Below are 69,768 nucleotides of genomic sequence, written 5' to 3' on the forward strand. Positions count from 1 at the left end.
ATAAATATTGCTCCCATTCAAGAATTACATCAAGAGATCCTGAAAAACTCCCATCGTCTCCTAATTGGAAAGCCATTAGCTTGGGTTTCCCTATCTTCCAAAATGGGATTTCGTGGGGGATTGGGAATGGATCCGGGGTAAAGGTGTGGATGGATAATTGGGTTAATGGTGATTCTCTTAGGGGTATGATTGAAGGGCCTCTTAGGCAAGGAGAACAAAACTTGACAGTTGCGGATTTGTATTGTGGTCAAAATTGGAAATGGGAGCTAATTTCTTTTGATCTCCCTCAGCCCATTAAAGAAAAACTTAAGGCAGTCCTAATTCAATTACATGGAAATGGGAGGGAAACAGTGTTGTGGAAATTATCAAAGAATGGAGAATTCACTGTTGGTTCAGTTTACTGATTGGCTAATCATGGTGAGGAACTTGTCATGCTATTCCATGGACAATGGATCTGGAAACTAGATATTTTGCCGAGAATTACATGTTTCCTTTGGCTATGTTTGCATGGTAGTGTTCCAGTAAAGGAAGTTCTTGCGGGAAGAGGCATAAATTGTGACAAGGTATGTCCTTTGTGTAGAGATAAGGATGAAACTATAGTCCATGTCCTCCGTGAGTGTGTATTTGCTCGTAATTTTTGGAGGAATTTAGAGGTCCCTCCATCTCTTATTAATTCCTTTACTGATAATGTTGAAGGTTGGCTGAAACATAATTGTTTGAGCGAAGTAAGGCATAAAGGGTCTATTCCTTGGCGCTTTCTTTTTCTTTTTGTTGTTTGAAATTTGTGGAAAAACAAGAATAAAGTTGTGTTTGAAAACTCTATTCCAAACACCATGCTTGATAAGGTGTGTCTCGGCCAAGCTAGGGAGTATTTTTACTGTGTAAGTAAAGCCAAGCAAGTTACATCAAAGGCTGTTATTCCTATTAAATGGTACCAGCCTAATCAGGGTTGGTATAAGCTTAACACGGATGGAGCTTCACTTGGGAATCCAGGTAGAGTTGGTGGTGGAGGATTAATAAGGAATAGTGATGGGGTGTGGATTACGGGATACTCGAGGTCTATTGGGTACACCACAAGTATTATGGTTGAACTGTAGGCTTTGAGGGATGGGTTGTCTCTTGCCATTCAGTTGGGAATTAGTAATTTGGAAGTGGAACTTGATGCCAAGGTAATTGTGGAGATGATAAATAATGCTAATAGCTCTAACAAAAAACTTTCTCCATTGCTTCTTGACTGCAGATCACTTATGGCAAGTCTCTCACAGGTCCGGGTAGCTCATGTGTTTAGAGAGGCGAATAGGTGTGCTGACTATTTAGCCAAGAATGGATGTTATATGAGGGAGGATTTGGTTATTTTTGATGTTTCCCCTTCTAATGAATTAGATAACTTACTTGTATTTGATAGTAATGGTTTGTACTGCTATAGGCGGGTAGCCTCTACTTTGGCCTCTGTGGACAATTTGTAGCTGCAACTGTAGCTTCTTTTGTTGTTTAATGTAAAGCCTTTTAACCAAAAAAAAAAAAACCTTAAACAGTCAAAATGTTTAATTTAAATCTCAAAATCTGAAATACTTTTTATTTAAAAACACTTTCATTTAAACATTTTGTTACAAATTCTGATTACCCCTATTTTTTTTTTAAAGGAAATCTGTTAACCCCTGTTAAGGTTAAATAAAATATGACCAACTGATTTAAATAAATTGTATTTCAGATTTTGAGATTTAAATGAAACATTTTGACAGTTTAAGGTTAAAATGAAATCTACCAAAAACCCTAAAGTTTAAACTATGAAATTAAAATAAATATTACCTAAAACTTACCTAAGAAAAAATGTTTGTATGTGAAAATTTTTTCTTTCTTGTCAACAATTTTTCTTTTACATCATTAGGGCAAAAATTAAGATAAAAAGGAATTAGGGAAGAAAAATTAAAATTATATTTTATCCTAATATAAATAAAAAGGCTGTAAAATAGAATATTTTATTCTGCATGTGACAAATCATAAAATACCTCTCTCTTTTTTTTCTTTTTTTTGGCTGAGAAAATATAAAATACCTCTCTGTAACATATTGGTCACATCTTTCAATAATATTAACTTACTGTAACGAATAATAATCAAATGTTCTATGGTTCTATAGGTGATTGCATCATCAAAGCGAAGTCATTTCGTGAACACTATCATCAAATTGTTCTATGGCTTAAATAATCATCAAAATATTCTATGGCTTAAACAATCATCAAAACTAGAGCTATATAAATAATTAATCAAAATGTTATATAGCTAAATACATCATCAAATGAGTGCTTTGCCTCCTTTATGTGATAGGAAATCAACTACTTTTTGTTATCTCCTTGCATTATTTTTTGCAACAAGGAGTGCCAAAATCTTGACCCCTCGTGAAAGGCATTAGTGATTTGGTTAGTAGGGAGGTCATTTGTTTAAAGGTGTGCTAAATATGTCATATGGATATGTTTTGTAATTTATTACAAGAACAATACTTATTTATTATATATTATTGTCTCGTTATTAAATTAAGATCATAATTTTAAAAACTGGATCAATAAAAAACCGAAAAAGCACTCAATTATTGGTTTTTACTAGTTCTTGACCGGTTTTTATCGCACCGAATTGGTGCCTGATTCCTAGTTGAACCAACCTCTCTAGTCCATTTTTAAAACTATGATTAGGACAAATGACATCTGCCTCTCATTTTTCTTTCCTAATTCTTTTTTGAGTTTGAGGTAAAATTTTGACGTGAAAGAAAAAAAGTTCGCAGTGATATAAGGTTATAATATCACATTAGAATCCAATTTTTTTGAAAAGCAAGTTTCAAGTATTTATCATTTAAAAATTATGGTACCATATAATTTTAGATAGTTTTATATTAGCTTTTACTATTTATATATATATATATATATATATATGTTTTAAACTTTACGCTTTTAAAATATTTTATTTAAATCTCAAGGTATGAAATAAAATTCATTCAAATTAGTTGGTTACTTGATATTTATCTGGGATTAAAAAAGTTTTTGACAGAAGGTTTTGAAGCATTTTTAAAAAACTTTGATATTTAAATCAATCATTTTAAAATTTTAAGATTATTTAAATGAAATATACCTAAAACTTAAAATTGTTTAAAAGGTAATTAAGGGCTTATGGGTGTAATAGTCTCCCAATACACTCAATTAGAAATTAAAAAAAAAAATACTAAATCTACTATAAATTTTAGACAAAAACCTTACAAATTGATTAATTAGTAATAAATGTTATTATTTATTAGTAATACATTAAATTTATAAAGATAAATAGTAAATTTCATGGTATTTTTAGCATTATTCTTGATGATAAGTGTAAAAACACAATACTTTTTTTTCATTATTATTGATACTATATGTTAGGACATATGTAATTCACTTGTTAGGAACATATGTCACTATTTTATGTAATTGACTAATCTTTTGACAAAACGCACTTTACTTGTAATTTGGTAGATCTAGGATGTATTTAATATTTCAAGAAACCTTGTTTCAAATTTAAGTGTTAAAGTCATGCAAGTCTGTCTAAGATTCAAGTGTAGAAAATTATATTCATTAAATCTCGACAGCTAGCCTTCTATTGAGCCTTGAAGAGCTGTTGAAGCCCGTGGCTCGACAGCAGCTCGACAAATAGGGTATCTGTCAAGATTTATAAAATTCAGTTTTTCATGACTGTTTTCATTCAATCCGTGATTGTATGTTTGGCCTTTCTTTAGTCACAACCTTAGACATATAAAATGATTATTTTAAGAGCCGTCAAAGGTGACACAAGTTGCATAAGTGTTAAGCAAATTTTGTTCAAGCAAATTGTGACCGGAGACAGAATTTGCCCTAGTTCATCTTTTTTGTGAAGAAGCTGCTGTGTTTGTATACCGTATGGTTTTGTGACTAAGCCTCTTATCAATCTTTATTGTGTGATTAACTGATGAATTTTGCAACCAACAACCTTCTCTAGTTGGTGATTGAAGTCGCGTACTTAAATCCGCGCAATTGATTAGTCACGTACTGAGAGCCGTGCATTGAAAAGGAGAGATTGTCACTACATAACAAGTCCAATTGGGTATTGGGGTAAGGGTTCAACTGTAGGTTAGTATAACGCACTGGAATTTCTTTACTTATAATCGCTTGTTGTGATAATAGTGGATTCTCGAGAGTATTGACCTTAAATTCACCCGGTGGGGTTTTGCCTCGGTGGTTTTCCTCATTCGTAAACAAATCATCTGTGTCAAATTTATTATTCACTGCACTTTAACTTAGTTGATAATTTGTCTGTGCTACCATGCTCATTGCATATAATTAAATCTAATTAATTGGTTAATTCATCACAAGGGGTCAATACGTTTTTTTGGCCTATCACTATATTTTTTTTTTTTAGAGAGAGAATTTCAACCTATAGTGTCTGCTTTTGATGATAATTCTTTAACATTATATCAAGACACCAATCAGTTTTTGGTGTAGGCGGGGATTTAACCCCAAATCTCTTATACAACCATTAGAGACTTTACCAATTGAGCTAACTAGAACTCACTAGATACTATATATTATGATTGATGTATGTATAATAATTTTTTTTTTTATCAGGAGAATTAGCTAAAAATTATGTTAATCCAATCAGAAATATTATGTACTTCTTTGCTGGGTGTATAAAGAAAATAAAGAAAGTTAGGGGAGAAAAAAAGTAATCAATTAAGGAGCAAAATACAAAAAATTGTACTTATTTGCTTCATATATTAATATTTTCCCTTCCATCATTTTTTTATGCATGGATTGAGGTTCAAATTTACCAAATAGCACAATTTTAGTAATATTTTAGAAAAAAAGTATATTAATAAAGTTATTTAACTATGTACTACATTTTTAGAGCAACCACATCAGCTCGTTTAAATTTTCTGTCTATTTTACATGAAAAAACTTACCTTTTTTATTTTACACGTCCACTTTTACAAAACACTTACATCAGTTTATCTATTCTACACATTTATTCAATAAAATATTCATTTTTTTTACATTTTTTTATTATTTTCTCACTCATGGCCTCTTTCTCTCACTGCCCCCTTCTCTCTCTCTCTCTCTCTCTCTCTCTCTCTCTCTCTCAGACCCAACCATCGTTATCATCACCCAACCGCCATCAAGCCGAAACCTAGATCTCTCAAACCCAAGCTTTGTGATTTTTTTGTTTCTCATTCTCATAGTTGATTGGAGCCAAAACCCAAATCAAGCTGAAACCCAGACCCATTCAAGCAGAAACCCAAGGTTGATCGAAGCGAAGGTTGATCAGACCCATTCAAGCCGAAGTCGACGCCGACAAAAAGGACCAACAGAGAGTGAAACCCAGATCAAGCTGAAACCCAAACCCATTCAAGCAGAAACCTAAGGTTGATCGGTGTGAAAGTTGATCAGACCCATTCAAGTCAAAGTCGACGCCGACGAAGAGGACCAACTGAGAGTGAATGAGAAAAGAAGAGGTTGATCAGACCCATTGAAGCAGAGAGTGAATGAGAAGTGAGAGAGAAGGAAAAAAGAAACAGAGACAAGAGAAGGAAAAAAGGAACAGAGACAAAAGAAAGAAAAAATGAGAAAAACAGAGACCAACATAGACAAAAGAGAGAAAAAATTAATAAAATAATTATAAACGATCTACAGTAACCATGTAAATATACATAGTTACTGTAGCTTGTGGAAATATTTACACAATTTTACATATTTTTACCCTCTTTAATGTAAGTATTTTTTTTACTTAAAATATATAAAATTTGAACTTCTTTTTAAATTAGACTATACTCTATACATAGACTGATGAGCTCTCTTAGAACTCGAATTACAAACTTGCGGGGCACGCTAAATAGTGAAGCCGGTACTCGCTTAAAACTCGTTTTCGTGAGGGTCTTTTTTTTTTTTTTTGTTTCCTTAAAATATTGCTAAAATTGGTGCTATTTGGCCAATTTGGCCCTCAATTGATTGAGTTCAGCATCTGTGACTGTACATACATGCCTCTAGGATCACTTTTTAAGACCACCATGCGTAGTGCCCATCTCACGCCTCTCTACCTCAACCTGTCTTCCCCTAAATATATGTAGTTATGTACATAACTACATAATATAAATAAGGTCGATTCTTCCTTCTTGCTGCCTAGAATGCTTGAAGGTTCTAGAGTTTGTGGCTTCAAAGGAAGTAACTAGTAACCAAGCTCCTTCCTTCCTTCTCGCATATTGCAAGCATTTCTCCACAGCTCTCATGGCTAGTTGGATTTCTCCTTTGAACCCAAACGCACCAGAATTCTTCCCTCTACAGAATCCCCAGCTTCTTATCCCTTGTCCCTCTCTAAGCACTCCTCATTATTACTATCTCTCATCTCCAAACACAAACTTTTACTACTGCACTCCTTATGTTCAAAGCTTCTCAAAATCAGAAACCTTCTATACTAACTTTTACCTGCAAAGTACCCAACCCTCTCTCTTGCTTCCTCCATCACAACACAAGAACCTATTGACTGTTACTGAACCAACAAACTCTTTTGTAGCAGAGCCTTTAGAGCAAACCCATGTGGTGCACCATGAGACCAAGGTGGAGCAAAAAGTGGTGACTCAAAAAGTTCATCACAAGAGATACAGAAATCGTTGCTATGGGGGGCAAGGTGGTGGTAGGGTTAGGCGGCCATGGTGGCCAAAGTGTGGTAACAGTACTGAGACTTCTAGTCCTAGTGAGAATGTGAACAATAAGCGTGCTGGAAATGTGGAAACTTTGAACAAGTTTGCTCGAAAAGCGGGTTTTTGTGTTAAGGCTAAGAAGAGAAACTATACTCCTGTGCTTCCTGTGCAATCTGGTGCAGTTGAAACCACTGTTATGATTCGAAACATACCTAACAAATACAAGTATATTTCATTTTCTTCTTTCTCTTTCTCTGTGGGCTTACTTCTATGTGATTTTTGTTAATTCTTGGTTGTTGATTTTTCTGCATGTGGGTGGAATTTGGTTTTCTGAATCATGTATTGCTATTTTTTGGTCCTTTTATCCCTCTTTTCCAATTTGATTTGGATGAACACGCATGGTAGATTTTGTGTGTGATGAGTTAATCCAATAATTCCCAATTATATTCAAGAGGGTTTGTCTATTTTCTTGATTTTCCCTCTGCATTCCATGTTCCTTGTATTTCATAATTAATTAGCTTAGCTATTTCCATTATCTCTCTCAGCCGTGAAATGTTGGTGGAGTTTCTGGACCATCATTGCATGTTGGCGAATCGAGAGAAGATTGATAAGTTTGAAAACCCCATTGTGTCAGAGTATGATTTCCTCTATTTGCCTATAGACTTCAGGTATTTATGAAAGCTACATTTATTCAGCTACCCTTTTAGTCCAATGTCAGACCCTTTCAAGTATTGTAATTAGCTTCCCCACCTTAACTTACAGTTTATTCAAATGCAGTAACTACTCTATGGATTTTGATTTCTTTTTTTGCAGTACAGGGTTTAACAAAGGGTATGCGTTTGTTAACTTCACTAACCCACAAGCAGTGTGGAAGTTTTACATTGCCACTGACGAGCAGAGTTGGGATCATTTTAATTCACACAAGAAGCGTCAGATAGCCCTCGCTAGAATCCAGGTATAGACCTAACTATTTGTGTAAAAACTCAGAAACCTTTTTAGAGTATTCCACGCTACCATCATTATCTTTCTCTGAATGAAATTTGATGGGTTTGATCTGAAAAAATTGTTTACAGGGCAAGGAGGAACTGGTGAGGCACTTTGAGAGTGTGGGGTTTCCGTGTGAATCCGATCAGGTTCTACCTGTATTGTTTGAACCACCTCGGGATGGCTCCAGAAAGTTGGTGAAGCAAACCATAGTGGGAAAATGTACCCGCATGGAGGTGTACTGAGGGGGCACTTGGGACTATCCAAATCTAAGCTCTGTTGGGGTGGCTTTGATTTGACAAAGTTCATTTACGCTTGTCACTTCTCATTATAAATCAGTCAGTCAGCCAGTTTTATTTTTTAAAAGTTGAACTTTTGGTTTGGTTCATTTTTTTCTATTTCAGTCGAGTGCTGTAATTTCTAGTTAATATGGAGCTTAGGTTACTGTGCTATTGTGATGTAAGCAAGAAAAGGAAGGGGGTGGAACTTGGCACCTGCACCTAAAGGACCCTGAAAGGACAGGTGATGGGATCCACCCTCTCCATATGGATGAATGTGATCATTTAGTGAACTGTTTGTATATACTGTATTTGTTTGAAGACCTCGAGAGATGTGGTAGTTCTTCATGAATGCTTTGGAATAGAAGGTTGTTTTTCTTCTTGAATGTTGTGTCGATCACTTTGTTCCTTCTCTCTATTCTGTCTTTTGGTTCTGTGCTCTCACTGTAAAATAAAAAATGTCTGTTTACTACTGTTTATTCCAGTTCTGGCAAACAGTCAGTCTCTAGGTTGATAATCCCACCGTTTGTTGTGATCGTTTTGGCGGATCAGAGATTGGGCCATTGTCTCTCTCTCTCTCTCTCAGACTCTGAGTGGAAGAATGGGATAAATCTTAACCCTTCAAAAAGTTAAGGGCTCTGTGGCTGAAAAAACTTGTCACCAAATTAAGGAGAAAAATATGCATGGGATTGTTGTATTTTTAAATTCTGCAAAAAAAATTGTTTCATTTATAAATTATAAGCGCCTTAAGGCTTAAAGCTACTTGCTCCTCTTTATTTTGATCTTCATTTATTGCTCTCCTCTTTATTTTGTTTTCATTAATGATCTAACTTTTATATTGGAGCGTAGTTGTGCTATAAATTGTAAAGCATATAATGCTCATTGATTAATATTGGTCTCTTGACTCTCTTCTCTCTGATCACTTAAACCTGACTGATCCTACTTACCACATGGCTACTGAAATGGAAAGAGTGGAAGTATATTTTTCGTAAAATCACTGGATCTCTACGTGTTTTGCGTAGGTTATTTTCTCAAATGTAGTCGGTTTTATATTATTACATTTACAGTCAATGAACTTGTACAGATGAGTTAGGGTTGCATGGTTTAGCTAAATTATTGAAAGCTAGCAGGCAGACTTCGCTGAAAATGGGTTATTATTGTCGCCTAAATAGTTTCCCTAGGTGAAGTAGCAATTTAGCTAGGATGACCGACACTAGATAACTCGTTCTCTGAGTGGTGGATAGAATTCATTAGGGTAATTAGCGCAAAACACTGTTAAATTGTTCACCAACATAAGGAGAAAATTAATATATAAACTGACTTATATATATATATATATGTTCTGGATCTGTGTAAGATATTTTCTCCCTCTAAAAAGTTGAGTCTGCTTTTAATTTCTTCATCAATGATCTTGTACTTTAGGCTAAGCAGCACTATGTTTAGGTCCTCTCCCCTTGCTCTCTACTCTGCGAGTATTTTCTTAGACTCGGCTTGGAAGTACTGATTATATAAACAGTATAGAAGGGAAAAAAAAATTAAGTGTGGTTCTTTACTTTAATGAAGCAATGTTATATTTATTTGTTTTTCTTTTTTCTTTGCTAGTTTTTCTTAATCAGCTTGCCATCTTCATATGACTTTAGTTTAGTTGATCAGCTAGCAGCTTTTTCTCTTGCATTATTAGAAACAAACTTATAACCCTATGTATAGAACTGTTTGGGTTAAGTTTTGTGAATTAAGCAGTTTACATTATATGCAGTTTACATCAATGCCTGTAGGCTGAAATATTTGTGGAAACTTGCTAGGGTTACTATTAGGCTTTTGTTCTTTGAGGTGCATTGGATTTTGTTTCATTTCCTATCTTTTCCAGCAAGATCGTGTTAAATTAGTACTTGTTATATAAAGTTCTAAACATTATTGGATGCTTAATTCCATGTGACTGTGAGATAGAGCCATAGAGGTGGTGTTGATGTACATGCATGTTGGAACATATCTAGATTGACCTAAAGATCCTTATTAGTTGATAAAATAAAATATAATTATCCAATCAATATTACAAGACTTCTCACGCATTGTTTCATTTGTTTACAAACTATTGTCACCAAAGCTTAATCAAATAGTTGTTTAAAAAAAGGAAATTAAAAGATTAATCAGAAATCAGAATAGGGGAAAAAATTAACACCCTTTTTTTTTCCTATTTCTGAAACTTTTGGTGGTCATTGGTCACACAATTAAACCTGACTGCAAGGCTAGAGGAAGGGTTTTTGAGTACTGAAAAGTTTTATCATTTGTCATCCCAACCCATATCATTTGTCAGCTCTTTGTCATTTTCAATGATTGAACTTTGCGGGATTGATTTAGTTTTTTATTCAATTACGCATTTTGAGTGATACGCTTACTTATCCACCTCGACGCATGGTTAGTAACGCTACACCATAACATGTAGGCGGCTGACTTGTTATTGATTGCATAGGTGATAGGTTCATCATTTACACTTTTTTCCTAATGAATTTTCCTAACGGATATATTTAGGGACATACTTAGGGTATCAATAATTAATAAACTATTTTAATAAACTTTTATAAGAAAAAAAAAAAAAAGTTAACTTGTGGAGTATAAAAATTTAATAAGGTAATCATGTCACTTGTCTTATTCAAGGCCAAAGAGGCCAATACAGTTTTGAAGAGTTCATACACTCGGATGGTAAGGCCACATCAATGGCACATTACCAGAGGAAGCCATACTATAGAGGAAGAGCTTCAGAGAGGGGATTAGCCCTAATGTGATTGTAGGGATGGTAGCTGTTACCACATTTAATGCACCTCACAAAACACAATGACTGCATTTATGTAGAGAAGACCTCTAAACAGTGTTGTTTTGGTTGCCGCAACTCACAGAAGACTTGGGAGAGCGTCTGATGGGACAAACACTCGAGTAGTGGCCTGCATAATCAACAAATAGAGGGCCAAAATTAGCCAAAAGAGGCTATATAATGTGAGAGATCCTCAAGGGATAGGGGGAGTTCATCGGAGAATTTGAAAACGACTATAACACAAAGAATTGAAATTGTAATCAAGTTTAAGAAGAATATACTCCAGAACTACTCTCCTCGGACTTTGCCGAGGAATGATTTCTTCACATAAAACCTATTTTCCTTTATTTTATTTCAATCTTAAATTCATTATGGGCGTTGTCCAACTCACCGAAACCTAGTTTCAGCCCACTCTCTAAAAATTCATTGTGTTGGACTCTTTGGACTTGAATCCTTTTACCTTTTGGGCTTAGGAATCAAAACCTGCCCTTTCAATTGGCACCGCCTATGGGAATACTTGAGTTTTAGCGAGATCAACGTTTAGCTATGGTGGGTTCAGGTTCGAACCAGGAATCCTAGTGCCAAGATCATTTCCTTAACCTTGAACGCAGGAGAGATCATGAAGTTAGTATACATACTACTCAAACTAGCAGGAGCCAGTCTTGAAGTAGGAGTCACATCTCTCATGAAGAGAATACTAGAAGTATGCAGTTGGAGGTTGACCATCTGCGGAGGAGGTTACGCCATAAGCGACGGAGAAAAACTCCTTCAAGCTTTTACCCTTCTTCTGATGACAATGGGGATGATAGCTATAGGCCTAGGTCAAAGACTCCTCCTAGTGAGTCTTTTTCGTATGATGAGGATCGCTGTCATAAGTGTAGGAATAAGTCCATCTCATAAAGGTTTGGGCAACGTTGCTATGAGCATGGCTCTTCGCCAGATCTCTAAATCTCCTTTCACTCGTAGGATTGAAGGTTTTACTCAGCCAACATTAACTATGTATAATGGCAAAACGGACCCTGTGGAACATGTTAACCACTTCAATCAGAGAATGGCTGTTCACTTAAAGAATGAGACTTTGATGTGCAAGGTGTTCCCATCCAGTTTGAGGCCTATGGCGATGAGATGGTTTGATGGTTTGCAAGAAGGTTCTATTAACTCCTTTAAGGAGCTTACTAGGGCGTTTGGGGCTCGTTTTGTTACTTGCAGCAGAGTTTCTCGGCCTTTAAACTCCCTATTATCTATGACTATGCGAGAAGGGGAAACCTTGAAAACGTATCTTGACAAGTACTGGGAAATGTTTAATAAGATAGATGAGAACTTCGACGATGTGGCTATAAGGACTTTAAAGGTCGGCCTACCTATTGAGTATGATTTGAGAAAATCTTTGACAAGGAAGCCTGTTAGGAATGTACGTTAGCTCATGGACCGCATTGACGAGTATAAACGGGTCGAAGATGACCAACAACAAGGGAAATGGAAAGCTATGGTGGTCCCACAGGATAGAAGGGATGTTAGGTCAGATAGATACAACAACAACTGACATAAGAGAGATTTTATTGGGCAATCTAGACTTATTGCTACTCAAGTGGTTAGCACTGTGTTCTGAGATCTTGTGCATCAAATTTTGGAAAAAGTTAAGAGTGAGCCGTACTTTAAATGGTCAAACAAGATGGGGGGAGACCCCACTAGGCGTAACCAGAGCCTTCACTGCCAATACCACCAAGAGTGGGGGCACACTACAGAGGACTGTAGGACGTTGTGAAGTCATTTGGTACAATTGGTTAAGAGTGGGAAATTGAAGCAATTCCTGTATCAACTCAACGGACAGGGTGGACAGCCAGGGTTGGGAGCTCAGAGAGATGCTTCAACAAAAGGTACAATTAGTGTCATTCTTGCCGCTCTAGGAAGGACTGGCTCTTAGCCATCTAGGGTGATGTCTATAGCTCAGCTGTCTACAGAGGACTCGCCCCTAGATTTGAAGAAAGGTAGAGTGGTGGCCCGACCAGTTTTGAACTTTTCCGAGGATAAAGTTGGAACCTTGTAGCCACATGATGATACCTTGGTAGTTACTCTCAGGATTAGAGGGTATGATGTGAAAAGAGTGTTGATGGATCTGGGTAGCGATGTAGAGATCATGTACACCAACCTATTTAAAGGGCTGAACCTGAGGCCCAAGGACCTGGCCTGCTATGACTCTCCTCTAATAGGGTTTGATGGGAAGACTGTCTTTTCGAAGGGCCAAATCAGACTACTCGTTCAGGTAGGGTTAGAGATCGTGGAAGTGAACTTCATCGGTAGATGCATACTCCCCTTATACTACTATTGTGGCAAAACCTTGGCTTCATGCCATAGGGGCTGTGTCCTCTACCCTACACTTAAAAGTGAAGTATCCATCAGGGGATTAGGTCGAGGAGCTAGTTGGAAGCCAGTCTATGGCCAGGCAGTGCTTGGTAAATGCTATCAGACATCAGACTAGAGGTAAGCCCTCAGCTTCTACTGAGTAGGGTTTATAGCAATCAAGGGTGCCAATGTGGTCTACGGACGTGGTGGTAGAAGAGGCAAGGTGTGAGGAGTTAGAAAAGGTCATTATTGTTGATGATGAAGGAAAGTTCTTCCAGGTTGGAGTTCAGTTGCCTCCTTAGGAGAAGGAAGAGCTAATAGGATTTCTTAAGAGAAATATTGATGTATTTGCTTGGAGTGCTTACAAAACTTCTGGAGTTGACCCAAATTTTATTTGCCATCATCTAAACATCAACCCCTTCGTCATCCTCCCCAAAAATCAACTACCTCGGTGTTCATCTAAGGAACATTCTGATGTTGTCAAGGAGGAGGCGGTTAAGCTCAAACAGGCCGACGCCATAAAGGAAGTTTTTTTACCTTAAATGGTTAGCCAATATAGTGGTAGTGAGGAAGAAAAGTAAGAAGTGGCGAGTATGTGTAGACTTCACAGATTTAAATAAAGCTTGCCCCAAGGATATCATTAAATACCATTGGCTCTGGATGATCAAGAGAAAACAGTTTTAGTTATGCCTACTGGGAATTATCATTACAAAGTGATGCATTTTGAATTGAAGAATGCAGGGTCTACTTATCAGAGGATAATGACCAGGATGTTTGAACCTCAACTGGGCAAAAATATCTAGATCTATATAGATGATATGGTAGTAAAGAGTAAAGTGGAGTCTGAGCACGTAAATGACCTCGGGGATATTTTTGAGATATTAAGGAAACACAAATTGCGCCTTAATGCTTCTAAGTGTTCTTTCGACATTGGCTCTGGCAAGTTTTTGGGTTATATGGTTACTCATTGTAAAATTGAGGTCAACCTTAACCAGATTAGAGCAATTAGCAACCTACAACCTCCTCGAAACTCTAAAAAGGTCCAGAAGTTGACAAGAATAACTGTCGTTTTGAACCAATTCATTTCGCGATCAGTAGACAGGTGCAGGCTCTTCTTCCAGTTATTACATAAGTGGAAGGGGTTTGAGTGAACCGAAGATTATGCCTTAGGCTTCTAGTAGTTAAAAGAATATCTTTCTCGGCCACCCATTATGTCCAAGCTCAAGGTGGAGGAAGTGCTATTTACTTATGTTGCTGTAGCCCCACATGCGGTGAGCTTGGTATTAATATGGGTTAACGATGGTGTGCAGAGACCGGTCTATTATGTGAGCAACTTGTTGCATGAGGCAGAGGTTCGTTATCTACCATTGGAGAAAGCCATTTTGCCAGTGGTGCATGCTACACAAAAGCTCCCTTATTACTTCCAGGCTCACATTGTTGTGGTTCTCACCTAACTTTATCTTCAATCATTTGCTTCAAAGGGCTAACTACACAGGGAGGATTGCAAAATGGGGAACGATCCTGAGAGTTTTTGATATCAAGTATATGCCCCGTACTTCCATTAAGGGCCAACTCCTTACGGATTTGGTGGTCGAGTTTACTGAGTCTCCAATGGGAGAGGACAAGGAAGAGCAATGCATGGATGGAAAATTAGTTGGCGTGGTCTCTATGCAAGGGCCTTCAACCTGGAAGGTGTACGTTGACGGGGCAGCGAATCAAAAGGGATCTGGAGTGGGGCTAGCTGTGGTATCTCTTAAAGGGGTGGTTATTGAGAAATCCTTAAGGTTGGGTTTTTCGGCCACGAACAATGAGGCCAAGTATGAGGCTTTGTTGGCAGGAATGACTATGGTTCAGAAGATGGGAGGAAGAGCAATGGTGTTATTCTCATATTCGAGGTTGGTTGTAGGCTAGGTGACAGGAGAATTGGAGGCTAGAGATTCGAGAATGCAAGAGTATTTAAATCAGGTTCGGCACCTACAATCAGGGTTCGGGCCTTTCACCTTACAAGAAATCCCTAGAAGCAGAAACACGCATGCAGACTCTTTTACCACTCTCGCAACCTCGTCGGCGCAGAACTTACCTCAAGTTATCCTGGTTGAGGATTTGTGTAGGCCCACTGAGATGGAGAGAGAGAGAAGGTCCATATTCATCAATAGGGTGTGACCTAGTTAGATGGATCCTATTGTGTTGTTTCTTAGGGATGACATCTTACCTGAGGAGAAAGGGGAAGCTGATAAAGTGTGGAGAAAAGCTCATCATTTTTGCTTATCTGAGGATTAAAAGTTATACAAGCGCTCTTCTTCTGGGCCCTATATGCTATGCGTCCATCCTGAGACAGTGGAACCATTCTTAAAAGAGTTATACGAAGGGATTGATAGAAGTCATACATGGGGCTAATCACTGTCTCACAGGGCCCTTACTCAATGGTATTGGTGGCCAAATATGCAAAAGGAAGCACAAGAATATGTGAAAAAGTGTGACCAATATCAGAATTTGCTCCAAATATTCATCAACCAGGGGGTGTTCTCAATCCTCTATCTAGCCCTTGGACTTTTGCTCAATGGGGCTAGAATATTGTAAGGCTTTTCCCTAAGGCAGCAGGGAATAGGAGATGGCTATTGGTTAGCACGAATTACTTCACCAAGTGGGTTGAAACTGAGTCACTGGCAAATATCAGGGACGTGGATGCCAGGAGATTTGTGTGGAAAAATATTGTCACTCAGTTTGGGATCCCTCATACCCTCATCTCGGACAATAGTCTTTAGTTTGATAGTAAAACCTTTAGGAGGTATTGTTGTGAATTGGGCATTAAGAATAGGTACTCCACCCCGACTTATCCACAAGGGAATGAACAGGCCAAGACTGTCAATAAGGTCATAGTGAGTGGACTCAAGAAGAGGTTGGATGATGAAAATGGTAAATAGGTGGAAGAGTTGCCACACATTCTTTGGACATATCAGATTACCCCTTATAGGTCAAAAGGGGAGACACATTTTTCAATGACCTATGGAGCCAAGGTTGTGATTTCTTTTGAGACTAGATTCCCAACGCTGAGGACAAGCTTATTCATTCTAGACAGCAACGACAACTTACTAGAAAAGAGTCTGGATTTAATTGAAGAACAGAAAGAAAGTGTCACGGTTCAATTAGCGTATTATTAGTAGAAACTCAAACAGGGGTACGACTCAAGCATGAAGTCAAGACTGTTAGCCCCTGTGGACTTGGTATTAAGAAAGGTTGTAGGTACTGCAAAAAACCCAGTATGGGGAAAGTTAAGGCCCAATTGGGAAGGCTTATACCATATCACCTTAGTAGTTAGTACAGGTGCATACTTCCTAAAAAACTAAGATGAAAATGTTGTATCACGCCCCTAGAATGTAAATAACCTGCGAATGTATTATTATTAATGAAAGGCAAATATGCCATGTTTTTGTTAAAGTTATGTGTAATGTTGGTTACTTGTTTGAATATTAAACAGAACATTAGTCATGTCTAGTTCCTCAGACCACATACCTTGAGTAAATTAATATTTCTGATTACTTGTTTGAATATTAAACAGAACCTTGGTCATGCCTGGTTCCTCGAATCACATACCTTGGGTAAATTAATATTACTTGTTTCAATATTAAACAAAACCTTGGTCATGCCTGGTTCCTTGGACCACGTACCTTAAGTAAATTAATATTTTTAGTTCCTTGTTTGAATATTAAATAAAATCTTGGTCATGCCTGGTTTCTCAGACCACATACCCTGGGTAAATTAATATTCTTAATTGCTTGATTAGGTATTAAACAGAACCATGGCCATGTCTGGCCCCTCAGACCACATGCCTTGAGTAAATTAATATTTCTTAAGAAAATATTAATGTGTTAAATAGAGTCTCGGCCATACTTGGTCCCTCGAACCACATGCCTTGAGTAAAATAACACTTCTCAATTTCACCAAGAATGGGACCTTGGCATATGCATCATCATTAGAAAACGAGGTCTCACTCTGGGTTTTGGTTAAAGGATTTTGAAGGTACATTCATAAGGTACTCTTAAAATGAGAGACCTCAAACACCCCTTTTTTCTACTAAGTATTTTGCTTGTCTCTAAAGACTTAGACATTCCTGTTGATTATACAGTTTTTAGCACCAATAGTTATCTTTCTCACTGTTTACATGGGCTTAATTCATTTGAATTAATAACGAATCATTACTATTAGCTTTTGTTAAAGTATGGGTGTTCACCCTCAGAAGCATCATCAATCTAACCTTTCAGCAAAGGACAAAACAGTAACTACAGCCAATAAGAGGTAAATATTGCAGGAAAAACAAAGGTTCATAAAGCAAAGGTTAATGTCTTTTCATTGAATAAAAGAACGATACATCATAAATAGTGGCAAACTGCCACAACAAAAGAAAAGTACCCAAAAAAAAAAAAAAAAAAAAAAGAAGAAGAAGAAGAAGAAAAAAAAAAAAAAAAAAAAAAAAAAAAAAAAAAAAAGAAGAAGAAGAAGAAAAAAAAAAAAAAAAAAAAAATCCTAAGCTAAGCCTTGGCTAGAGGAAGGTCTTCTTTGCTGGTTGGTTGGGAGACAAGAGGATCTGCAACTTTGCCCAAGCTAGCCTTCTTCTCCTAGGCCATGGCTTGAGGCTTGACCGACTCAAATCCCTTTATCTTGGGAGCAGCTTCCTTACCTCAGTCAGCCTCTGGGCCTTTAGCCTCTGGCAAAACTTTAGCTTCCTTGCCCTTGGCCACTTCCACCCTTTGGCCTTGGTCACCAGCCTTGCCAGGCCCTTTGAAGGTCTCAAGAAAGGGAAGAAGGGCCTGGGTGCTTGGAAGCTGCTCAGGGGTAGTTATTGCAGGGGCCGCATCTGCTCCAGGGCCTAGAAGTGCTGCAGAAGCCTCTTGGAGGTCTGGTGGGTAATAAACGTTTTCAGCCCTCCTTCACTCCGAGGCAGCAGGAACTCTAGCCAGGTTCAGCGCCTCAGTCCACACCTCTTGGCAATAATCCCTACAGACCTCAGCCAACTCCTCAGTCAGGCGAGCCTCGATCACTTGCACCCCGAGATCATAGAACTTTTGCTTCGAAGCATCCGCAGCTGCCTTAGATGCCCGAGCAACCTCCTTGGCCTTCTCTAGCTTCGCCTTCAGATCCATGACTTTTTGTTTGGCTGTGACTAGCTCTATTTCAGCGTAGTGGAGCTTCTTGCGTTGCTTTTGAGCTTGATCCTGAGCATTCTTAAGGCCAAACTCAACGCTCCTCCTCCCCCTCTCTTCAGCAACCAGCTTCGTGCCGAGCTTTTTATTCTTCTACTCGGCGATGCCCAAAACTTTGCTAGTCTCAGCGCATAGATTGTCCACGAGCCTGGCCTCGTTTGGAGCAGCTTTCACCCATTCCTTGGCCATAAAGACCTTCTATATGGCTTACACAAAAAACAACAGAGGAATGCTTTATCAAATAAGGAAAAGATAACCTAGCATGGGGTTATTAAGGAGTGTTAAGAAGCTTACCAAGGCCAAGTCCCTCTTCAGGACAGAAAGAGGTCCTGCTGCCTCACATTCTTCAGAGCAGCCATATCCTTTGGCAACAGGAGGGGCTGCTTTAAAGCGTCGGCAAGGTAGTGGGCATTCCCTCTCTAGAATTCCCTGATGGTGGAGTTCCATGGCATGGTGAAGGAACTTCCTCATTATGAGGGAATAACTCCCCCTTCTCGACCACCTCCTTGTCCTTCTTTCTTTTTTTCAGATTGGCAGGCACGAAGGGTTAACTGAAGGAGGGGGAGGAGGAGGAAGAATAGAAGGGAGATGAGACCCCGAAGTGTCTTTGGGTGCCGACCCCTTAGCCCTACCCATAAGGAGTTCATGGAGACCCTTCTTCCTCTCTAGCGGCATTTCTTCTTCTTCTTTTTCTTCCTCTAAATCGCTGGCTATGCACACAATGACGAGTTCGGAAGTGCGAACGCCTAAAAATCTGTCAAGCTCGTCTTTCGAGTCCGAGACCTGAATCACAGGCTCTTTTTGCTCCTCTTCCTTCCTCGAGCTGAAATTGGTCTATCTTAGCCTCGAGTGATAGGCGCGAGGAAGCTGTCTCTTCTCTAAAAATTGCTTCTTCCCAAGGAAAACAATGGGAGGGCAGCTCGACTTGCACGATGCCTTCTCAAGCTAGGAATCCAGGCATCAAAACGTCAATCTGAGCTAGTCAAGGATCACCTGCTTTGATCGCATTGCCCATGTCTTGAAACTGATCGGATAGGGATTAAAGACGAGGATAAGGTGGACAGCTCTTAGTTGTTTATCCTCGCTTACAAACACCTTGGATCTCAGCACCCTGTTGAGATCTAGAACATTGACAAAGTTGAGATTGGGAGCCATGTATCTTTTATCTGCAGAAAACAGCTGAGAAGCAAAACCATAGTTAGAAAAACGAGTCATTAGTCAGAAGGAAACAAAACAGTAAAGGAATGAGGAAAGAAGCAAACTATAAAACTAATTCCCTTGTTAGAAGACCTAAACCTAGGGTACCCTACCTGGTACTCCCTCCTGGGTTGGGCAGTGAAGACCGTCATGCCATTCACCTGAAACGATTAGAAAGTCATCTTTTATGCCCTTATTGGATTTAGGGAGACACGAGATGAGCCTAACGTCAGAAGTCTTAGACTTAAGATAGTAGCTAGAGTCTGCAAGCAGATGACACTTGTACATCCAGACAACGTCATGCTAGGTGAGGCATAATCCCATTTGCTCGTTAAGAGCGTCTACACTACCTAAGACTCTAAAAAGGTTAGGCACATATTAGTGAGGGTAGATCCTATGGGTGACTAAGTAGTCCTTGGTCACTCTACCCAAGGGCCCCTCATTCCCCCTTCTATGAAGGCAATCATGGGAATAACGACCTCCCCTTCCTTTTTGAGGGCATCCCCCCCACCCAGAGGGCAATACCGCAAGAAGACATCCTAGAGAATGTGATATAAGGCCCTAAACCCCTCCATACCTGTGGGGGTATCTACTAAATGAGCAAACCTACCTATCTAAGCAGATTAAGGAAAAGGGAAAGAATCAGAAAACATAAGGCTGAGGAAACTGGTCGAGGAGAAGAGAAACCTAAGAATAAGGGAACTTATGAAAATAAGGGCAAGGGTCACTTCAGGAGCTTCTTGAAAGTTTGAAGATTTGAAAAGTGGGAGAAATGAATTCCCTAAGTGCCTTATATAGGAGGCGAAGTTGGGTGGGAGTTACCCCACCCCAAATTTCGAGGAAAAATATCAGCCGTAGGATCTTTATCTCATCATAGAACGTGGGAGACAAGATGTCGTATGGAGCATTTAATGAGACGTTATAGACTCCGAAGCATTAGGAATGGTTATAGGGCATGCGTAGTGACGTTCTCGCATGGGAAAAATAAAGGCACGTGTAGAGCCAATCACTTAGGATCAAAACCCCATTTTTCTCCTCAGATAAAAGAGAAAAACCGGAGTTTTGAGGGGCTATTGTGGGGTACAAAAATTTAATAAGGTAATCATGTCACGTGTCATACCTAAGGCCGAGGAGGCCAATACAATTCCGAGGAGTCCATACACTCGGATGGTAAGGCTGGAAAGGCGAGCCATGGCTACGTCAATGACACATTACCAGAGGGGGCCACACTGTTGAGGAAGAGCTTCAGAGAGGGGGTTAGCCCCAACATGATTAGAGGGATGGTAGCTGCCACCACATTTAATGCACCTCACCAATCACCCTAGTCGCATTTATGTGGAGAAGACTCCTGAACAGTGCTGTCTTGGTTACTGCAACTCACAGAAGACTTGGGAAGGCGTTTGATGGGACAAGCACTCAAGTAGTGGCTTGCATAATCAACAAATGGAGAGCCAAGATCAGGCAAAAGAGGCTATATAATGTGAGAGATCCTTCGGGGATAGGGGGAGTTCATCGGAGAATCTGAAAATGACTATAACACAAAGAACTGAAATTGTAGTCAAGTTTAAGAAGAATATACTCCAGAATTACTCTCCTCGGACTTGCCGAGGAAGGATTTCTTCACATAAAACCTATTTTTCTTTGTTTTATTTCAATCTTATATTCATTATGGGTATTGTCCAACTCACCGAAACCTAGTTTTTAGCCCACTCTCTAAAAATTCATTGTGTTGGGCTCTTTGGGCCTAAATCCTTCTACCTTTTGGGCTTAAGAATCAAAACCTACCCTTACATAACTAATTTTTTTTTTTTAATTTCTTGTAAAAAGTTTATTAAAATTGATGATTAATGGATAGTGAAATATTACCATAAAAACTTTACTGTGAAATATTTTCTGATTCTAAAATTACTGTTGTAATTATAAACGTTGGAGAAACTATATGTTAATTTTGTTGAGATTAGGGTTATAAAAAAGTGGAGTACTAAAAGTTCAAAATTGTTCATTTAATAACATAACTATAAATACGAGTAAGGCTTGGGTTTATTGTTACCAATCTATATTATATATTCAAACTTAGTTTATTTTCTTGTCAAGTTTTTTCTAGAACAAGTTGATTGAATTATTATCTTCCCATATTTAGTAAACACCACAACCAAAATCTTTACCTTTTCATAAGTCTAAGTTACTAATTAATAACTAAATTATAGTTGAAACAAAAGCATTTAAATTATTAGATAGAATGATTTTCGTGAACTTATAAAAATTAAATTCAACAAACTTGTATTATTAAAAGTAAAATATAGTTTTTATTACGAAATGGATTATTTATATTATCAACAAATTAAAAATAATAGTTTAATATCTTATGAACTTATAATCAAACTTGCACAATCCAATATCAAATCTTTATAAGTATATTTTTTATAGATGTATAATATAAATATATACAATATTATATACTTAAATTGAGTCTCATACTCTTTATATATACACACACACACACAAAAACAAGCCATTACATTTGAGCTTGACTTGTTTAAAAGTTGAGTAGGCTTGAGCTTGACTCATTTGCTAAATAAATAAATATAAACAAGTTCTTTTTTGAGTCAAGCCCAAGTTGTTCATAAACAACTCAATTTACAAACCTTGTTAGATCTTAACTAATATTCAAAATTCTCAAATTAATAGTTTTTTTTTAGTAGATATTTATATGCATTTTTAGTAATTAATATTTAAACATTTATTTAATTCTGTAATTTAAACATGTTTTTTAAAACCTTTGGAAGGCTTGATCAAACTTAACACATATGGCTCCATGTTTAAAAATCCAGGCCTTGTCAAGGGTGGAGTGCTTCTAGAAACAGTGAATGAAACTGGATAAAAGGGTTTGCTATATCAACTACGTGAACGACAAGTGAGGTTGCTCATAGGTTTTAGAACCAAACCGGATTGGAAGGTCGAATCGTGAAAATCGGAAACCGGGATGAAAACCGGTTTTTTAAGTCTAAAGAATTGTATTTTTAGTTAATTCCGTGAACCCCTAAAACCAGGGTTGGACCACACGAACTGGTGGCAAAAACCGTGCGGTCCAACCTCTTGGCCTTTTTTTTTTTTATTATAAAAACAACTTAACACAATTTTATTCTACTTAATTAAATTATCCATCTCTTACAAGGAATTAAAAAAAAAATTATAATTAAAATCCTTCTAAGATATTCAACTTTACTTCAAAAATTAATCATAAATTTTAATGTTTTCGTGGTTATTATTTTATTTTATTAACTTTATTATTTAATTATTAAATATATGCTTGAAAATCATTAAATTTCCCTCACATATATAGATATATTAGTCAATTTTGCTAGTTTTATAAATTTAATATCTATATTTAGGCTTTAATTCATTATTAAATTAATTATAATGTCATCACAGTTCGACCCCGGTTTGACCTCGGTTCGATCTCAAAAACCTTGAACTTCTCCCTTTTACGGTTCAATGAACGGTCCGGGTCTAAAAATCTTGAGGTTGCTAAGCTTTGGGGGCTTTGGGGGCTCTAAAAGATGGACTTCTTCTACCGGTATAGCTTAGGACAACCTTTATCCATAGTGAACTAGATGCAAATATTGTTGTTCATCTTATGAAGAATAACATTTTCAATAATCAAATTGATAGAGCCCTACTAATTGAAGGAGCTTGTTGACTCTTAAAGACCTTTCCTGACAAAATTAGAGAATATGTTTATCGTGAAACAAACCAACGCATTAATGTCCTAGTTAAAATGAGGACCCAATTAATATCACTTTTTTACACCAATCACAACTTCCTTTTTTTCTTTTTTTCTTTTTTTTTTTTATTTTTTTATTTGTGTGTGGATATGAATGCTGAAATTTTATTAATGATACGAAAAAAATATTGCATCATGGAAAAGAGTTTGCTTAAGGAAGCAAGAGTACTTTTCAATCCATGCAGTGAAATAAACAATGTCTAGAGCATATTTAGCTAGTAAATAGGCTGTTCTATTACCTTGTTTACATACATGAGAGAATTCACCCCGGCAGAAGTCTCTGCAGTGGGTATGACAAAGAGCTTGATGTACAATAATAGAATCACCCTCCAGGATGAAATCTCGAATACCGATGTCCTTGGCAAATAAGACTGGTTTCAAAAGCTTTTGCTTTTGCCTCCACAACACCCAACGGGGCATAGATCTTCTTGCTCAGAGCTGCCTCCACCCTACCTTCATCATCCCGGATAATAGCACCAATGCCCACGGCTCTTGGTGCTGAACACTTCAGAAAAATATTGTGAAACTTATTATATCATCAGACTCATCGAATGAGCCTATCTTCATTCTAGTTAGCCCTGATGCCTAGCAGGAATGGAACTTTGGCCATTTGTTGATTATTTTTCTTGCTTAGGCCGACCATGTTCTGGCTGAATGTATCCACATCTAGTGGATAGCACGTAGCACTTGCAGAAAAACGAATAAAATAACAAGTCGTCTAGTTTTAGCCTATAAAAGTATAGAACGACGATAAAGCCTTCCTGGTTCATGTCGTATAGCAAAGAAGAGGAAGAAAATTAGCAAAAATAGTGCTGTAGTTCAAAATACAAGGGGTGTTGCGAGAATCGAACTCGCGACCTCTCGCACCCGAAGCGAGAATCATACCACTAGACCAAACACCCATCTTTGTTGCTTTGTTTTCAATATCAGGTTAAAACGATAGATTATTCGAAGGTAACAAATAATAATTATCTTAATAGTTTCTTGTAGCAAGCAACCAAAAACTCAAAGAGAGAAAACATGGCAGTGGCATCATCACTCTCATCCCAATGGAAGCTCCTCCGCCCACCTCAACCTCAGCCGCCACTACCACCACCACCACCTTCCTCTTCTTTCTTTTCTTTGTTTCTCAAACCCCTTCTTATCCCAACTACTTCAACAACATTAACAAAAACAAAAACAACAAAAGCAACAACAACTCTATCCAAATTAAGCCCACTTCCTACAACCCACTTCACCAAATCCCTCCCTCCTCTCTTCTGTCACTCTCTCTCCTCTTTCTCTACTCTCTCTCACCCTTCTCCTAAACAACAACAACATGAAGAAGAAGAGGAAGAAGAAGATGATGAAGAAGAAGAAGAAGAAGAAGAATATGATGGTGAAGAAGATGAGAGTGGAATTGAAGATTTGGAAGTGGGAATGACAGAAGGGGAGGATTCTGAAAAGGGTGTGGTGGAAAAAGCTCCTTCCTTGAATGTGAAGACAAATGGGGATTTGGAATTGAAGCTGCTACCGAGTCTGACTGTGAAGGAGAAGAAGGATTTAGCTTCGTACGCGCATAGCTTGGGAAAAAAGCTCAAGTCCCAGTTGGTGGGGAAGTCTGGTGTTACTGCTAATGTTGCTACCTCTTTCATTGAGACCCTTGAGTCTAATGAGCTTCTAAAGGTAGCAATTTCAATGAATTGAACTCTTTTTCTTTTTCTTTTTTTTTTCTTTTTCTTTTTTGCAGTGGATTGGATTGCAGTTTGGTGATTTGGATAAAACATCAGTTGGGGTTTAAGGTTTATTCTTTTTTAACTGTTTTTGTCTCCGTGTTAAGCAGATGTTAATAGCCTTGCAAATTGCAATTGTCAATGTGAGTGTAATTTACTCCTTTTGGTGCTGAAAAACTTTGGTGAAAAACAAGATAGAGTTCTTTTGATTTCATTAAGTGTGTCTCTGTCTGTGCTTAATGTAATATATTTTGTTCACAGCTGGTCACAAAACCGGAAAAAGGAAGGGGTTATGACAGGTTAGGTTGACGGTCTGAGTAAAATTTAGTCACTTTATTATGAATAAATCTACTACCATAAACGTTGGGCCCATATAGGTTGAGTCATCCCTTGATTTCTATTGAGAATCCATATGTGACCCTAGTGTTTTTTGGATTATAAAAGTTTGGTTGTTGTTGTTGCTGTAGTTCTTTTGCTTTAATTTTTTGGATCTTTGTGGAAGAAACTAGGACTTTTCATTGGCAATCAATTGGAGTCATCTTTTCTGTTTGGAATGCTAATTTTTCAATAGAATTTCTTGTTTAGCTTTTAAGCTTAATCTGGAATTAATGTGCTGTTGATTGATGAGAGTCCATGGTTGATTTCTTGTAGCACTTTCTTTGCTTTGACAGCTTAACAACTGTTTCTATTTGAAGAGCATCTATTTCTCATTGTTTCTGTTGAGGGAGAGTTGGATTGATGGGACTTATACCTATCAAAAAAATTGATGAGACTTATAGTTGTAGGATGGGTTTGCTCTCTAAAGGAATCGTGAACATTTGAAATGATAATCATAGGCTGGGCATAAAACTTGAAACTGTACTTATTGAAATTTGGGAATTATAACTTTTGAGTCTCAAATTGCAATCCTTGAAGCCATCACTTTAAAATCGGTCTGTGAATCACTAGCTTTTGTGTCACTATTGGTTCTAAACGGTTGAGCTATGCTTGTTGGTAAAACTAGAGGTATTACTTTAGGATCTTAGTTACTCTGATTTCCAAGATATTTCTGAGTTTGCAAAACTTTAAATGCCTAAAGCATATGCCTTGGTTATTAGCCCTTATTAAGCTGTTGTGATGCTGATTACTGGTCCATTTTCCTTAACCAAATTTAGCATGTGGTGCTGGTTGGAACATCATAAAGTTGAGCCCGGTGTTTTTTAAGTTGGATGGTATGGCATGCTAGCTTATATGAGCAGACTGATATGTGAAACTCCCTAGCAGCCATCTTGTTTAAAAATTTGATGTTGTAGCTTAGTTGTGCTATTTGCTACATATTAAACTATGTTCTGCTTCCTTTTGCATTTTCTTTATAGAATCTTGTAGTGTGGGACTAAGGCTTGGGTGTTGTTGTATTCTTTGGTCTTCTGATGGAAATCTTATTTTCAATTTAAACATTGTAAACAGATTAAAATACACAATACCTGTCCGGGGGAGCTAGATGATGTGGTGAAGCAATTAGAGGAAGCAACTGGCTCAGTGGTTGTTAGTCAAATTGGTAGAACAGTGATTATTTACAGACCTAGCATCACCAAGATGAAGGCAGAGGAGAAAAAGAGGCAGGCTCGGAAAGTTTTTGTGAGAAAAGAATCAAAACCGAAACATACATTGCTGGTAAGCAAAATAGTGTTTTTTTAAATTTATAAATAAATTAAATTAAATTAAAAAAAGTGTATATATATGTATATAATCTTTGTAATCCATAAGGCCACCGTGGCCTGTTTGCTGACCTCTATAGCTCTCTCCCAAAAAATGCAGAACAAAGCACAACAGCGCTTATCTGGGCGTGGTCGTCGGGGGAGCAGTAGGTTTAAGCTCGAAAGTGACATTTGAGGCAATGCATATGTGGATACTTAACGTTGGATTTTGGTGCCAATTTCAACTTCAATTCTAATTAACTGGGAATCCTGTCAACTTTGTAGCTAATAGGAAGGGGCATTCAGTTAGAATGCCAGTCAAACTTTGTAGCCAAAGAGAGATCATTTCTGTGTTTTGTGATACTTAGGATGCCTGTTAAAGAAGAGCGAGTTACCTTTGGGAGTACTTGCACTTCAATGGCACTCCATTGAGTGGTAACTATAGGACTAGAATGGGATTGTTTTGGCAGATCAAGAGTGCACGGTTATTTCTTCTGTCGAAAGACATAAATTTGAGCTGAGGTAAGCAAACATGATTGGGCAAGTTCAAAGATGTATTCCTAGTTGCAATCAGAAGTAACATTTGCATGTTGTGTGATATTTACCATGATAATGCTAACTGGGCAAGAAAATATTTATTGCACAAAATGATGCTAAATAATATTAAGAACGGTGGACATATGTAATGTCATTGGGAATAACTTTTTATTTTAGTATACAGGGATGCAAGCAATCTCAAGCATAAAGGTTTTCTTTTCCAGCCCTTTCCTCTAAAAGCAGTTTCTTTGGTCCTCATCTTGCCTTGCGGCCATTGGAATTCGGAGTTCTTATGGATTTCTTGTATGGATTTCTCGTAATGTGCAAAACTGAATGCTAGGGAGAACAATTTTGGCATGTTTTTCATCATTGGTACTTGATAATTTGGTTGCATTATTATTACTATCACATGAATTCATGAGTAACATCATTTTTATTAACACTAATCAACTTCATCAATTATGAAAAACATTATGAAAATTATTATTCTTGTATTTACTGCATTAGAAGATGTTGGCTGCCTCAATCGCGACCCTGTTAAGGTTAAACTTTGTTGAAAGGACACTTGATTTTTAACCAATTTACTGTTGCAATAGCTGCAACTTTTCAAAGCGAAGCTTCCAGAAAGCAAATTTTGGTACAAAAGTTATAAATATGGATTTTATGCTGAAAGAATAGCTTATGCAGATAACGTAGTGATTCATGAACTTGACTATGAACTTTAAATCAATTCTTTAGTGATATATATATATATATATATAGGTTCAATTTTATCTTGATGTTAGATTTAAGTAGATCCAAAATTATGTGGTCAAATGTCACTCTCCCTTAGGTGACACTAAGGGTTCTCCTTCTCGTGTATCTACGAGGTGACTCCCTCCCTTAGTTTGGCTAAGGGGCTATCTTTTATTGTATTTTTTTTTTGATCACACACCGATGGCAGACGACGTTATCAATAGTTTGGAGAACATGAAACTGACAACAGAAGAAGAGGAAGTTATAGCTATTTCGGACGAAGGTCGGAAGGAGGATATTGAGAGTTGTGATTTGAGCCTTATTGGGAAATTTCTCACGTGTAAGCCATTCAACAAGCGAGCGGCATTGAACATGTTGAGAAAAGCATGGGGACTGGCTGAGGGAGTGGAGATGGTGGAGGTTGGATCAAACTTGTTTCAGTTCAAGTTTAAATTGGAATTTGAGATGGAGAGGATTTTTGAAAGCGGTCCATGGTCATTTGATAATCAGATGCCCATGTTACAGAGGTGGAAACAAGGGATGACGGCGGAGAATGTTAAGTTCGATTCAGTAGCAATATGGATTCAGATTTGGGGGGCTCCGTTTGACATGGTTTCCCCAACAGTGGTAGCAGAGATAGGAAATTGAGTAGTACGGGTGGTAGAGGTTGAGAAACACCAAAGGCAGGATGCTCAGAATCTTTTTATGCGTGTGAAGGTAGCCATTCCATTATCAAAATTGATACGAAGGGGGGGTTTTGTGGCTAGGTCGGATGGGCAGCGCTCCTGGGTGACGTTCAAGTATGAGCGTCTTCCTATGTTCTGCCATTGGTGCGGCCTGCTTGGGCATGATTTGAAGCATTGCGCACAATACTTTGGGTTGACAAAGAACGGAGATAAGGTGATATGCCAATATGGAGAATGGTTGAAGTCCACAGGAAGCCATCCTAGATCACCGTTAAAGAAAGAATCAACACATACAGGTTTGAACCGAGGAGATGATGATGTTGATAGGCGACGACCAAGCTCTAACGAGGGGAGGGCGGCGGCGGAGGATGATGAGAGCTGACCAACAAACCCTAGGTTGAATGACAGTGGTGAAAAAGGAAAGAACGTGGATTTAGGAGTTATTGTGGATTTTGCGGGGAGTAATAATTCAAATGTGGCCGTTACAAATTTGCAAAATTTGAACTCTAACGTCAAACACGTTGGCCATGCAAACATATAGTCAGAGAGTGATGGGCTTGTGGACATCAAAGACATTAATGGGCCTCAACTAGTTAAGCCAAGGCCCACTTGGACTAGAATCACACGAATGGATCATGGGTTGGGAGTTAAGATTAATGAGAAGCCTGTGCGGAGCAAGTCACAGAATGAATTTCTTTGTAATGCAACGGCGGGGGTGGTGGATCACCCTTGCCGAGACCAATGAAAATCTTAAGTTGGAACTGCTAAGGGCTTGGGAACCCTTGGATAGTTCGTAGCCTTCGCAAATTAGTGAAGGACCAAGATCCTAAGGTGTGTTTTTTAATGGAGACTAGGTTGGATAAGGAGGGGTATGACAAGCATTGTAAGGAGGTGCCGTTTCAGAATAAATTGATAGTGAAGAAGCCTAATTCGGGTGGAGGTTTAGCACTAGTTTGGAAAAGAGATGTTAAGCTGGATGTTATAAATTTCACGGAGAATCACATATTGGCAAAGGTGGTGGAAGACGATGGTTATGCTTGGTATTTGACATGCTTTTATGGATGGCCTGATGCTAATCAAAAACCAAATCATGGGTGCTTTTGAATCATCTTTCTTCTTTCGTCCAAGGACCTTGGATGTGCATAGGGGGCTTTAATGCATTCCTACACTCATTTGAAAAACAGAGTAGTCATCCACCTCCATATAAACAAATGGATGAATTTCGAGAAGCTCTGGATTTGTGTGGCTTAATTGATTTGGGGTTCAGAGGGTATCCGTTCACGTGGAATAATAAAAGACCAGGTAGTGCGAATACTAGGGAAAGGTTGGATCGGGCTGTGGCAAATATGGAGTGGAGGGTGAAATTTCCAGCAAGTACCGTGATGCATCTTTTTTCCCATGCTTCTGATCATCGACCATTGCTGTTGCAAACGGATGATGGGGGGTTGCAAAACAAAGGGGTTCCAAGTTTTAAGTTTGAAGAAAAGCGGCTTCTATGGGAGAAGTGTGAAAAGGTTGTCGCTGAAGCTTGGACCAGAGAGTGGAGGGCGCCGAGTTCATTGGCAAGCACAAAAGAAAAAATCCAGTGTTGTGGGGCTGAGTTGCATGCATGGGGTTCTTCTAGGACCCACCCCGATGCCAAGGAAATTAAAAGATTACAGAAATGTGTTGAGGAGTTAAGCGTTGGGGTGACTACGGTGGAAAGTAAGACAGAATTTTTGGCAAAGAGTAAAAAACTTGATGATCTTTTGCTTAAACAGGAAATATACTGGGCATAAAGATCTCGGGTTAATTGGCTGAAATATGGGGACAAAAATACCAAAATTTTCCACTCTAAGGCATCACAAAGGCATCAGAGAAATTTGATCAAGGGAGTGAGAGATCAACAAAACATTTGGGTGGAGGAGATTGAGGATATTACTGGTGTTGTAACTAATTACTTTAAGAATATCTTTGAAGCAGGTGATTGTAGCTGGATGGAAGAATGTCTAAGTGCAGTGCCCCAAAAGGTGACAACTGATATGCAGGAAACTTTGTGTAGAGAATTCAATGCGGAGGAAATCAAAGCAGCGTTGTTCCAAATGGGACCAACCAAGTCTCCTGGACCTAACGGTATGAATGCTCTGTTTTATCAAAAATTTTGGCATATTGTTGGTAATGAAGTGACTGCAGCTGTTCTAGATTTTCTAAATTCTGGAAATATGGTACCTGAAATTAACTATACTCATATTGTTCTCATTCCAAAAGTTAAATCACCGGAAAAAATGTCGGATTACAGGCCTATTAGTCTTTGTAATGTTATTTATAAAATTATTTCAAAAGTACTGGCTAACAGGTTGAAGCTGATTCTCCCCCAAGTGATCTCGTTTTCCCAAAGTGCTTTTGTTCCTGGATGCCTCATTGCAGATAATGTCCTTATGGCCTATGAAACACTTCATGCTATGCATTGCAAAAGAAGTGGGACAAAAGGCTCATTGGCACTTAAATTGGATGTTAGTAAGGCATATGACCGTGTTGAATTGTCTTTTCTTCGAGGCATCATGACCAAGCTGGGTTTTCCAGAAATATGGATTAACTGAGTCATGAGTTGTGTAACTACACCTAGCTTTTCGGTGCACATCAATGGAAAAGCTTATGGAAATATTCTCCCATCTAGAGGGCTCCGACAGGGGGATCCATTATCTCCATACTTATTCCTATTGTGTGCTGAGGGGTTCACATCTTTGCTGGATAAAGCTGAAAGGGAGGGGCACCTCCATGGGGTTTCTATATGTAGAAGGGCTCCTTCCATATCCCACTTGCTATTTGCTGATGACTCGCTTTTGTTTTGCCAAGCAACTCAGGATGAAGTGCAAACTATTTCAGAGGTATTACAATTATTTGCTGCCTCATCTGGACAATGTATTAATTTTGAAAAATCATCTATCTATTTTAGTAGCAATGTGAAGGAAGAGCGAAGACGAAGGATAAAAGATGTTTTGGGGGTAAAGGAGATGGAAAGATTTGAATCCTATTTGGGTTTGTCTACCTTGGTTGGTCGGTCGAAATAACAAACTTTCTCGTTTCTAAAAGATAGAGTGTGGAAAAAAATCCAAGGGTGGAAAGGTCAATTATTATCGAGAGCAGGGAAGGAGATCTTAATCAAAGCAGTGGCTCAATCCATCCCCACTTACACTATAGGGGTTTTTCAGCTACTGATGAAACTTTGTGAAGAACTTAATGCTATGTGTGCTCGGTTTTGGTGGGGGCAGATTGACAATGGAAGGAAGATCCATTGGAAGAAGTGGAGTGTGCTGGCTCAATCAAAAAAGGAGGGTGGAATGGGCTTTAGAGACTTATATAGCTTCAATCTAGCTATGTTGGCCAAGCAAGGGTGGAGATTGCTACAACAACAGGAGTCTTTGGTGTATAATTGCTTTAAGGCGAAATACTTCCTGCGTGGTACATTCCTTGAAGCTACAGATGTCCCAAATAGTTCTTACTTATGGAAGAGCTTACTAGCAGCTCAACCAATCCTAAGGAAAGGTGGTTGTTGGAGGGTGGGCAATGGGTCATCTATTCAAGTAACTATGGATAGCTAGATTCATAACCATCCTACACACAAAGTTCTCCATCCACCACATGTGGAGGAGTGGGAATGGAGAGTGTTCGAGCTCATTGATTGGCAGATAAAAGCTTGGGACCGGGAGCTTATTGTTAATGCATTTCATCGAGAGGATGCAGAAGCAATTCTACGCATTCCATTGAGCCATAGATTGGTTCCAGATACTATGATCTGGCTCCATACTAAAACTGGGGAGTATACGGTGAGATCTTGGTACCACATAGCCCAATTAATTCTAAAGCAGGAAAAGGATTTGGGAGAGAGCTCAAAGGTGGTGGGAGGATCTAATGTATGGGCGAAAGTTTGGAAGATGAAAGTACCAAATAAAATTCGGGTGTTTGCATGGAGAGCTTGCCAAAACATTCTACCTACACGTGAGAATCTATTTCGTAGGAAAGTGGTCTCGGGTGCCTCTTGTGAATGTTGTAACCAGGCACCAGAATCAGTTCTTCATGTGCTATGGGAGTGTGGGGCTGCATAAGACGTGTGGGCAGGTGGTCCACGTAGGTTGCAGAAAGTGGGCACGGAACACAGGGATTTTATGCAGCTGATAGAAGAATTAATCCTAAGACTGTCGAAAGAAGAGCTAGCGCTTTTTTGGGTCCATTATTAGTTAATATGGAACCAAAGAAACACAGTGTGGCGTGGAGGGAAAGCTCAGGATCCTTCAAGATTGAATTCACGGGCTTCAGACTTGCTTGATGAATTTAAAGAATTACGAGTTCAGTTGGCTATCCATATAGCTCGAGAGAATGTGCAGACGTGGTGTCCACCCTCAAGGAATATGTTTAAGCTAAATTTTGATGCGGCAGTTTTTTCAAATTTGGAGGCGTTGGGCTTTGGTGCTGTAATAAGGAACAATTCGAGGGCAATGATGGCAACAGTATGTGCTAAGGGGCCTATGGTTGCCAGTAGCAAAGAAGCAGAGGTTTTGGCATGTCGGAGAGCTTTGGAGTTTGCTGTGGAGACAAGCTTCCAAGAGGTGATTGTTGAGAGAGATAATGCCACTGTGATACGGGGTTTGACAACTGCCAAGCCTGACAAATATACGCTGGGAAATATTTATGAGGATGCTCGCTATCTGGCGTTGAAGTTTCGTAAGCTTTCAGCCAACTATGTTAGACGCAGTGCTAACGGGGTGGCTCATTCTTTGGCCCGGTTTGCTAAGTATGTAAGTGAGGAATATGTTTGGCGGGAGGAACAACCACCCTCAGCCCTTGAGGCTTTGTATTTGGACTCATCTGTTTCTAATTAATTGAATAATATCCAATCCAATTTCCAAAAAAAAAATAGATCCAACAGCAAAAACAAAGACTCTTATTAATGTTAATATTTTAATTAAGATCTCATTAATTATCCCTCATTTATTATATTTTATATCTATCTGTAAACCCAAAAAAAAAAAACTGTTATATTTGACTCTCTCTCTACGTTTCTCTCTCTATCTCTTTCTTCTCCATCGTTGTTCCACCTCCATAAATAGATTGCTAGTAGAAGAAGGAAAAAATATTAGCAATGTAAATATTTTTTCCAATGCAAAGCTCACTAAGTTATTATAGTTTTACCAATGTGAGGTTTTGGGTGCCAACTATTATTTGTTGCTATGCACATATAATGTGTTTTGAAGATTTCGGTGTTTAGGATTGTCAATGTGTTATTCATCTATTTTTGCTTTAAAAATATGTACTTCAAGTTTAAAAAGAAGGGTTTATATGCTGTATAACTCCGGAACTTCCCACTTGTGATTGAAGTGGACTGCATCTAAGCACTTGTAGGTTTGGCATGTTTACGGTATTTTGCAACTGATATCTAATAACTTTGCTTTGGTAAGAGCGATATTTGGTATGTTTATGATATCCGCTCTTAATGATGATTATTTATTATCAGATCAAGATACCAATCAATTTTTGGTGTAGGCGAGAATTGAATCTTAGATCTCTTATACAACTATTAAAAACTTTACCAGTTGAGCTAACTGAATAATACAAAATAATACAACAACTAACAAACAATTAACTATTAGCTTTGGTGAAATACATCATTGCTTGAGGCTGTACAATGCTTTTCCAGTTGACACTAACCTAAATCTTCAGAGTAAAGTATGCCATTGGGAGAAAGAAGGCGCCAAAGACAAAGGAAGAAGCGAACCTGAAGAAGAATAACTTTCTGCAGTCAGTGAAGTTCAAATAGATAGTATGACACATGCAAGTAGTGGTTAATCATACCCACTGAAAGCCTACAGATGCGAACCAGCAGCCTGGCAGACCATATCCTCTACTGGTTACAAGCTGGGAAAAGGAAGATAGGAGGGCCTTGTTAGTGCACAGTAAACAAAGATTATAACACCAGAAGAGCAAGGAATATTTCTGTACCAATAGTAGAAGTGCACCCACAGCAAAGCATCCACTCATTGACAAACTAAGAAATTTAAGATCCCGTCCTGCCTGCAGAAACAGAACAGATTATTTATCTATTTATTTACATTTTGATAAGTAATTTTTGGCTGCAAGGAGAGGGGGAAGGGTAGATATAGACACTTTTTTTTTTGGCTGAACAGAGACACTTCCATGTTAGAACGCAAATTGGGTGCAGCCTCCAGCCCAGCAGAATCCATTTTCATTAGCAGGTCTAGGATCACATTTCAGGACTGGCATCGAGTTGAGCAAATTATACATCATATAGCCACGATAAGGAGAGCTTGAGCTTTCTTGTTATAATCGGGAATTACAGTCAAATCCCCTAAATTCAGCTATATTAAGTAATTCATTTAGCAGGAAATGCAACCAAATTAATGGTGATCAGAAAAATTCCAATGGTACAAATATTCCCAAAAACAGAAGGAGAGCATGAATGCATGATATAAGGGTGACTACATTCATTTTGTATTCTTGTGAAGAACTTATTTATTTGTGATAGAAAGACATTATGAGGACAAAATAGGGGGGAACATAATTGCATTGGCCCACCTTGTCCCACATATGCAACCTTTTGATAGTTACAAAGATTGCAAAGAGGAAGTAAAGTTAAAGTAGCCATCGCTAAACGCCTAGTAGCCAAATCTTGCCAAACCACAAAGAAAATTGTGATTTGTTGAGGTTGGGGGGACTCTTTGATCCTATAGGGCAGGGACTTATTTTATTTTATTTTATTTGGCTTAAAAATAAGTAGGGAGAAGGGGTTTGAACCCAAGTTTTTCTCAATGGGAGAACCAAGCAATGCCGTTGTACCACAAAACTTTTTTTCTTATAGTGCAAGATGTATAAAGATGACATGAATAAACCCTAGGACATAAGTCAGATCTTTTTGTGACCTCATTATTTAGGTGGCTACTGAAATTAAGAGAAAACAGACGGGGAAAAAAATCCAAGTCCATCAAAAGATCCTTCCATACCATCCCCATATTTGAACAAACTCTACAATACTCAGCACGGCACCACTGTAAGATAAAACAGATTGGGTACTTCCACCAGCGCTCTAAATAGACATGACTCCTACATCAAGTTTCAGCAAGCTATGTTCCATGTATATGCATATGACTCGTAGGAAAAGCAGGACAGGTTCACATTAAATTAAAACCAAGCATACCAGCAACGCTCCCTCAAGGCTGTGAGTTTGGGGTGTGACAGCTAATGCCATGAAGTATGGAATCAGAACTTTGTGCATCTGCAAACAAGATAAAATACTAACAAGAATCAGATGAGATATAATTTTCCATCTGCATAAGATTATGAAAGGGTATATATGTTGTCCTGAGAATATCTGCACCTTATATTAATTTCCTCTACCTTTAACTCAGAACTCAAATAGGATTTATAATGTTAGTCAGACTTAAGATAAATGACATGAGAAAGCAAGGAACAACACAGATATGAAAATCTTTTTTTTTTTTTTTTTTGATAAATAACGGAATTGTATTAACCAAAAAGTCCAAGTACACTGGGGGTGTACAAGGAAAACAGTACATCAAACAGAAAAATTACAAAGATCCAGCATTTCTAAAAAATTAGAACAAGAGAAGAGATTAAAGGAAGAACTCCACTCTAGCAAGGTGTGAAGAAGAAGAGATTTAATTTCTGGAATAGACCGTTCCTTTCCTTCGAAGCATCTTGAGTTCCGTTCTCGCCAAATACACCATAGGACACAATGAGAGACAGCCCTCCATAAATCAATGCTCCGACACCCACCAAATGAACCTTGCCAACTCGAAAATAAATCTAAGACACCACGCGGCATAACCCATTGAAGACCAAATAGAGCCCACACCATAGGTACTAATAAAGCAATTGTAATTTTAACTCTCATATATATATATATATATATTTTGATAAGTATAACTCTCATATTTATCAGTTACAAGACTTTTTGAAATGATAAAAAGAATATCCTTAGTTTGCCCCTGAACCTATTCATGGGGGTCATTGGAAGCTAAAGAATGAAAAATCACTAAAAATATGAACATTCAGTATAAAAGCAGTTGTCACAAGACTTGCAACCCAATTAATAAAACATAATTAGGCAGAAGAAAAAAAGTTCCAAAGATTATAAAAGGACGGATAGTACTCATAACAGAACTCAAACAGCAAGAACTAACCTCCTGTATGACATTCTGATCATGTGTAAAGATTTTGGGGAACAACCAAGGAACAGATGTTCCTACAATTCCTAATAACAATCCAAGTACGGCTCCAATGATGACAAGTGATTTTAGCAACATTCGAGCCTGTTTGATTTAAATAACCACTCAGAATACTTTCAACAAGCAAAAATAACTATACTATATTAGAGAGAGAGAGTTGGCATAAATACTATCAAAAGAGAGAGAATCAGGGATGGGGACTTCAAATGGATCATTCATCAACAAGATGTAAGTTAAAACATGATTGTACAGAAACTGATAAAACCAAGTTAGAACTGTAGCATCATTAAAAAAACCATCATTAACCTTTTCCAAGCTTCGTTTGGCTCCATATATTAACTCAGGCATAAATGACTGAGCGGTTTGAGATAAAGGTCCACTCCAAACTGTACACATGACAAATGCTTGAATCATGACCTAAGAGTAAAGAGAAAGTTGTCAATGCTAATGACCATCAGGTTTCTACATAAAGGAAGCCAAAGTAGGGAAGATAGTATACAAGTGTGGGCAAAACTAACCTGATGAGCGGCCATGGTGTATGTGCCCATAGATGTAACAAAATATATAATGAGGGAGTAGAAAGCCACCTAAAAAATCAAGATATCTCAGACACAGAGAGATGATCACATGAGACAAGATCCAGCTACAGAATTGAGTAATACTGTATAATGTAACCTTAGATATCATTGTTATAAACACTGGAGCAGCAAGCCCAAGTACTGTCAGAAGTTCATCAGGTGATGGAACAGAGATGGAATATGCATTGTATCCTTTCTTGTTCAGAGCTTCAATCATCATAAATCCTGCAATAACCTAGAATAAATGCTAGTGAGTAGCAATGGAAAACAAAAGCAAGTGCATATCTTCTTGGCTGCTCTGAGAAGGCATCAATAAGAGCATAAGATGAAGAATATTTAACCCAAACAAAATAATATATAAATTTTCATTCAGCACACCTGGGAAGCCATTGTAGCCCATGCTGCACCAGCAATGCCATAGCCCATGAAACTGCACAGGACAATATCACCAACGCCATTTACAGCACTAGCCACCGCCAAAGCCTTCAAAGGTCCCCAGGAATCTTTCATGCCAAGACTGGAAAACAGAAAGAGAATATCAGACACAAACTTAATGAGGAAACAAACATTCCAATTTCTTTTAACAGGCCAATATTTGATGTAAGATGAGCAAATAAAATTTTGTACCACCACTAAACACTCACTTGCCCGTACAAAAATAAATGAAACATATTCATCAGTCAATAGAATTTGTGGGGAAAGAGGATGCATATAGCACCAAAGAAAGAATTTCAGATCTAATAAAGTTCACCTAGTAATTCTATTATAGTAACAAGTATGTGTATTACCCAGTCAAGAACGAGTATAAAAAACCAGACTAAGGCACTATGTCCTCATTCAGCAGATAATGTATGGGAAGAGATACAGTACATCATCACCTTGCACTCTGAGCAACCCATCCAACAAGAAGTGCAGGCCATGCTAAGCCTTGAATCTACCATCACAAAATATCATATAAACAAAGCAAGTGGAATAGAGCATTAAATTTTGCGGCAATGCAGCCAGAATATTCTCCAACAGATTTGTTACCACAAAAAAAAATATTCAAGTGCTTCAGTAGCAGATAATATGAACTGCCAAAAGCAGTCAGCGAAGACAAAGCATGCCAATCCATAGATGTTGATTCTTTATATTTCCTTCATATAATAAATAAGAATAACAAAAAAAAAAAATTATATTATCTACTTCAGTTAACACCATCTTGACAAGTATACTCGAAGTTTACTCAAGTATATCTGACTTTCAAAGGAGATGGTTTTCAGGAAAACAAGAGGATTTTTTATGTTATATATTTTTAACTTATACAGTTCCTTTCCCTACTATAACTTGGTTTTATGGTTTAGCAGTACCTAAGCAAGAAAAATCACAAAAGGAATAGCTGAAACTTCTGAAATTATTTATAGAACACATGCAGGATTTAAAATGAAATTGAACCTGAACATATATGTTTGCTGCAGATATGAGCTGTGCATTCTTTAGCCCAGTAAAAGCTGAAAAGGCAAAAATAGGCAAATCATCAGTCATTGGATTTTGTCTGCCATTCATTTGTGATAAATTATCATCTGTTCCAAAAGCTTAAGCTAATAGGAGATTGTGAATTTAATAACGTATAGGACCAGACTCCCCCTTAATAAATGGGGCCCAACATGTGGGACAGGTAGAGCAAAGACAGGGGTTTGAAATCAAGACCACCAACTCAGATGCCATAATAAATTTCAGATTGTTTGAAAAGCTTAAGCTAATGGGAAATAGTTAATTTAATCACAAAACCATTATTCTAACATGTATATATATGCTCGCTGTTATCTATTAAGTGGTGAACACTGAACAGTATCAATCAACTGAACACCCAAAGAGGCAAAGACAATGAAGCACTCTACTTATCAATAATAAAATAAGTAAAAACCAAAAGCTGCTCCAAACTTTAAAAATAATTAAAAAAAAAAAAAAAGGGTCAATAAATGCTCCATCTTTGATACCAGTCAATACCCATGAACCAAAGAATTTTGTAAACAAAAGCATCAAGCAGCCACAAGTCAACCCAACAAAGAGCAAGATAGATATGTGATGCTGCACTTCATTTTTATCCTGCACCAATGGCATCTTGTCAAAAAATGCAATGTGGGAAATTGAAAATCAAAGAGAAACTGATTGTTACAAAATATCTAACACCACAAAGTCCATAATTAAAAGTAAAAAAAGCAACACACCTGTGAGTGTTCCTAGTTCTTACCATAAATGCAACAAGGCCCTTCAACTGTTAAAGAAACTAACCTGTTTGGCAAGAGCAGTAGCAACCATATTCGAAGTAGCAATTGAGAGGAACATGAATATATAGCTCATATAATCACATACAACTGTTCCCGGCCCTGCCATTCCAAATTCAAAATTAAATCAAACCAGAAATATCGCCCTTCATAAGACAGGCCCAATAAATGCATGTAATAGGACGCGCACAAATGCACGCACGCACAAAATTTAACCTACTTATCTATATGATGAATTCTTGATCTGAAGTTCCTTTTTTATTTATATCAAGCATCATGACTTTTCTTTTCCAACATTTTCTTATCAACCACAAAGAACTAAAGCTCAATAAATCCCCAATTTCTCAAGTAAAAAATATAATTATTATGTCAAACTGTACTCTTGGTCTCTCAAATTTAAAGCACATTCCAATGTAACCCTAAATTTAAAAAAGCTTCAAATTGTCCATAAATTTTTTACTTTGAACCAATTTATTCCTTTATTTCATCAAATTAGACGGAAGAATACATTGCTCCATATTTTTTAAAAACAAAATTCGAACTTTTTAAAATCATAATCGTCCATTTTTAAACAACCATTTATACTATAATATGTCATTAATATCTTTAATAACAAAAATTAAATTTTAGCTTATTAGCTTACTTTAACCAACTTTTGGCTAAAAGATTTTCATCCAAAGGCACTTTCAAATTTTTTTTTTAAATGTACATGATATAACAAAATCTAAAGCACTCGCTTAAAATCAAAATGGCTATGGATTTGAACTCTAGGGAAGGAATTACATTTGCATTGGGTGCGTTTATATATGCAGTTGGAAAATTGTATTTTGATTTTAAAATGAGCGTTTATAAAAAAAAAATTTAAAAAAAAGTTAGGAATGTTGTGGTTGCAAAACAGAGTTTTGGAGTTTTAGAAACGCTCTTTTTTATCTCCCAAAACCCCTAACCAAATGGACCCAAAATGTCACAATATTTTCACAAGAAGCTCAAATTTTGCCATGCAATTAGACTTTCTGTTTGCCCACTTATTGAACTCTTGTACCAAAAAAAAAAAAAAATTGAAGCAGCTAATTTTAGAAATACTGCATAGTAATTTTTTGGAAGAGAATAATGGAATTGAAATTTACAATACCTAAAGCAGCGAGCTCAATGGAGCTACCCTGACCGATAACCGCGGTGTCAATGAGACTCATCAACGGTCCACAAATCCAAAGCCCAGTGGCGGGCCCAGTAAACATCACAATCTCCTTCATTTGCTTCCATATATTCTCACTTCCCAATTCCGAAACTTTTTCTTCTTCTTCTTCTCCCGAGACCGAAACGATATCAATTTCGGGGCCGATGTCATCATTGCCGATGAGTTCTTTGTTATTGCTGCTAATGCGAGAAGCAGTTACTATCCGATTCCGAAAGCTATTTTTCGGCGTCGAAATGAGTGATAAATTAGAATGGAAAAGAGAGATGGGGAAGCGAGGTGATGGTTGTGGTAGTTTGTTGGAGAAGAAGGTTGGGTTTTGGAAGAGAGGAGTATTGTGAGATGTTAGCGTTTTGAATTGCATTTTTGAATTGGAAATGAGAAAACTCCAGCTGAACTATCAAGAGAAAGAGAAAGGACGAAGACGATAGAGGAAGAGAGAAAGATTAACATTACTACAAAGTCTACAACACAGCTGAGGAGGAGAGTGACTCAGAAAGAGAGTGGTTGTTTGTTTTCTCTGTTAAGTTTTCGAAACCAAACACGTGGAGCTGGAACAAGCGTTGGCGGCCTTTTCTTAAATGGACAGTTTCTTCTTCTACTGTGTCCTTACTTAAAAAAAAAAAAAAAGTGACCAACTTGGTCTTTGAACACCATTTAGTCTCTAGACACCGATTAAACCCGTTAGTTGTTCTCAGTCTCTCCTCTCTTTTCACTTATCTCTTCTCTCTCATCCCTCTCACAAACCCTTATCTTCTCTCTCAGACCTCTCTGGCTCTCTCTTCTCTCTCTCACCCACGGCGGTCGGCGGTTGAAGACTCCCTCTCTCAACCTTTGGCCATGGTCGAACCCATGTTTTGCTATTAAGATCTTGCACTCTCTCTCGAATTGAATCAGTGCCATGAAGACAGTTGGCTAAGGATTTTCGAGCTTCTCCTCACCGCTGTTGCTGTTGTTCCTTACTGAAGGCTCCAATTGAGTGCTACTGACACTAGCTTTGGTGTTCCTCAGTAATGTAAGAAAAAGTTTGTATTTGTGCTTTTGTTTGGGTTTGGGTTTGGATTTCTGTGCCAAACGTCAAATGTTTGGCGGAGACCCATAAGCTCCACCACTGCCACATGCGACAACTCACACTGGCAATGCCACCACTAATGGTTGCGGGTCTTTCTCCTCTTTCTTTCGTTGGTTTGGGTTTTGGTGAATTTAGGACTGAGTTTTCTTATAATAATGAGGATTTGATGATTTTTTTATTTATTTGGGTTTTAAATGTAGGTTTTGGGTATGATCATTTGTGAATCTATCGGTATTTTCTGATTTAAGTTTTATATCAAAATGGGTTTAATATAGTTTTTTTTTTTTTTTTTACTCTCTCTCTCTCTCTCTCTCTCTAAATTTTTTGGTGGATTTTTTTATTTTTCTTGCATCTCTACTTTAGGTTGATAATTTTTTATATTTTTTAAAACTCTATTTTGGGTTAATGTGATTTAGTTTTGTTTTTTTAAATTGTTGTTGATTTTTTATATTTTTTATTCTCTTTGATTGTTAAATGTTATCCTATTGCTAAAGAATTAAATATAGCATATAAAAATATAATATTATTCTATTACATAGAATGATTTAGATAATTTGGTATTTATTCTATTACATAGCATGATTTTTTATAGTGCTCAATTTAGATGTTAAACTATGAGACTTTACTAATTTTAGTTTATTTTCTAGTCTTTTGTGGTGGAAAAAATACTCTTAATAGTTATATTAGAAGTACTTTATAATGTCATTCATTTAAAGAAAAGTAAAGGTTAGCCAAACAAAAATAATTGGATAGGTGACAAATTTTAACTTTTACAATTTTATTTTAATTATTATTATTTTATAACAATGCAAGTATAGAAATTTAATTCTTAAAATTTGCTAATAATTATTTATTTGATAATATGTTTTGGGTGGCCGAAATTATAATTTCTACAAAGAAAATGACCTTAATAGATTATTGTAGGGTTAGGATTTGTGGCCCAAGCCCAAAACAATAAATTTGTAGAGTATGGATGATAGAGCTAGGTTGACTGTAGAGCTCACAACGGTTGATCACAACGTCCAACTATAAATCAGTATAAAAATACACATAAAGATCAAATAAGCTGAAGTCCAAAGAGACTTATGATAAATTGAATACTAGTTACAATTCTTAGGGATACAGTAAAACCTTTCTTTTTTCTTTTTCTTTTCCTTTATTAGGAGCCATTCTTCTTTATATAGCATCCTCCTTCATCATCCCCATTGTCCACTTGTTCTTCATTTAGGTCCTTACTTGAGTGCATGTCATGTCATGTATCTTCCTCAGCTTTTTGTGAGTGGCGGTAGCTGAAATTATACTGTTCAGGGGTCTTCTCCATATAAATGCGGTCAGAAAAGTTGCTGCAGTGCATTTAATACGGTGATGACAGCTTTTCCTTTTAGATATTTCTCCATTCTTCTTATCTCAAGGCGTGTCCAAAGCTTATCTAGACTGCTAAAGTCATTAGTAAACTCATTCGAACTCCCCAGATATTTATTTGACCAAGAATCTTTACATCCGAGGAGAATGATTTCTTCGGAATACTGATACTCTCTTTGGACGGATCTTTTTCGCTCCCAAGTTTCCTTCTTTCGTGCAAAGTACCCCTCAACAATTTTAGCCTTTTCGGTCATATAATAACCTTCACATTGGGCTTTAGGCCCACTACGTATGGTTGGGCTTTTTCCCCCACAATTATCAAAAACAAAATTTTATCTTAATATTGGTTCAATCAATCATTGTTAAGTTTTATTATTTTTTTTTAGTTTACATTTTTTTGGTGTTTTGGATTGTTTCTATATTACATTTATGATTGTTCCTATAATAAATAAAAATATAATTGCGAAATACATTACTCATTATTAGATTAGTTTAAATTGTAAAAATAATAATAATAATAATAATAATAATAATAATAAAACAATCATAAAAATAATTATCACACGCAACGCGCGGGTTCACGGCTAGTAAGGAATAAAAGTTAAAGTAATATTGAACTGCAGTGACTAGTTAGAAACAAGTCGACTTAGTGCAAGCAAGGTCACGCCTCAAGCATGCAAAGGAGTATAGAGATTTAGGATATAATGATGAAAAACATGCCGGAATAAAAGGACTTAATAAGAAAAGACGACTTACCTACAAGGACGGATAGCGTAAAAGAGGGTTGACAAATTTTTTGAAAAAGAAAAGAGATGAAGAGGGAATAATAGCTTATCTAGGAAAACGACGGCAGAAACCCAAGGGGTTGAGAGGCTCACTGTTTTGAGAAGAAAACATATGACTTTTTACCTTTCTTTTTCACTTCTTAATCACTTCTTTGGGGCTAGTTTGGGCTTTTCCTACATTTGGGCCTTTGGGTCCATATTAGCAAAAATGGGTATCAACAAAGTCATGTACAGAAGAGATGAGAATCATTCCCACAAGCTCAAACCAAAGAGTCCATTTGGAAATATTATGGGCAATGAAATTAGCCTTTCGAAAAATATGGTTTACAAACCACTCATCAAAAGAGTTAAAAAGCAATAAGCTTTTATTTATAATATGTTTAATCACCCAGTGATGAGAAAGAGAAGTCAGTTTCTGTAGTTGAAGAATATCAAGTTGGAAGCATCTCCTTTGCATATCACGTGTTTGTACCCCAACTTTGTTGCCTTTGCTACTGCTAGTTTAGCTGCTTTTGCTTTAGCTATATTTGGGGGGGGGGGGGGGGGGGGCGGGGGGGGTCGGGCTTGGTCTTTTTATGGCTTTCAAGCAAAAATTGATTATCTTTTATAATTTTTGCCCACTACTACTCCACATGAATTTCTCCTTGCCAACGGATGCATGAAAATTCACTTTCACATGGAGCTGAGAGGGTCCTAAATGTTGCCTATATTAATATCAATATCTGCATAGTCGTAAAACAATAGGTGGCTGAGATATATTTTATTAATTTCTTTACTTAAGAGCAAAGGGTCAAGAGCTTCTTTCTTAGTTTGTCTTGTTAGATTTCTTGCAGGGGAAGCTCCAAGAATTTTTGCTAAGGGGGTCAATGAAAAGATGAATCTTGAATAGGAGATGAATTCTGTAGTCTACATGGTTTATTACAAATTTGTCCATAAGACTAAAAAGATAATAAAAGATAAACTATAAGTTAATTTGGTATATTGTTCTTCATATAATAAACATACAAATTATGATTGTTAAGATTAAATCTTGGAAATAATCTATTATTTCTAAATACAATATCATTGTGCAACATTGGCGTACGTGATGCAACATTGGCGTACGTGATGATCACTTTATAAACATAAGTTCTTGAAGTGGGGTTGGGAGGCAAGGACCGAGGTTAAAGTCTCTAGAAGGAAACTTCACACAAATATACATTTAGATTAGGCTAGAGTGAGATTTCTATCTCAAATAAAAAATAATAATACAATAGACATATTAATTATTGTTATAAAGTGATTTAATTATTATTATTTAGATTATTTATCAATTAGTTTATGTCTTTACTCTGTACAATTTTTTATTTAACAATTCAATTCAACTTTGACAACTATTGGTCTTTATAATTCTATTAAGAAAATTTTTGTTATGTTAACATTTTGTTTTGTCTTCACTCTTCACTCAATCACTTTGTTCTCTTCTCCCACCTCGACTAATTTTTTTATTTTTTATTTATTTAGAATCCCCCATTGTCTAATTGTTTAATTGTCTTTTAGTGTTAACATTTACTAATTATTGACTGATTAACTGACTAACCATCCCCAAACCTACTTACAAATAACAAATAATTAAAAACACATTTAAATTAGTCACTACACTCGCAGATTTGATCAAAAATTTAATTAATTATAATTTTATTTGCAATATATATATTTGCTAGGTCAGGGGTTCATTTGAATCCCTTAAACCAAAGTAAATACCGCCGCAGATTTTTGCTGCTCATGAATTTTTGTCATCTATATCATATTATAACAGATAGTTGTGAACAATATAAATTTTCTTTCTTCCTCTATTGGTACTTGCAAGTTAGTTTCTACTTTCTACTGATTTATTTATTTATTTTGTTGCTGAATAAGTTAGTTTCTGCTAATTACACATGGTGAAAGGGACTTTTTTTTTTTTTTTTTTAAGATGAACTAAAGTTTCCATCCCTTTTTTGCGGGTCACATTTAGTTGGGATTATCTGCAGCCACGCTATCTTCCAAAGAAGTAGTTTAAATGTCCTTCTTGGCCTTGACTTTTCACAATTTCCTCCGTTCTTTGTTTTCAATTTATTGGGCCACATAAATTGTATTCGACAATAAATATATAGTCTGTGTACATGGTCCCCAGACCAACTACAGACCAAAAACATGAAAAAGTCAAAAGCATCATTTACATAAAGCATCCTAATCTGGAAAATGTCCGCCATGTTTCCGAAACATGTTTCCTTTTCCTTTCCCTAATTTAAGGTAAGTGGTATCTTTTTTATATTTAAATATCAATTTTTTTTAAGAGAAAATAATATCAATTAATTCAATTGACTAATCAATATTGAAAAGGATTATCTCTTATATACTAAAAAGTGTACTAGAAACTCAAAATTATTAATTAATTAATAGAATAATATGTAATTATTGTGACATCACTTTTATATTGTCATTCCACAAATACAATTTTTATTATACATCAATTATAATATCTCATTTCAATCATAATGGTAAAATAAAGTAGTGAAATTTTTTATTTTTTGTATTATTTTTTTATGAGAATTTTTTATATTACTAAACTTACTACCGAATATAAACAGATTGTCACAAAGCATCATATCAAAAACAACAAATCAAACATGGAAGACATGTTGCTATACTCATCCCTCTCTCTTCTTCTTCTCCTCCTTGCAGTAGCTTTCAAGTTCTTGCTCCAAACAAGAACAAAACACAAACACCTCCCACCAAGCCCACCTTCTCTACCAATTCTAGGCCATCTCCATCTCATTAAGAAACCATTCCATCGTACTTTCCACCACTTTTCACAAAAATATGGTAACATCTTCTCTCTAAAATTTGGGTCCCAACTAGTGGTCATTGTATCATCCCCATCTGCAGTTGAAGAATGTTTTACCAAGAACGACATCATTTTAGCCAACCGTCCTCGCTTCCTAGCCACCAAGCACATTGCCTACAACCACACCACTGTGACAGCAGCTTCTTATGGAGACCATTGGCGCAACCTTCGCCGCATCAGTGCCTTAGAAATCTTCTCAACAAATCGTCTCAACATGTTTCTAGGAATCCGAACAGATGAAGTCAAGCACTTGCTACACAAGTTGTCACGAAACTCGTGCCAAGGTTTTGCTAAGGTAGAATTGAAATCAATGTTCTCAGAGCTGACATTTAACATCTTAATGAGAATGGTGGCAGGAAAGAGATACTACGGGGAGGACGTGAAAGACGAAGAAGAAGCAAGGAAATTCAGGGGGATAATGAAAGAGCTAGCAGGGTCAGCAGGGGCCTCAAATCCACAAGAGTTTGTGCCCTTGTTGCGGTGGATTGATCATGGGGGTCTGGAGAAAAGATTGATGAAACTGGCCAACAAGACAGATGCATTCTTGCAAGGTCTTATTGATGAGAAGAGGAGTAAGGAAGAGAAGGGGAACACTATGATCGATCATCTGCTTTCTTTGCAAAAATCACAGCCTGAATACTACACGGATCAAATTATCAAAGGGCTTATACTGGTATGTGTAGGTCATTTCTCTTTACTTCTTCTTCTTCTTCTTCTTCTTTTTTGGAACTAGATGCTAATTAAAAAGCTGATAACATCAATACTCAAGATTGTTAAATACGATATATATTGGAAATTCGGTAATCAAATAACCAAATCTGACCTAGTTGTTTATTTGACAAATTAGAATAAAACATTTATAACACGAATTTGAAGTCAACCTCGTAGTCTTGATTTCTAAGTAGGAAGTTGCTTATGTAATTATATTCTTCTCACAATTTATGTATTGTTTTTAGAACAGGATTCTCTTGCAAGTTCAGACTTGAGATTCTAATTTTATATATAACAGTATAGAGAGTTATAAGTCATTTACAAAATAAAATTTGGTGGTACTCATTAATCTTTAATCATATCATATTAATTATTTTATTTTTTATTGTTCTTTTTCACAAATATAAATTTTGATTTTTACCATCTGGAGGTAAGCTAAAGTTGGGGTAAGTCTTGTGTCCAATGCTCTTCCACATGCACCAAACGAAACACCAGGCCAATAACTATTACCCTACTTGTGCCATCTAGCATGACTATCTATTGCACTGGAGCCTACTTATGGTTGTGTTGATGAGTCGATAGTGATGTAGATATTTAGAAAGAACCCCAACAATATCTCAACATTTTGATTCAGTGATATTTTATTAGGATATCCTTTGTCAGAATACCAGTAATCAATCCGTAAAAATAAATATTAGCTATCAATCCATTTTTAATTTAAAATTCTTGGCGTGATTTTATGAATCTCTATAATAAATATTAGCTATCAATAAAATTCTTGGCATGATTTTACATCTTGAAATTTCAGAATTTAGAATTTACATCCTAAATTTGGGGAGTATTTGGATTTAACACCCTGATATTTCAAAATTTGGATTTTACACCCTAAAGTTTAGGGGTGTTTGAATTTTATATCTTAAATTCTGAAACTTTAGGATGTAAATAAAATCCAAACACCCACAAACTTTAGAGAGTAAAATCCAAACACATCTAAAATTTAGGAGGTAAAATCCAAATTTTGAAACGTTAAGATGTAAAAATGCTCCCAAATTTTAAGAGGTAAAATCCAAATTAATTTTAAGGTTGTAATTTGCAATTTTTCGCTACTATTAAATTCTTGTCATGATTTTAAGCACTTATTGAATGTAAAATAAGCAGGTCTTGGTAGTTGCCGGGACTGACACATCGGCAGTGACATTAGAGTGGGCAATGTCCAATTTGCTCAATCATTCTCAAGTGTTGAAGAAAGCTAAAGCTGAGTTGGATAATCAAATTGGACAAGAAAAATTAATCAATGAACTAGATGTCTCTAAATTGCACTATCTACAAAATATAATCTTGGAGACTCTTAGATTGTATCCTGCAGCCCCATTACTTTTACCCCATATGTCCTCGGAAGATTGTACCATTGGAGGATATGATATTCCACGTGAGACAATGTTATTGGTTAATGCATGGGCCATACATAGAGACCCTAATATATGGGATGATGCAACTAGTTTTAAGCCTGAGAGATTTGAAAGTGGAGAGAGTAATGTAAACAAGTTAATGCCATTTGGACTGGGAAGGAGGGCTTGTCCTGGGGCAGGCCTTGCCCAACGTACAGTGGGCTTGACATTGGGGTCATTAATTCAATGCTTTGAGTGGGAAAGGATTAGTAAAGAAGAAGTTGACATGGTTGAAGGTAATGGGCTTACAATGCCTAAAGCTGTGGCATTGGAAGCCATGTGCAGAGCACGCCCGATTACAGCTAAGGTTCTTTCTATGTCTGAGGATGGGTTTGAACAATGTTCTTGAGGTTTGCAAGAATAGCCTAGCTATATTTGCAGAGATTACTTGAATATTAGTTACTTAGTAAACGTTATTGTAATAAGTATATTGCTAGCTAGTATTTATATTGTATTAGTGTATTCCTACATTTTTAACTTTTTTCTCTTTTTAGCTTTCCCTATATAATAATTTGTATTAACTTTATAGTTTATAGGCATAAGGAATAAGAAAGGTTTTGGAAGATTAGCATATTTGCTTTCCTACTATTTTATGTGACATTATGGTTATGGTTTACAGTTGCTAATTTAATAGAGTGTTCAAATAAAAAATTTTGGGAAATGATGTCATTTAATTGATTTTTTATGGGGTACTATTTAGGGCTTGTACTTGCTTGCCATGCAATAAGAGTAGTGATTAAAGCCAATTCTAAATTTTATTTATATTACAAAACAAAGATATAAATCATTTGATTTTTTAAAGAACATAGAGATTTACATTAATCAAAAGAGACACTAATTTTAAGAACTTTGATAATTATGTCATAAAAAGTTAATCTTATTCGTATAAGAATTTTGATCACACACAAAGTTAGGGTAACTATTTAACATATAAATGTCTATTTTACTATAATAGTTTTTTAGTACCTATTTGCTAAAGGCAATATATCCACTCAATAAAAACTTCTAAGAATGATAACGAATATCATCATTTTCCAACAATAAGCAACAGAGTTTTGCTAAGAAAAAAAATGATAACAAAAGGAATGTGTCATCGAATTTTCCATCAGATAATATATAAGTCTCAAAAATTTAAATCTAGAAAATCAATGTTCTTTAGATAACAAATAAAACACCTTCTATTATCATTCCAACTTTTCAAGCATTACTACCATATCTAAAACTCAAAACATGTGAAGAAAACTTTTCGGATGTTAAAATTTAGTGGGAGTATTTTAGACATTATACAATAAAATATTTTAAGAATCATAAGTTTTTATTAGGGTTTAACTGAGAAAATCACAATATGACATATTTTCTCTTTTCCAAAATATTAAGGGAAAATTTGCTTGATTTCAAAATTAAAGGAGGAATTGTAAACTACACTAAACATAAAGGATGAAAAGTGTTTTTATCAAAAGTTTTTTTTTGGGTGTAAAACTATGTATTTTTATTTAAAATAGTACGTAAAGAAAAAAAATATACAAAAAGTCAATCCAAGAAAATTGTATGTAAAACAATGAATTTTAACTCAAAGACGTTGACTAAACCAATAAAAAATTTATAGAAACACAACAAAATGACACAACATTTTCATAATACCTTTATAATTTTGTAATATTTTGTTTTGACTTATAAAGAATTGATAGCTCAGCAATTTTGAAAAAATTGTGATGACAACAAGATGTCTTAAAGTTTTTTCTTGTGATGAAAAAATTGATAGCTCAGTTTTTTCTTTCTTAATTCTTTTATTAATCTTTTTTTTTTGTCTTTTCTTATAATTTTCATTCATTTTTTTTTAATCTTCCATTGGCTTGTTCATTTTTTTTTTAAATCATCATAAATCCTGCAATAACCTAGAATAAATGCTAGTGAGTAGCAATGGAAAACAAAAGCAAGTGCATATCTTCTTGGCTGCTCTGAGAAGGCATCAATAAGAGCATAAGATGAAGAATATTTAACCCAAACAAAATAATATATAAATTTTCATTCAGCACACCTGGGAAGCCATTGTAGCCCATGCTGCACCAGCAATGCCATAGCCCATGAAACTGCACAGGACAATATCACCAACGCCATTTACAGCACTAGCCACCGCCAAAGCCTTCAAAGGTCCCCAGGAATCTTTCATGCCAAGACTGGAAAACAGAAAGAGAATATCAGACACAAACTTAATGAGGAAACAAACATTCCAATTTCTTTTAACAGGCCAATATTTGATGTAAGATGAGCAAATAAAATTTTGTACCACCACTAAACACTCACTTGCCCGTACAAAAATAAATGAAACATATTCATCAGTCAATAGAATTTGTGGGGAAAGAGGATGCATATAGCACCAAAGAAAGAATTTCAGATCTAATAAAGTTCACCTAGTAATTCTATTATAGTAACAAGTATGTGTATTACCCAGTCAAGAACGAGTATAAAAAACCAGACTAAGGCACTATGTCCTCATTCAGCAGATAATGTATGGGAAGAGATACAGTACATCATCACCTTGCACTCTGAGCAACCCATCCAACAAGAAGTGCAGGCCATGCTAAGCCTTGAATCTACCATCACAAAATATCATATAAACAAAGCAAGTGGAATAGAGCATTAAATTTTGCGGCAATGCAGCCAGAATATTCTCCAACAGATTTGTTACCACAAAAAAAAATATTCAAGTGCTTCAGTAGCAGATAATATGAACTGCCAAAAGCAGTCAGCGAAGACAAAGCATGCCAATCCATAGATGTTGATTCTTTATATTTCCTTCATATAATAAATAAGAATAACAAAAAAAAAAAATTATATTATCTACTTCAGTTAACACCATCTTGACAAGTATACTCGAAGTTTACTCAAGTATATCTGACTTTCAAAGGAGATGGTTTTCAGGAAAACAAGAGGATTTTTTATGTTATATATTTTTAACTTATACAGTTCCTTTCCCTACTATAACTTGGTTTTATGGTTTAGCAGTACCTAAGCAAGAAAAATCACAAAAGGAATAGCTGAAACTTCTGAAATTATTTATAGAACACATGCAGGATTTAAAATGAAATTGAACCTGAACATATATGTTTGCTGCAGATATGAGCTGTGCATTCTTTAGCCCAGTAAAAGCTGAAAAGGCAAAAATAGGCAAATCATCAGTCATTGGATTTTGTCTGCCATTCATTTGTGATAAATTATCATCTGTTCCAAAAGCTTAAGCTAATAGGAGATTGTGAATTTAATAACGTATAGGACCAGACTCCCCCTTAATAAATGGGGCCCAACATGTGGGACAGGTAGAGCAAAGACAGGGGTTTGAAATCAAGACCACCAACTCAGATGCCATAATAAATTTCAGATTGTTTGAAAAGCTTAAGCTAATGGGAAATAGTTAATTTAATCACAAAACCATTATTCTAACATGTATATATATGCTCGCTGTTATCTATTAAGTGGTGAACACTGAACAGTATCAATCAACTGAACACCCAAAGAGGCAAAGACAATGAAGCACTCTACTTATCAATAATAAAATAAGTAAAAACCAAAAGCTGCTCCAAACTTTAAAAATAATTAAAAAAAAAAAAAAAGGGTCAATAAATGCTCCATCTTTGATACCAGTCAATACCCATGAACCAAAGAATTTTGTAAACAAAAGCATCAAGCAGCCACAAGTCAACCCAACAAAGAGCAAGATAGATATGTGATGCTGCACTTCATTTTTATCCTGCACCAATGGCATCTTGTCAAAAAATGCAATGTGGGAAATTGAAAATCAAAGAGAAACTGATTGTTACAAAATATCTAACACCACAAAGTCCATAATTAAAAGTAAAAAAAGCAACACACCTGTGAGTGTTCCTAGTTCTTACCATAAATGCAACAAGGCCCTTCAACTGTTAAAGAAACTAACCTGTTTGGCAAGAGCAGTAGCAACCATATTCGAAGTAGCAATTGAGAGGAACATGAATATATAGCTCATATAATCACATACAACTGTTCCCGGCCCTGCCATTCCAAATTCAAAATTAAATCAAACCAGAAATATCGCCCTTCATAAGACAGGCCCAATAAATGCATGTAATAGGACGCGCACAAATGCACGCACGCACAAAATTTAACCTACTTATCTATATGATGAATTCTTGATCTGAAGTTCCTTTTTTATTTATATCAAGCATCATGACTTTTCTTTTCCAACATTTTCTTATCAACCACAAAGAACTAAAGCTCAATAAATCCCCAATTTCTCAAGTAAAAAATATAATTATTATGTCAAACTGTACTCTTGGTCTCTCAAATTTAAAGCACATTCCAATGTAACCCTAAATTTAAAAAAGCTTCAAATTGTCCATAAATTTTTTACTTTGAACCAATTTATTCCTTTATTTCATCAAATTAGACGGAAGAATACATTGCTCCATATTTTTTAAAAACAAAATTCGAACTTTTTAAAATCATAATCGTCCATTTTTAAACAACCATTTATACTATAATATGTCATTAATATCTTTAATAACAAAAATTAAATTTTAGCTTATTAGCTTACTTTAACCAACTTTTGGCTAAAAGATTTTCATCCAAAGGCACTTTCAAATTTTTTTTTTAAATGTACATGATATAACAAAATCTAAAGCACTCGCTTAAAATCAAAATGGCTATGGATTTGAACTCTAGGGAAGGAATTACATTTGCATTGGGTGTGTTTATATATGCAGTTGGAAAATTGTATTTTGATTTTAAAATGAGCGTTTATAAAAAAAAATTTAAAAAAAAGTTAGGAATGTTGTGGTTGCAAAACAGAGTTTTGGAGTTTTAGAAACGCTCTTTTTTATCTCCCAAAACCCCTAACCAAATGGACCCAAAATGTCACAATATTTTCACAAGAAGCTCAAATTTTGCCATGCAATTAGACTTTCTGTTTGCCCACTTATTGAACTCTTGTACCAAAAAAAAAAAAAAATTGAAGCAGCTAATTTTACAAATACTGCATAGTAATTTTTTGGAAGAGAATAATGCAATTGAAATTTACAATACCTAAAGCAGCGAGCTCAATGGAGCTACCCTGACCGATAACCGCGGTGTCAATGAGACTCATCAACGGTCCACAAATCCAAAGCCCAGTGGCGGGCCCAGTAAACATCACAATCTCCTTCATTTGCTTCCATATATTCTCACTTCCCAATTCCGAAACTTTTTCTTCTTCTTCTTCTCCCGAGACCGAAACGATATCAATTTCGGGGCCGATGTCATCATTGCCGATGAGTTCTTTGTTATTGCTGCTAATGCGAGAAGCAGTTACTATCCGATTCCGAAAGCTATTTTTCGGCGTCGAAATGAGTGATAAATTAGAATGGAAAAGAGAGATGGGGAAGCGAGGTGATGGTTGTGGTAGTTTGTTGGAGAAGAAGGTTGGGTTTTGGAAGAGAGGAGTATTGTGAGATGTTAGCGTTTTGAATTGCATTTTTGAATTGGAAATGAGAAAACTCCAGCTGAACTATCAAGAGAAAGAGAAAGGACGAAGACGATAGAGGAAGAGAGAAAGATTAACATTACTACAAAGTCTACAACACAGCTGAGGAGGAGAGTGACTCAGAAAGAGAGTGGTTGTTTGTTTTCTCTGTTAAGTTTTCGAAACCAAACACGTGGAGCTGGAACAAGCGTTGGCGGCCTTTTCTTAAATGGACAGTTTCTTCTTCTACTGTGTCCTTACTTAAAAAAAAAAAAAAAGTGACCAACTTGGTCTTTGAACACCATTTAGTCTCTAGACACCGATTAAACCCGTTAGTTGTTCTCAGTCTCTCCTCTCTTTTCACTTATCTCTTCTCTCTCATCCCTCTCACAAACCCTTATCTTCTCTCTCAGACCTCTCTGGCTCTCTCTTCTCTCTCTCACCCACGGCGGTCGGCGGTTGAAGACTCCCTCTCTCAACCTTTGGCCATGGTCGAACCCATGTTTTGCTATTAAGATCTTGCACTCTCTCTCGAATTGAATCAGTGCCATGAAGACAGTTGGCTAAGGATTTTCGAGCTTCTCCTCACCGCTGTTGCTGTTGTTCCTTACTGAAGGCTCCAATTGAGTGCTACTGACACTAGCTTTGGTGTTCCTCAGTAATGTAAGAAAAAGTTTGTATTTGTGCTTTTGTTTGGGTTTGGGTTTGGATTTCTGTGCCAAACGTCAAATGTTTGGCGGAGACCCATAAGCTCCACCACTGCCACATGCGACAACTCACACTGGCAATGCCACCACTAATGGTTGCGGGTCTTTCTCCTCTTTCTTTCGTTGGTTTGGGTTTTGGTGAATTTAGGACTGAGTTTTCTTATAATAATGAGGATTTGATGATTTTTTTATTTATTTGGGTTTTAAATGTAGGTTTTGGGTATGATCATTTGTGAATCTATCGGTATTTTCTGATTTAAGTTTTATATCAAAATGGGTTTAATATAGTTTTTTTTTTTTTTTTTGTATGATTATGAATCTGTGTTTGTAATTTGAGATTTTTGGGAGTTTCAAGTTTTATATGGCTATGTGTGAATGTTTTTGTTCTATGACACGGTGTAGCCATGTAGTGTGATTCTTAGAAACTCAAAGATCTTAGCATGAGCTAGGCATTTAGTAGAGGAGAGAGAGCGTGGGAGAGAAGAGAGAAGACCAAAGAGAGAGGAGAGGCTAAGAACAACAAACGGGTTTAAACGGTGTCTAGGAACTAAATGGTGGAGAGAAGAGAGAAGACCAAAGAGAGAGGAGAGGCTAAGAACAACAAACGGGTTTAAACGGTGTCTAGGAACTAAATGGTGTCCAAGTTAGGGTCTGTTTGGATAGTATTTATTGTTGTTAAAAATTAATTGTTGCTGAAAACACTGTAGCAAAATAATTTTTAAATATATGAATAGTATCGTGGGACCCACTTTTAATATTTTTAATGTGTGAACAGTGCGTGAACAGTGCACGCACAGTATATGCACAGTATTTTTTTCTTCCAAAAGTCAATAAGTCCGGCTGCTAAAAAAAAAAAAAAAAATGCAACGCGACTTTGAGTGATTTAAAGTGCTATCCAAACCGAGTCTAAGTTGGTCACTTTTTATAAGTTGTGGACTTGAGTGGTATTAGCCCAAACCTCAGGGTAGTTTAGTGTAATTTACCCTTTTTCTTTTAAAGAGTAAATTACAACTTACTTCCTTGTGCTTTAACCTAAATTTAAGTTGCTTATAATTTGAAATTTGAAATTCCATAATGTAAGTGTTCTATTCATGATTTTAAAAATCGAACTGGCTGGTCTGACTGGTTCAACCAAGAATCGGCTTTCAATTCGGTCCGGTTATGAGAAAAAACTGGGAATAGCTTAAACACCAGGAAAATTCAAAAACTGACCGGTTCAACCGGAGAATCAGGAACCAGCATGGTTGAACCGGTTAATTACCGGTTGGGATTTTTTGACTTAAAACTATGTCATTTTCCTTTTCCTAGCCTAACCCTAAAGTCCTTACTCCTAATTCCTAAACACTTTCACGCCTCTGAAAACTCTTTGCCTCACTCTCATCTCAAGCTCACGCACGCCTCTCACAGTCTCACCTTTCGCCTCTTATCCTCACGGCGTCTGAACTCTGAAGTGTTTAATTATTTACAACTCAAAATTCTAGATTTTAGCTACCTACAAACCATTTTAACTACCCACCCAAAACCCACAACTCAGCCACCACCAAGACCCACAAAACATCCCAGCCATCCACCACAACCCACAGCCCATAAACCCAGCCACCTGTGACCCATAAACCATCCAAAAACCCAAATCAATAAAGCCACGCAACAATAAAGGAAAAAAAAATCCAGAATTGAGATTAAAAGAATGAATCAACGACGGTGGAGGTGGCCAAGAAACAGTGGGGTCGACGACGATGGAGGATAATGGAAAGAAAACAGAAAAAAGAAAACTCAGGGAGGTGAATTAGTGGGTGGTGCTGACGGCGGTGGAGATGCAATCGATGATGAGTGGCGCCAATAAGTGGATTAGTGGCCAGTGATGAGTAGCATCTGCGAAAAAAAGACTGCTTTTTTTTTTTTTCCTACTCTGTTTCTCTCAAATCCAAAAAAAAAAAAAAGCAAACCCACCAACCCTTAGAGTGAATTTGATTCAAAATCAAAGCCTTGGAATTTTAGAGAGAGAGAGAGAGAGAGAGAGAGAGAGAGCAAAAGGGTTTTGAAAACGTTTTGACTTTTCAGGGGATAAAAAAAGACTGTATTTTTCTCTCTCCCTATAGAGGTCGGACACACACACACTTGTTAATATATATTTTTATATATAATTAAAAAAGTATTAATTATTTATATAATTTAAATAAATAATAATTCAATTATTTTTGACGTCACTGGATAGACCATCAGTCAGACCCCAGTCCGACTAGAAAACCGGTAATTAGCTCATCAACCGGTTCTTTCACCGTACCGGTTTTTAAAACCATGGTTCTTTTGAATTCTTTTTAATCTTGTATTTTTGTGTTTTTGGAGGAAAGAAACATAAAAGTGAAATAAAATTACATATTTAGCCATATTTTTAACGGAAGTGGGTTACAGAACTTTAACTGAGCTAACATCATGTGAGTAAAGTGTTAAATTTTAAACTACATTGTAAGGACCCAAAAACCAAACAGCCCAAACCCACTTAGAATGGTGGAATCTGTGCAACCCAGCAAGGCCTAAACCAATAGATATTTGTACAGAGAGTAGGATAAAACAAGGGGAGGGGGCTTAGCCCGAGGATCTAATCAAAGAGGAAATGACCAAAATTTAAAGTTTATGTATATCAGAGGTTCTTTACAAGTTCGTCCGAGGAAAAAGCTTTACACTAGATAATAAACTGGTCACTCTCTTTCTCTTACTGTTCTTGCCCTAATTTTCTGTCCTTAGACTATTTTTCTCTCCCCTTTTCATCTAGAAGTTTACTTTCCTTATATACTCATCAGCCCATCGCATCATTGCCCTTCATCCCCACTTACCCAGACTCTCCTTATGACACTTGTACCCTTTTGTTGAAGGTGGTAAAAGGACCTGCTTAGTTGTGAATTCCACTGTTCAAGTCACTTCCTCACCAATGCAGCTGATAAAGTTGTTGCCAGTCGTTTAATGCAGAGGTAGTATGTGAACTTTCATTAGAAACTTCCTTCACCTACCACGATTCTCTCTCTAAATCCCATCCTCCTCATTCAGACTTCCTAGAAGTATTTTGTATCTTCTCCTCCTATCCTCAAGTAGATTCCCTCTCCGGGCTCACAATGCCTTTGTAGTGACAACCACAGCTTGTTGTACCCTTCCTCAGTCTTCGGGCCCTCACAATAGCCCCTTAAAATTTTGCTATTATCTTTGAGATAAAAGGCAAGGTTTTAGTTACACAACCTCACTTGATACATGCCAAATGCGTTCCCATGTGGTAACGTCCTTTCACCTGTCTTCAACATGTTCCTAATGCTTGGGTATTCACAATCTCGTATTTATTGCGTCAGGCAGTTGCTTGTCCCCCCACGTTCTATGGTACGATGGTAGTCCTACGGCCCTTATTTACCTAGATTTACGAGCAGGAAATTTACCACCCATTTTTCACCCCTATATAAGGAGAGCTTAAGGTTGGCTTTACTCCATTTATTCATTTGGCAATTTTTCGTTGAAGCGACAGCCCGAGGAAAGACTCTTATATTACTTTTAAGTGCGTCTGGATTCATTTTCTTTTGTACGTAGATTTTTTTATTGCCTACACCATAAATTTACATGGGTAGATTTGCTAGGCTAGTAGATACCCCTGAAGGCATGGCCACCTTTAGGGCTCAATATAGGATCCCTAATAGTGTTGAACTCCAACACTGTGAATTGGGCGAATTGTTAGTTATGAATAGACCTCTTGGCTCAGTAGTGATTCTGATAATCGTCTTTATAGAAGACGGGATGGAAATTCTCATGGGTATGGTCACTAAAGACTCCTTGATGAACTATAAGCTAACCCCCACATAATGCTCCCCCAACGTTTTTAGGGTCCTCGGTAGCATAGATATGATAAATCGTAAAATAGGGACTAACCTCACATGGCATGATATGAACTGGGTATACAACTGCTAGAAAGGGAAGGAAACCAAATACTACATCAAATGTAGGGTCCCATCCGTTGGGTTAATATCTTATATGCCTAAGTCAAACAAGGGTATGGATGAGGACTTCCTCATTGTCTCAGGAGATTGACATGATGGATTGCATTGTCCCACCTAGGAAAGGGAACCAGGTTGGGTTCTTACAAATATTAGATGCGCATAGGATTTTTATATTTACATAAAGAAAAATTTTTACAAGGTTTTTTCTCTAACCTGTGACTTATGTTACTCTTTTTTTTTTTTCTTTTTTTTTTTGGTAGACGAATACCACACCACCTTGAACAAGAACCTCGTGAACTTTCTCGACCTAAACTAGATCCTTAGGTCAGAAATTTTTCTACATAAAGATGGTCAACTCCGGGTGGTGCATATAATCCTCGGGTTTGAACCGATCTCTAAACGCTTCTAAAGCCCGAAGAACGTAATTAGAGCTAAAGACCGACAGTTAGCTTTAATTGACGTAGTAGTTCCTAGTTTTCTGTTAACAGATCCTCCTCTAGCNTTTAGGTAATATGTTTAAATTTTAGAACTTATAGTCTGTCTCATGTTCAAACAAAATTTAATATGTTGCATTTATTTCCTTTCCTTTTCTAGTTTTAAATCAACAATCATCATCAAGTGCATCAGCAAATACCAGCTCCAAATTGGGTTCTAGCTCAAGCAAACGACCCATAATTAGTGTTGAAGATTGATAACTGACTTGGTATGTTACTGCCTTTGGCCTCTTACTGTTATAAACTTGCTGTCCTTTAATAAGGTATTATTTGTTAAATATTTTTTTGTCTTTTGTAGGCGAAATCACTTATTTTGTAAAGGAGACAACCTTTTGGGAACATTTTGGAAGCTTTTTTGTAAATTGCTTTTCTAACAATATTAGTCTTAATACTTATAGAAAATAAATCCTAGGAATCATATAGGTTTTCTTTTCTATTAGTTATAAGCTTGAGTATTTGTCATTTAATGCTTTGGGAAAGCTATTTTTTTTGGACCTGTGGTATTTTATAATTTGTAATTAATTATATTGCTGGGAACATTGTATAGCCAGTAAGGTTACTGCCTTCTTATGATTTACTACCTTGTGGAAACATTGAATTACTGCTGCCTTTGTGTGGTTGTTGGAAACATTGAATTACTACTGCCTTTGTGTGGTTGTTGGAAATACACATGTTTTGTGTATTGTTTTGCTGTTTTGTGTATTGTTTTGCTATTTTGTCTAGGTTATTTGTTGTGTTAGTCAATGTGGCTGTTTAAGAAGTCACAGGTGGTGAAAAATAGGATTTGGTGTTACTTGTGTTGTGCTCTTTAGTTTTTGTGGTCAATGTGTGAACTGTGGATGCTTAACAGATGTAAAAATAGGTTTATTTTGTGCTGTTGTGGGGTATGAAGTCCAGGATATTTAATGCTTAACATGTGGTAAAAATTGGCTTATTTTGTGACCTAGGGTGAGGATTTTTTTCCAAGAAGTTTTTGTTCTTAAGGCCCAATATATTTCTAAGTTAAGTAGCTTAATTTAAGTTTACTTGAAGGCTATTAAAAAAAAAAAAAAAAAAAAAAAGGAAAACGGAGGCCCACCTATTTTGACACCCAAATAATTTTTAAAACTGCCAAACTCCTTAATTTGGGCTGAAAGGGTTGAAAAAATTGAACCTAAACTTTTTTTTACAAAAGTCCAAAAATTGGGCCCATTAATGGCTCGAAGCACCTAACCGACAACTTCGACCCGCCCATCCGATGGCCCAAATCACCGGATCTGACCAGACTATTCGGTCGAATACGGGTCTAAGATCCAACAACCCGACTCAAACGGGTCAAGTTCGGTTTCGGCCCAAACCCGAACCAACCCGACCCGTGGACAGGCCTATTAATATCTCTTTTCATTTGGAGATTTACATTTGGTGAGCTCTTTAAGCAAAAACAACAAAATAAAGAGTGGGAAGATATATAGGCACAAGTCTATGCATGTCTCAAGATCAACAAAACCATTCACTAATTATTCATGACAAGATTGAAAATCTATTTACAATAGTTACATAGATTTCAAGATTTCTCCTACAAAGATATGAATGCATATGAGATAAGCTAAGCTCGTAGATGCACAAAGCCATTAGTACAAAGGTACAAGGCAAAACATGTTTTGAGACAAAACTCAACAAAGTCGATCAAACTTTTTAGATTTTCTACTTTTTATGCGTTTTTGGATTTTTGACATAAAAGCAAGAAAAGATTGATAAAAAACAATGTAAAAACATTTTAAAACAAAGCAAATAAATAAACAAATTCACAACACTCAAAAGCAAAAAGCATACTACTAAACATAATCACAAAGCATAGGAAGAATTGACGCATGGATATATTATAATGCTTATGCATGATTACCCTTCGTCACCCACACGTCACGTGTGTTTGGGGTGACATCCTTAACGGATTAGGTATGAGAGGTAGGACTGTCAAACCTTCTTGTGAAGCTTTCCAAGCAATTTGTGAAGGCACCGATCATCTTCATCATGTCCATCATTCCGGGATCACGGTTTTGACTTCTTAGTTGCTCACCACCCCAAGACCTCTTGTCGTTTCTTCTTCCTCGTGATCGAGGAGCACTTGCATTGTTTAATGCTCTCAGCTTATAATAGTTGGGTCTAGTATGTCCTTGCAATCTGCAATGGTGACAAATATGATTCATTCTAGGACCCCGTTGTAATCTTGGAAGTGATCCTCCTCTAGCTTCATGTCTGGCTTCTGATGGATTATAGAATATATTAAACACCCGTTGATCAACCACATTTTTCTTCTTTTCAATCTTAACTTTATCAAGAATAGACTCTTCTATAATTGGCTCTTTGGCCTTCACAAACCTCACTTCTTTGGTGACATTGGCTGATAAGCTACTCCCTCCGGTATATCCTAACCCGGATTTAACTGATGAAGGTTTTTGAGATGAAATAACATCTTCTAACTTCTTGGAGGAGACCCTCTCTATCTTGACATGTGCTTGCACTACCTCTTGCTCAAGAAATCGAATTTTTGAGTAAGCTTCTAACAGCTCTCATTCATTTTCTCCACTTCACATTTAGTCTCCTTGTATTGCACTAGAAGAATTCTGTAGTCTTCCTCGGCCCTCTTCATCTTTTTAATGGTTGTGTTAGCCACCTTAGCATATTCACCAATCTTCTTAAGGAGTGAATTGTAGATCTCTTGCAATCCCACTACTTCTCCATCTTCCTCATCTTCAGATTCCTCAACTATTCCAATAGACTCCAAATCAGAGTGCTCACCAAGCTCCTTCACAAGTGTACCCAAATCATCTGAGGATTCCACATGTGCAATGGTCATAAATGCGGAGTAGTTTCCTTCTCCGTCACAGTTTTCCTCAAAATCAGAATTTGATGAATCTGAGTCACTTAGAGTAGTGGCATAGGTCTTCCCCTTTGATTTCAAATAATTTGGACATTCTTTCTTGAAATGTCTGTGTCTGTTGCATTCAAAGCATATATTCCTTATGAAGACTAGGATTCTCTACCATCTTTTCTTCTGAATTCCCTTTTCTCCTTCCCGGAATTCTGAAATTTCCCTTTGTCACTAGATTTCCCACTGTTCTTAAGTTTTAAGAACTTCCGGAAGTTTTTCACAAGGTACTCCACATCTTTATCTACAGCATCTTCTTCCGAAGAATCATGAGATACTAGCCTCTCATCAATTGTCTTAAGAGCAAGAGATTTGCTCTTCTTTTACGTAGGCAGTGACAATTCATATATCTGAAATGAACCAACCAACTCTTGAACTTTGATATTGTCAAGATCTTTGCTCTCTTCAATAGCGGTTACTTTGGCACGAAAACTTTCCAGTAGTGACCGAAGGATCTTCCTTACTATTTTAGAATCCTCCGTCTTTTCTCCCAAATTAAATTTGCCGACAACCACCTCATTCAACTTGCTATAAAAAGAGTCAAAGGACTCATCCTTACTCATCTTGAGCTCCTCAAAGCGAGTGGTCAACATCTGTAGTTTGGTGTCTTTCACTTTCTTTGTTCCTTCATAAGTAGTCTCCAGAATCTCCCATGCTTCCTTAGCAATAGTGATATGTGAAATCCTGTGAAATTCTTCTGGAGAGACACCACAGAAAATAGCATTCAAGGCTTTACTATTAGCATTAGCCGCCACAAGTGCTGCCTTATCCCAAGTGGATTTAGCAGCCTCCGGCTTAGTCTAACCCACTTCAACTGCATCCCACACAGCATCATCAATAGAATACAAAAATGCCCTCATTCGAACTTTCCAAAATGCATAATTATTACCATAAAAAAATGGTGGCACATTTAGAGATTGAGACCTATCCATCTCAATGCAGGGTCAAGGATCGCACTAAGGTGTTTAAACCGCAACAAGTGCACCCACTCTGATACCAATTGAAAGTTTAAATAGTGTTGAAAATACTATGAACGTTTAGACTCCCAAATAACAAATTACCAATTCAAGTTTTATATCAAACAATGTATGTGTGGAAAAAGATACCAAGCTTTTTAACAGAATTGATAAACAATCTAAACCAATTAAAATCACATCCACAACAGAAATTAAAAGGTAAAGATTAAGGGAAGAGAGATGCAAACACAAAGACAACAAGGCGATGTGTTATCAAAGAGGAAACCAAAACCCTCGGCGTAAAACCTCTCCGTCGCCCTCCAAGCGGTCAAAAATCCACTAGAAAATGTAGTTGGGATACATGAACAATAATAGACCCTCCAAGCCTAATCTACCTAGGTACCTAAGCCTTCCAAACTTCTTGCTCTAACGAGATTACGCCGAACCTTTGTCTTTTCTAGCTTGCCAGATTCTGCTATAAACCATAGCATCAACCAATAACCATTGGTCTCTTCCAAACTGCTTCTCTTAGCACCAAAAGAACCTTCTCACAGACGTGGGTATGGTGAGAAAAGGATTTGGTCAAGAACCTTTCAATGATGTATCAATGGAGAGGAAGAAAGTAGAGGAATTTGAAGAGTCTCTTAGGTGAAGATTGTGGATGAGTCAATCTTATTTTTCTCTAGGGTTTCTCTCTCAAAATTCTCTCTAGAAGCTCCCTACATTTCGTGGGTATAAGGGTCTATATATAGTAGGGTGAGAAAGGAATGCGAAGAGTCAGTTTTTCCTAAACAGGGTGGTCTGGCGACTTGGCCTCGCGACTGGACTTAGTCGCGAGTTCAAGCCGTGAGCTAATGGCCTGGCCAGCCTAGGACTTTTGTCTTGTAGTGTAACAGCTGGCATAACTCTTCAGCTCTCCTACATGCTCCACATGTGTGCCAACTTTGGCGGCTTGCCAGTCGCGAGTCACCCACGAGTCCAGTCGCGAGTCTCTGCGTCCTTGCACAATCTTGAGCAATTCTTCACACTCTCTCACTCACTACCCTTACATGATTCTCATCTAAATACAGGGTTACTAATTGCTAAAATACAAGCAAATTTGGCACGAAATAAAGCCAACAAGATGGTTGATTAAATTCAACCTTACATCATACAAGAAGGAGGTCTTTGGCCTATAGAGCTCTTACCCAAGGATATTGGTAGTCGAGCATGCAAAAAAAACTTCCTAGGATTATGTAAGTAAGTGTGATCAGTGTTAAGAGGTATGCCCTAAATATTCACCAACCTGGGAGGGTTCTGAACCCACTTTCCAACCCTGGGCCATTTGCTTAATGGGGCTTAGACATAGTGGGACCATTTCCTCGAGCCACAGGAAATCGAAAATGGCTCATTGTCGGGACAGACTATTTTACTAAGTGGGTAGAGGCTGAACCTTTATCCAATATCAGGTATGTGGATGCTAAGAGGTTTATATGGAGAAATATCATCACTAGGTTTGAAGTCCCACATATATTAATCGTAGATAATGGTCTTCAATTTGATAATAAAGCCTTCCGAAGATACTGTGGAGAATTGGGGATCAGGAATAGGTATTCTACTCCTGCTTATCCACAAGGGAATGGTCAGGCCGAGGCTACAAATAAGGCCATAGTGTCTGGGTTGAAGAAAATGTTGGATGATGTGAAGGGAAGGTGGGTGGATGAATTGTCCCACGTGTTATGGACTTATCACACCACACCTCGAAGATCAACTAGAAAGACTCATTTTTTAATAACTTATAGGGCAGAAGCAGTAATCCCTATTAAGTTAGGGTTCCCAACCCGAAGAATTGATCAGTTCAGCATTGAGGATAATAATCGCTTGCTTTCAACCAACTTGGAATTGGTTGGGGAAAGAAGAAAAGTCGCTGCAATGAAGATGACACATTATCAGCAGAGGCTTAAGTAAGGATATGACAAAGGAGTGAAGCTAAGACCACTAGCCCCAAGAGATTTAGTTTTGAGAAAGGTGGTGGGGAAAGCAAAGGACCCAGCCTGGGAAAAGTTGGGTCCCAACTAGGAAGGCCTATACAGAATAACGTAAGTGGCTGGTATTGGGGCTTTTTATTTGGAAGACTTAGATGAAAATATGATTTAACGTCCTTAGAATGTAAATAATTTACGGCGTTATTACTATTAATGATATGAAGTTCTTTTTATTCAAGTCTGGCTCATTTGTGCTTTACTATGGCTGTGAGTTGTGTGGTAATTAATGGAAAAGTTTCTAAGTGTTAAATAAAATCTTGGTCTTGTTCGACTCCTCAAGTCACAAACCTTGGGTAAATTAACCTTTATGTAAGGAATTTCTAAGTGTTAAACAGAACCTTGATCTTGTTCAACTTCTTGGGTCACGAACCTTAGGTAAATTAACCTATATGTAAGGAATTTCTAAGTGTTAAATAGAACCTCGGTCTTGTTCGACTCCTTGGGTCATAAACCTTGGATAAATTAACCTTTATGTACGGAATTTCTCAGTGTTAAAAAAAACTCGGTCTTGTTCGACTCCTCAGGTCACAAACCTTGGATAAATTAACCTTTATGTAAAAACTTTCTAAGTGTTAAACAGAATCTTAGTCTTGTTCGACTCCTCAGGTCACAAACCTAGGGTAAATTAACATTTATGTAAAAAATTTCTTAGTGTTTAGTAGAATCTTGGTCTTGTTAGGCTTCTTAGGTCACAAACCTTGGACAGGTTAACACCTATGTGAAATTTTCTAAGTATTGAATAAAAGCATAAGTCTTGCTTGCCTCCTCGGATTACAGGTACAAGGCAGATTGGTCTCTTAGCATCCTAAGTCCAAAGTAAGGTAAGTTTTGGCTTGTAATTTTTACTAAGTGTCAGAATATTGTTACGAATTACTCTAAGTGTCAATCCAATAACTTTCTTAAGGTTCATTCAAGATTGAATTAGATAATGTAGGGAATAGATTAATTAAAGGTTAGCATGTTTCAAATAATATTAAAAAATGAAGTAGCAGAAGATATACTTGGACAAATTAGACTTAAATAGATGAAAAAGTGTAAAGCAAAGATTGGTTATATTCATTGAAGTTTAGGAGCTGGATTGCAATAAAAGAAAAAGGGGGCATCAACTAAACTTAAGCCTGATTACAAAATTGACTAAGTAGCTCTTAACCTAGGACTAAGTCATGCTGACGCCTCTTTCTCATTTTCTTTCTCTTTCTCCTTCTTCTTCCTCTTCAGCTGCCCCACTTCAACTACCTCTTCGAACTCCACGTCCACAACAGCTGTTAGAGGTGGTTGATCTTGTCCTTTCTCCATGGTAGGTGTGGCAGCTGGAGTAGTGGTAGGCTAGACCAAGGCAGAGGCAGAGCCAGGGTCAGCTGAAGGTTGAGGGAGGCTGGGGACAAGGCGTAGGGCTAGAGGATAGTATACTCTATCAAGAGCCCAGTATACTTTATTAGAAGCCTTAAGCTTTGATTCAGTACTAACCCCAGCTACAGTGAGGGCCTAACCCCATACCTCAAGGCAAAAGGCTCGAGCGACGTCTCTAAGTTGGGCAGTCGGACTCTGGGCAGTCTTGGTCATGCCCGCATCGTAGGACGCCTGCTCGACCTTAACCTTCCCGGCATCCTTTGCCTCCAGCTGCTTCTGCTGTTGTTTAGTCTTTACTATGGCCAAGGCCAAATGAGTCTCAGCCTTTTTCTGAGAAGCCCTAGCCTCCTCTACCTGTTTCTTAAATCCAACTACGACAGATTCACCATTTTTCCTTGATTTTTCTACCTCAGCCAAGTGGAAGAGAGTGTCCTTGAACCTCTTCTTGGTCTCAGCGTGGGTCTTCTTAGCTTCCAAAAGCTTGCCTTTAGCCTCACGAGCTTTGCCCAAGGCGTGGTCCACCCATTCCTCAACCACAAAGGCTGCTTGCACAAACTATAATATTGTTGTGGGTTAGTATCTATACATGTGCCGCGTTAATTTATGAAAAGAAAAAGGTAATTACATACCTTGGCAAGGTCTCTCTTTAGAGACAAGAAGACCTCAAGTTTCCTAAAGGACTGAAGCTCTTGCATGTCTTTAGGTAGGAAGAGGGCCTTTTTTAGACATTCAGCAAGAATGCCTGACCTGTCCTTCTGGGGATCCCTGAGGTTGGCATCGTCCATAATAGGGCTCCCTAAGCTCAGCATAAATGAAGGCCTCCAAGCAGAGGCCTTTGGCTGCTGTTCCCCTTCAAAACCTTTAGAGGTCCTAGAGGGAACACTTTTCTTCTGTTGGGCTCTGGTCGTTTAAGCCTCCTTAGTTGGGGGGTACTAGGAAGGGCATTTGATTTCCCCTTCCTTAGCACCTTCAAGTCCTTTACCTCTTTTACCTCCTTGACCCCTTTTTTCTCTTTTTGTCTGCAACGTTACTAGAGGACGCACATGTGGGAGTAGAAGTTAGTGGTCGGGGAACTATTAGGACTGCTAGGGAAGCACCCCCAACGTGGGTTGTAAGCAACGCTAGCCAGTCTAGGGTCTTTTCTTCGAGCACCATCCCTTCAGGCTTGTTAGCTTCTTCTGGGCTAGTGCTGACATGGGCAGGAGGTAAACAACATTGTAAAGGGTTGGAAAGGTCTTCAGGGTCCTCTTGCTAGTAGAAAACCTCAAAGTCTTTATCTGTCACTTCTTGGATGGGTTCAGGAGTGGACTCCTTAGCTTCGTCGTCCAAAGTTATAGGCGGCTCTTGAGAGTAAAGGAGTTTGGTTACAAGTGGGGCTGAAAGTTAAGCGTCTCAGGTTCCTGCTAGAGGAGGATCTGTTAACAGAAAACTAGGAACTACTACGTCAATTAAAGCTAACTGTCGGTCTTTAGCTCTAATTACGTTCTTCGGGCTTTAGAAGCGTTTAGAGATCGGTTCAAACCCGAGGATTATATGCACCACCCGGAGTTGACCATCTTTATGTAGAAAAATTTCTGACCTAAGGATCTAGTTTAGGTCGAGAAAGTTCACGAGGTTCTTGTTCAAGGTGGTGTGGTATTCGTCTACCAAAAAAAAAAGAAAAAAAAAAAAGAGTAACATAAGTCACAGGTTAGAGAAAAAACCTTGTAAAAATTTTTCTTTATGTAAATATAAAAATCCTATGCGCATCTAATATTTGTAAGAACCCAACCTGGTTCCCTTTCCTAGGTGGGACAATGCAATCCATCATGTCAATCTCCTGAGACAATGAGGAAGTCCTCATCCATACCCTTGTTTGACTTAGGCATATAAGATATTAACCCAACGGATGGGACCCTACATTTGATGTAGTATTTGGTTTCCTTCCCTTTCTAGCAGTTGTATACCCAGTTCATATCATGCCATGTGAGGTTAGTCCCTATTTTACGATTTATCATATCTATGCTACCGAGGACCCTAAAAACGTTGGGGGAGCATTATGTGGGGGTTAGCTTATAGTTCATCAAGGAGTCTTTAGTGACCATACCCATGAGAATTTCCATCCCGTCTTCTATAAAGACGATTATCAGAATCACTACTGAGCCAAGAGGTCTATTCATAACTAACAATTCGCCCAATTCACAGTGTTGGAGTTCAACACTATTAGGGATCCTATATTGAGCCCTAAAGGTGGCCATGCCTTCAGGGGTATCTACTAGCCTAGCAAATCTACCCATGTAAATTTATGGTGTAGGCAATAAAAAATCTACGTACAAAAGAAAATGAATCCAGACGCACTTAAAAGTAATATAAGAGTCTTTCCTCGGGCTGTCGCTTCAACGAAAAATTGCCAAATGAATAAATGGAGTAAAGCCAACCTTAAGCTCTCCTTATATAGGGGTGAAAAATGGGTGGTAAATTTCCTGCTCGTAAATCTAGGTAAATAAGGGCCGTAGGACTACCATCGTACCATAGAACGTGGGGGGACAAGCAACTGCCTGACGCAATAAATACGAGATTGTGAATACCCAAGCATTAGGAACATGTTGAAGACAGGTGAAAGGACGTTACCACATGGGAACGCATTTGGCATGTATCAAGTGAGGTTGTGTAACTAAAACCTTGCCTTTTATCTCAAAGATAATAGCAAAATTTTAAGGGGCTATTGTGAGGGCCGAAGACTGAGGAA

At 37.2% G+C, this 69,768-nt stretch overlaps 7 protein-coding genes and 1 non-coding gene across 10 annotated transcripts; 5 read left to right on the forward strand and 3 right to left on the reverse strand.

The window, feature by feature from the left end:
* The first annotated feature begins 6,272 nt into the window (after positions 1-6,272).
* LOC112011838 (uncharacterized) lies at positions 6,273-8,246 on the forward strand. Its single transcript, XM_024044176.2, has 4 exons — positions 6,273-6,910; positions 7,231-7,353; positions 7,499-7,640; positions 7,759-8,246. Exons 1-4 carry the CDS (start codon positions 6,273-6,275, stop codon positions 7,912-7,914), a joined length of 1,059 nt encoding a protein of 352 aa, XP_023899944.1. The 3' UTR covers positions 7,915-8,246.
* A 3,435-nt stretch (positions 8,247-11,681) lies between these two features.
* Positions 11,682-14,553, forward strand: LOC112011839 (uncharacterized). Its single transcript, XM_024044177.1, has 2 exons — positions 11,682-12,167; positions 14,410-14,553. Exons 1-2 carry the CDS (start codon positions 11,682-11,684, stop codon positions 14,551-14,553), a joined length of 630 nt encoding a protein of 209 aa, XP_023899945.1.
* Positions 14,554-24,111: 9,558 nt separating this feature from the next.
* On the reverse strand, positions 24,112-24,183 carry TRNAP-CGG (transfer RNA proline (anticodon CGG)). Its single transcript has one exon. It is a non-coding gene; the product is annotated as a tRNA-Pro (tRNA).
* Positions 24,184-24,266: 83 nt separating this feature from the next.
* Positions 24,267-27,282, forward strand: LOC112011849 (uncharacterized). Of its 3 annotated transcripts, none has more exons than XM_065775385.1 (4): positions 24,267-24,946; positions 25,104-25,136; positions 26,440-26,646; positions 26,791-27,282. In XM_065775385.1, the coding sequence occupies exons 1-4, from the start codon at positions 24,302-24,304 to the stop codon at positions 26,863-26,865; spliced, it is 960 nt and encodes a 319-aa protein (XP_065631457.1). In that variant the 5' UTR covers positions 24,267-24,301; the 3' UTR covers positions 26,866-27,282. The 3 variants fall into 3 exon arrangements, with proteins under 3 accessions (XP_065631457.1, XP_065631458.1, XP_023899954.1); XM_065775386.1 differs by lacking the exon at positions 26,791-27,282 and adding an exon at positions 25,255-25,292; XM_024044186.2 differs by lacking the exon at positions 25,104-25,136.
* An 860-nt stretch (positions 27,283-28,142) lies between these two features.
* LOC112011840 (uncharacterized) lies at positions 28,143-28,589 on the forward strand. Its single transcript, XM_024044178.1, has one exon. It carries the CDS (start codon positions 28,143-28,145, stop codon positions 28,587-28,589), a length of 447 nt encoding a protein of 148 aa, XP_023899946.1.
* Positions 28,590-34,221: 5,632 nt separating this feature from the next.
* LOC112011841 (protein DETOXIFICATION 46, chloroplastic) lies at positions 34,222-41,392 on the reverse strand. The gene is made up of 14 exons (XM_065775387.1): positions 40,845-41,392; positions 39,720-39,814; positions 39,425-39,533; positions 38,880-38,935; positions 38,324-38,379; positions 37,824-37,962; positions 37,543-37,680; positions 37,386-37,454; positions 37,174-37,284; positions 36,823-36,951; positions 35,817-35,894; positions 34,604-34,675; positions 34,457-34,519; positions 34,222-34,379 (listed from the first exon to the last, which is right to left on the reverse strand). The coding sequence occupies exons 1-14, from the start codon at positions 41,269-41,271 to the stop codon at positions 34,308-34,310; spliced, it is 1,614 nt and encodes a 537-aa protein (XP_065631459.1). The 5' UTR covers positions 41,272-41,392; the 3' UTR covers positions 34,222-34,307.
* Positions 41,393-46,774: 5,382 nt separating this feature from the next.
* On the forward strand, positions 46,775-49,700 carry LOC112025873 (cytochrome P450 81E8). The gene is made up of 2 exons (XM_065775388.1): positions 46,775-47,668; positions 48,865-49,700. The coding sequence occupies exons 1-2, from the start codon at positions 46,778-46,780 to the stop codon at positions 49,501-49,503; spliced, it is 1,530 nt and encodes a 509-aa protein (XP_065631460.1). The 5' UTR covers positions 46,775-46,777; the 3' UTR covers positions 49,504-49,700.
* Positions 49,701-51,061: 1,361 nt separating this feature from the next.
* Positions 51,062-54,760, reverse strand: LOC136068331 (protein DETOXIFICATION 46, chloroplastic-like). The gene is made up of 7 exons (XM_065775361.1): positions 54,213-54,760; positions 53,089-53,183; positions 52,794-52,902; positions 52,249-52,304; positions 51,693-51,748; positions 51,193-51,331; positions 51,062-51,112 (listed from the first exon to the last, which is right to left on the reverse strand). The coding sequence occupies exons 1-7, from the start codon at positions 54,637-54,639 to the stop codon at positions 51,062-51,064; spliced, it is 933 nt and encodes a 310-aa protein (XP_065631433.1). The 5' UTR covers positions 54,640-54,760.
* Positions 54,761-69,768: the final 15,008 nt, after the last annotated feature.

This window comes from Quercus suber, unplaced genomic scaffold (genome assembly GCF_002906115.3).
Source record: "Quercus suber isolate HL8 unplaced genomic scaffold, Cork oak 2.0 scaffold_110, whole genome shotgun sequence".
Lineage (NCBI taxonomy): Eukaryota > Viridiplantae > Streptophyta > Magnoliopsida > Fagales > Fagaceae > Quercus > Quercus suber.

What these genes read in the sequence shown, in the direction of transcription:
- LOC112011849 (XM_065775385.1), top strand. Translation starts at nt 24,302, where the DNA reads ATGGCAGTGGCATCATCACTCTCATCCCAATGGAAGCTCCTCCGCCCA. An exon ending in AGTCTAATGAGCTTCTAAAG is followed by an intron (nt 24,947 to 25,103) that starts GTAGCAATTTCA and finishes CGTGTTAAGCAG; the next exon opens with ATGTTAATAGCCTTGCAAAT. An exon ending in TGCAAATTGCAATTGTCAAT is followed by an intron (nt 25,137 to 26,439) that starts GTGAGTGTAATT and finishes CATTGTAAACAG; the next exon opens with ATTAAAATACACAATACCTG.
- LOC136068331 (XM_065775361.1), bottom strand. Translation starts at nt 54,639, where the DNA reads ATGCAATTCAAAACGCTAACATCTCACAATACTCCTCTCTTCCAAAAC. An exon ending in CATTGAGCTCGCTGCTTTAG is followed by an intron (nt 53,184 to 54,212) that starts GTATTGTAAATT and finishes TTGGAATGGCAG; the next exon opens with GGCCGGGAACAGTTGTATGT. An exon ending in GGGCTACAATGGCTTCCCAG is followed by an intron (nt 51,113 to 51,192) that starts GTGTGCTGAATG and finishes ATGCCTTCTCAG; the next exon opens with AGCAGCCAAGAAGATATGCA.
- LOC112011838 (XM_024044176.2), top strand. Translation starts at nt 6,273, where the DNA reads ATGGCTAGTTGGATTTCTCCTTTGAACCCAAACGCACCAGAATTCTTC. An exon ending in AACATACCTAACAAATACAA is followed by an intron (nt 6,911 to 7,230) that starts GTATATTTCATT and finishes TATCTCTCTCAG; the next exon opens with CCGTGAAATGTTGGTGGAGT. An exon ending in TAGCCCTCGCTAGAATCCAG is followed by an intron (nt 7,641 to 7,758) that starts GTATAGACCTAA and finishes AATTGTTTACAG; the next exon opens with GGCAAGGAGGAACTGGTGAG.
- LOC112011840 (XM_024044178.1), top strand. Translation starts at nt 28,143, where the DNA reads ATGGCAGACGACGTTATCAATAGTTTGGAGAACATGAAACTGACAACA.
- LOC112011841 (XM_065775387.1), bottom strand. Translation starts at nt 41,271, where the DNA reads ATGCAATTCAAAACGCTAACATCTCACAATACTCCTCTCTTCCAAAAC. An exon ending in TTATAACAATGATATCTAAG is followed by an intron (nt 37,455 to 37,542) that starts GTTACATTATAC and finishes TTGATTTTTTAG; the next exon opens with GTGGCTTTCTACTCCCTCAT. An exon ending in CATCTGTAGGCTTTCAGTGG is followed by an intron (nt 34,380 to 34,456) that starts GTATGATTAACC and finishes ATTCTTCTTCAG; the next exon opens with GTTCGCTTCTTCCTTTGTCT.
- LOC112011839 (XM_024044177.1), top strand. Translation starts at nt 11,682, where the DNA reads ATGGCTCTTCGCCAGATCTCTAAATCTCCTTTCACTCGTAGGATTGAA. An exon ending in CAAGGAAGCCTGTTAGGAAT is followed by an intron (nt 12,168 to 14,409) that starts GTACGTTAGCTC and finishes GATGGTGTGCAG; the next exon opens with AGACCGGTCTATTATGTGAG.
- LOC112025873 (XM_065775388.1), top strand. Translation starts at nt 46,778, where the DNA reads ATGGAAGACATGTTGCTATACTCATCCCTCTCTCTTCTTCTTCTCCTC. An exon ending in TTATCAAAGGGCTTATACTG is followed by an intron (nt 47,669 to 48,864) that starts GTATGTGTAGGT and finishes TAAAATAAGCAG; the next exon opens with GTCTTGGTAGTTGCCGGGAC.